Source organism: Canis lupus, chromosome 3 (genome assembly GCF_048164855.1).
Source record: "Canis lupus baileyi chromosome 3, mCanLup2.hap1, whole genome shotgun sequence".
Taxonomy (NCBI): Eukaryota; Metazoa; Chordata; class Mammalia; order Carnivora; family Canidae; genus Canis; species Canis lupus.
This window is the reverse complement of record NC_132840.1, coordinates 87,972,021-88,033,373: the sequence shown is the minus strand read 5'-3', so window position 1 is coordinate 88,033,373 and position 61,353 is coordinate 87,972,021. Positions and strand designations below refer to the sequence as shown.

Sequence of the window (61,353 nt, the reverse complement as noted above, 5' to 3'; positions counted from 1 at the left end):
GTGAAATTAGTGCTTCATATTCTTTGAGACTGATTTTACAGATTAGTGAGGGCTAGTTGTTTTATTTTATTTTTTAAAAATTTTTAACGATTTATTTTTGTTTATTTATGATAGAGAGAGAGAGAGGCAGAGACACAGGCAGAGGGAGAAGCAGGCTCCATGCAAGGAGCCCGACGTGGGACTCGATCCGGGAACTCCAGGATCATGCCCTGGGCCAAAGGCAGGTGCGAAACCGCTGAGCCACCCAGGGATCCCCGGGCTAGTTGTTTTAAACGTTTCCCACATGCTGAAAAAAAATGTATTCTCTAACGATTAGGTATAGAGTTTTAAGGATCCATCCAATTAAAATTTATTGTGCCATTCAAAAGAGTATCTTTGCCTTTTAGCATTTTTTAACTTAAATTTTTATTTATTTATGATACACACAGAGAGAGAGAGAGAGAGAGAGGCAGAGACATAGGCAGAGGGAGAAGCAGGCTCCATGCACTGGGAGCCCAATGTGGGATTCGATCCCGGGTCTCCAGGATCGCGCCCTGGGCCAAAGGCAGGCGCCAAACCGCTGTGCCACCCAGGGATCCCTATCTTTGCCTTTTAAAAAAAATTAGCTAACAATTTCTGGGAAAGAAATTGAGATAGAAAAACAAAATAAAAAAATAGAAATTGGGATAGAAATTTTTCTGGGATAGAAAATTTCTATCACACTATGATTATGGATTTCTCATCATTTCATTATAATTCTGTCAAAAAGCTTTTTATTCTTAACTACATGGTCTATAGGCTCAGGAGTATTGTATCATTCTCATGACACCATGAAGCACACGTGTGGCTTTTGCCCTCTCTGTGCCTCTTCTCCTCTCCCTCTCCTTCTAGCTCAATCAAAAAATGCTACCCTTGCCTGTCCCTCAGATCAGCTCCTCCATTCTCAAGCTCCCTAGAGCCTTAGCTACTTTCCCAAATAGGCCTAGTAAACATTCTCTTCCAAACAAACACAGCCTTTTCCATGAATAAAATCATGGCAAACACAACATTCTCCATTGCATCATGGGATAGCTATGCTTTCCGCATCATATTCTTCAATTGGAGGACCAGGAGCTCAATGCAGATTTGTTCTCAGGGCTCACTACATAGTGGTTGCTTAATAAACATGTTAGAATGTTAAGAAAAACACACTTATATAGGTGTCACAATGGCATATGTTACAGAATCTCTTATAAAGATTTTCAGAATAGAAGAATATCCTTGTGCTTGGGCACCCGGCTGGCTCAGTCAGGGAGCACATGACTCTTGATCTCAGGACCCTGAGTTCAAGTCCCAAGTTGAGTGTAGAGATGAAAGAAAAAAAAGAAAAAGAAATAAATAGAAAGAAAGAAAAGAAAAAGAAGGAATGAAAGGAAGGCAGGCAAGCAAAGAAAGGAGAGGAAAAGGAAAGAAAAGAAAATAATGTTCTTGTGCTTAAAATGATTGAAGAAATCTTCCTGGAGATGTAGAAATAACTGTACAACTTTGATAATCACCTTCCATCGTTTAATTATTCATCTAGAACACATTATATTGTGTTTGTGCCTGCTATGAGTTAGGGACCAGAGAAAATGTAGGCATAGTTTCTTTCTCCATTGAGTCCACACTTTCATGGGAGAGACAGGAGCAAAAATAATTATGCCTTAAGGGTCTAGTAACTCACAGAAATGAGCTAATGTGGATATCTACTGCTTTACTGCATCATGCAGGGAAATTCTGAATAAAGTGTAACAGAAAAATTAAAATGCATATTGAGCTTCAAGTAAAGACAGAATTCTCAAGTGATAGAAACAAGGAAGGAATTTAAAGCCAAAAAAGTAAATTTGCAAACCAGAGCCATGGTAACGTGAACAGGAGCAGGAGGGAGCCTCAGAACTGGGGTAGCAGTACAACACCCATGTGCATGAGGGGACACATCCTAGGACTCATTGGAAGTAGGGCTTCAGAACTGACATCTTGCTCCCTCAAAGGAAGATGGCTAGGGAGAAAATTATCCATTAGTTTCTGCCCTAAATTCTGGGGAAGAAAGAAAACAGGTTCGTGTGAGAAATTCAAATTTCCAAGCCAGTGTCACATTCTGGTGTGGGATGTGAACTAAATTTTATCCCATTAGGTCCCCAAGCCCAAAAATTAATACAAAATCTTTTCCTTTTTCTCTTTCTTTCTTTCTTTCTTTCTTTCTTTCTTTCTTTCTTTCTTTCTTTCTTCTTTCTTTCTTTCTTTCTTTCTTTTTTTTACCTTAGTCATGGAAGAAACCTTTGGGCCAACCAATAGAAGCTAATGTACAACTCTTCTTAGCATGTCCTGAGAACATAAAGCATGTCCCCCACAGAATAAAACAATCCCTGATGAAAACTTTAATGGTAAGTTTACAAGCCCCAGGAGGAAATAACATGCCATAGGTAGAGTTGACACATATAACAAGTTGGAGAATCAGCACCTCCAAATCTTGAGACAATGAAATAATCCAAAAGAGATAATAAAGTAAGTAGGCTTACAAAATTTAGAGAGATAAAAGGACTAGGAAACACAGAGAGAATTAAAACAGAGAAATAAAAGGAGAGAAATAAAAGGATACTGGAAAAGAATAAGCAGATGAGAAAAAAAACCACATAGAATTTCTAAAAAATGAAACATTTAAGGAAGAAAAACAACTTAAGTGGATGAATTAATAGTTGACTGAAAAAAAAAATCAGTGAAACAAAAGATTCATCTTAGGAAATTACCCAGGATGAGGCACACAGAGGTAAAAATATGAAAACATGAAAAAAAAAATGTTAAGAGATGTGCAAAGCAGAATGAAAGTTGTGTAGGAATGAAGGGATAACAAGGAAAAGGTAGTCATTGAAGAGGTAATGTCTCAGAATGTTTTCGAATTGATGAAGGTCATAAATCCCTAGTTTGAAGAACCAATCCCAAACACATCATCGCAGGATAAAGAAAGATCTCATTTTGCTTTGTCACCCTTAGCAGCATATGACAGAGTGAAATATCAGAACCCCAAACTAAAAGCAAAATCTCACTGCTAGTTATGTTGAAAAGGTAGGCTATTTACAAGGAAACAATAAGAGGGATGGTAGAGGCTGGAACAAAATGGAATCATTGCTTCAAGTGCAAAGGGAAATGAGAAGTCAGTCCAGGATTCTATACCCAGCTCAATTATAAAGCTGAGCAAATCCTCAATCACAAAGCACTCATTTAGGGCTCACAGTATACAGTGCTCTGTCCTGGCCACTGTCAGAAATTCATCTTTTTCCTATTCCTTTCTTTCCTTTTCCTCCGCAATCCCATTCCTCCTCTTCTCTTTTCCCTCTTTTTCTTTTTTTCTCTTTTCCTTATTTATTTATTTATTTTTTTGTCACCCACAGAACAAATCAGCCACCATCTTCCAAATAGGCTGGACTGGGAGGAAGGACACCCAGACTTGGCTATTGACGAGTCCTTGGTTAATTCCTTTCTGTTCATAGGGTTTATTTTCCCAATTTTTTTCCACAAGAATTATGTATCTTCTGTCCCTCACAGGTTTTCTGTGATTATTTAAATGAAACAGCAGACAAAAGCATTTTGGAAGCGGGAAAAGCAAATGGCACACACGCAGAGGATTAGTATTGTCTTCAAGAAGGTAGAGGAAGTTTTCCAGCTACTTTGTTCTCCTCTTCTTCTCTTGGCTGGCTGGATAATGCATGTCGGAGCCTCTCCTGCAGCCAGCATAGATGGCCGGCCCCACCAGTGCCTGAGATGCCAGGCTGAATGAAGCTTCATCCCTGAAATAAGAAAGCCTGCCCGGCTCCTTATGCAGGGGCTGGAAAGTATTAACTGTGGCAAGGAGGATTAGCCATATGTCACTTAATTCCTGTTAAGCAGGACTGAGAGGAGCTTGTGGTTGTAAATTACAGATGAGCCAGCCACCCTCTGCCATCCAGAGGCCCTGCTGGGCTGGTGCTGGACGGGCACAGTGGGCACAGCGCAGCAGTGCTCTCAGGCCCCAGCTGAACCATTCCCGCCATCCCTCACTTCCTTTGCCTTCAGAGTCTCTCCCTCTTGTCCTCTTTCTCCTCAATTCTTAGATTTGATTCTCTTTCCTCTCATTTATTGTTATTCCTACTCTTCCACTTAGAAGTTAATGTTCCTTGTTTATATTTCCTTTGCTCTTGTTTTCTGTTTCTCTTTTGTCTTCTTTTTAAAAAATTCAGCGGTGGGGGCGGGGGTGGGGGGCAGCCCGGGTGGCTCAGCACTTTAGCTCCGCCTTCGGCCCAGGGCCTGATCCTGGAGACCCGGGATCGAGTCCTGCATGGGGCTCCCTCCCTGGAGCCTGCTTCTCCCTCTGCCCGTGTCTCTGCCTCTCTCTCTCTCTGTGTCTCTCATGAATAAATAAATAAAATCTTTTTAAAAAAATTCAGCTGAGTAAATTTGGATATTTAAATTGTTTTATTACATGATTCACAAACCAGGAAGCATCCCATCTAGCAAGTAGAGAGATGCTCCAAGGAGTTGTACAAAATGGAAGTTTTCATAGGAAGGAGGATAGGGCAAGAGGTTTTTAGCAAAAGAAAAGAAAGGTTTGTTCCAGGCTGGGACATCTTTTTTGTGAAGAAGGGAATGGCAGGGTTTTTTATTATGCAGATTATCTCGATTATCTCACGAGTGCTGATCAGGAAATTTCAGATAGACTGTCAAAAGGTCACATTCTTGGGAGAGGTTGGAACTGTAATTAAGTTTTGGTTTGCTGTTGTGAGGGCAAATGGCTCTATTTTGGGTCTGTTACTTTCTTAATAATTGCCCTCTTTTGATCAGATTCTCAGCCTGAGAGGTGTGATAAAAAATTAAGGTACTAGCACCACTCTCAGCTACTGTTATCATGGCTTTTCACTGATCCTCTGTGATATTCACAGGTCATGATGTTTTTGCTTAATCCCTGTGATACTCTCAGATCAGAACTCCAGGCTCACAATCCTTAAGTTAGTCATGATTTTCACTTCTCCTCCAACGTTCCAGTCTTGGGAAGATCATCTGCTTGGTAGTTAGCAGCTGTGAGCATGCATTTAAAGCTTTTTGAGAAGACGCAGCACACCAGGGAGATTATAGGCAGGATAATTCCCAATGTTTGGAGTGTACTTTGAAGCCATTGTCCCAAAACCCAAAGCAATCAAAATCAAATAAGTTAAAGCAACCAAACATAAACAAACCCCCCCCAAAAATAAATAATTAATTAAAAAAAAAAAAAACAATGAACACACACAAAAAAATCAAGTAAGTCAAAGAAACATCTTGTTAAAGAGTCACCCCTTCAAGCCAAATGGTTTGCTCCATGATCAGAATTATGTAACTGAGTTTCAACCTCCTCGGAAGTGTTGATGGAGGTGCAGCAGGTGCCACAGCACAGGTTCCAACCTGCTGAGCTGAAAGATAAATCATGTAGCTTTGGAATATAGATGAGGTTGGGTGGAGTGAAGACCAGAGCCGACAACCAAAAAAGAATTCTTGAGATGTCTTTGGTGCAAAATGGTGGTTTTATTAAAGCACAGGGACAGGACCCAAGGGCAGAAAGAGCTGCTGCACCAGGGTTGTGAGAGATGGCTGAGTATATACTTGGGAGTTGGGGGAGGGGGTAAGGAAAAGAGAGGTTTCAAAAGGATTTTTATATGTTAGAGAAGACTCACAGGACACTGGAGGCCTTGTCACTGTCAAGTTAAGGTTGTTTTTCCTTCTGGCAGGGCATCAACATCAGACAGTTGGAAACTTCCTGGAGGAATGTCAAACATATCCCACCCAGGAGTGGGAAGGGTGGGGCAGGGGCAGGGACGTTGCAGGGTGTCAGCTTGTGCTTTGTCCTCAGCTGGCCTTCTGCTCTCTCATCATAATCAGAGACAATCCTATTATCCAGAACAACTTTGGCCAGAGAATCTAAGGAATTTTGTTGGGCCACTATTGTGTCAGCAGCAGATTCTCCAATTATTTTAAGAATTAAGGAGAAGTTCCTTTTTTTTTTTTTTTTTTTAATTTATTTATGATAGTCACAGAGAGAGAGAGAGAGAGAGAGGCAGAGACACAGGCAGAGGGAGAAGCAGGCTCCATGCACCGAGAGCCCGATGTGGGATTCGATCCCGGGTCTCCAGGATCACGCCCTGGGCCAAAGGCAGGCGCTAACCCGCTGCGCCACCCAGGGATCCCAAGGAGAAGTTCCTGATCAAAGCCACATTTACATTTATCCCTAGCCAGGGAAGGAGGGACCTTCCCAAAGGAGTGAATCCTGAATCATGAAAGCCTCTTGGCAGGTCTTCTCTAATTTGACAATGTAAATTAAGAGGACTTTATCAATGTGATGTCTTTTATTTTGTGATAAGTTAGGAACATGTTTAGATTTTTTTCCTAGCCTGAAACAAAAGGTTGTTCTAAATTCTGGACTTTATATCTCCTAGAAAAGGCCTGGGAGATAGAGATGAGGGTGTTATATTTCCACACCAATGTCAGAGTAAAGGAAAGGAAAAGAAGAAGAAAGGGTTTCAGGCTTAAAGTATGAAGTCTTGATTTATTATCTTGAGTGGAAGCAGTTTACTTCAATGTCAACTATTTCTCTTCCCCGTCAATGTGATTGGAGATCTCCAGTGTCTGCACAGAGTCAGCTTTTAGGTAGAGCCTTCTTTAGCTCTGAGATGTGTACCCAAGGCTTAATACTTTCTAGTTCTGCAGCAATGACAGCAGTCAGGGGCACTTGGTAAGGTTCCTTCCTATGGGGTTTGTGGGGGCTATCTTCCTTGATAACATTTCCAGAAAACATAGTCACGAGGTTCTAGATCAATAAGATCCTCTGACTTGGGATCTGGGAAGCCTTCTTTACCCTGCTGATGATAGACTTGAACATCAGACTTTAGAGTCACACAGTAGCTGGTGTGAGACAAGTGATTAGCAGAAGATTGTGTGCCAACACATGTTAGTTTGCCAGTGACTATCTCATGCGGAGAGAGTTTATGATTCACAGAGCGGGTACTGCATGTAGTTAGTAAGACCAAAGTCAATACCTTGGGCCAAGGAAGTCTAGTAGTTTCCACAGATTTAAAAACTTCAAGTGTGAGGATCCTATTATTTCTCTCTACTTTCCATGATGGTTGAGTGTGATAGGTGATGAGGGAGCAGAAGGCCAGCTGAGAACAAAGCACAAGCTGACGCCCTGCAACACCCCCGCCCCACCCTGGCCCCACCCCTCCCACTCCTGGGTGGGATATGTGTGACACTCCTCCAGGAAGTTCCCAACTGTCTGATGTTGAAGCCCTGCCAGAAGGAAGAACAACCTTAACTTGACAGTAACAAGGACTCCAGTGTCCTGTGAGTCTTCTCTAACATATAAAAATCCTTTTGAAACCTCTCTTTTCCTTACCGCACCCCCCACCCCCCCAGCTCCCAAGTATATACTCAGCCATCTCTCACAACCCTGGTGCAGCAGCTCTTTCTGCCCTTGGGTCCTGTCCCTGTGCTTTAATAAAACCACCATTTTGCACCAGACGTCTTAATAATTCTTTCTTGGTTGTCGGCTCTGGACCTCACCCAACCAAACCTCACTTATTCCAAAACTACATCAATAGAGACAGTGATAATTACAAAAAGTTCACAAGGCTTTCATTAAGGCTTGTATGATTTACCCAGTGAAGTGGGTGCATTGATCCCTGGAGACCAGGGAAGGTTTACTCCAAGTGGGAAACAACATTTTCTGACAGTTTCTTTGTCATTGTGGGAGCATCAGCCTTGTGGCAGGGGAAGGCTTCAACCCACAAGGAAAACACACACACACACACACACACACACACACACACACAATAACATGAACATATCGATAGCCTATACTAAGTGGCAGTTGAATGAAATCTCATTGAACATTGTAGGTGTTCAAAGGATCCAGAGGGAGGTCTGAGGCCTCTGGGGACAAAAAATATTTTTTCCAAGATGTGGACCTGACAGGTCAGACTGCAGGTGGACTGTTTTTGCAATTTTATGGAAGTATCTTCACCAATGTCAATTCATAATTTCAGTCATCTTAAATGCAAAGGTGAATGAACCAGTGCAAAAACTGAACAGCTGGGGACGGGACCCCTGGGTGGCTCAGTAGTTGAGCATCTGCCTTCAGCTCAGGGAGTGATCCCGGATCCGGGATCCTGCACTGGGCTCCCCGCAGGGAGCCTGCTTCTCCCTCTGCCTGTGTCTCTGCCTCTCTCTCTGTGTCTGTCATAAATAAATAAATAAAAATTTTACAACAACAACAACAAAAGAACAATTAGAGTTGACAGGGAGCCAAGAAGAACCAAGCAGTCATCTTGGGTTTACCATAGCTCCAACTATTTGTTTAACTTACACCTATTATTTTTTAAATATTTTATTTCTTTGTTTCTTTATTTATTTGGGAGAGAGTGAAAGAGTGAGTGGAGGGAGGAGCAGAGGGAGAAGGACAAGCAGACTCTACACTGAGTGGGGAGCCTGACATGGGGCTCCATCTCATGACCTTGAGATCATGACCTGAGCTGAAATCAAGAGTTGGATGCTTAACTGATTGAGCCACTCAGGTGCCCCAAACAGCTATTTTTTTTTAAGATTTTATTTTATTTTTATTTTATTGTTTAAGATTTTATTTTTAAGTAATCTCTCTCAATGCAGGGCACTAACCCAAAACCCCAAGAGTTGTAAGCTCCCTGCCCCCAGCCAGTGAGGCACCCCAATTTACAACTATTGCTTACTCACTAATTTCTCTGATTCAGGAATGCTAAAAGGCCATGCTAAAAGGCTTCAAGGTGGCAAAAGTCTGGCAATGAGGGGCCATTTTTTGGAGAAGCAGAATGGACTCCATCCACATATGCCACGATCTTTTTTCCCCCCACTCCCTTTGTGCAACATTAAAAAAAAAAAAAAAGACTTTATTTATTTATTTTTTTGAGAGACAGTGAGGTAGATAGGGAGAGAAACAGCAAGGGGAAGGAGAGGGAGAAACAGACTCCCCACTGGGCAGAGAACCCCAATGTAGGGCTGAAACCATGACCTCAGCTGAAGACAGATGCTTAACTGACTGAGCCATCCAGGTCCCCCTACTTTGTGCAACATTTTATTTGGAGAGATCTGTATGTTCTGAACCTGTCTTGGATCAAAGGATGACAGGATAATGAAAGGAGCCCTGGGACACTGAGATGGGTCAGATGGAAACCGTAAGAACCATAGAACTGTTCACTGTGCCTTGGTTTCCCCTTTATAGATTCTGTTACACTGTCTTCATATGAAAGGTAGCTGAAGAATATCCCTAACACTCAAGCTTTGTCCTTTTAGTGTGAGCCTCAGTTTTGACGACAGCAATTTCAGTAGGTAAGAGAATAGCAGTGAGACAATTTACTAGTTGCTCATTTTTGATTGGGGTCCCAGAGGACATAAAACAACATTTTAAGATAGTACCTAGAATTATAAGTGATAACATTGTAGCAGAACATATCAGATTTCTAGGAGTTTAATATAATTTGTAGAACACTTATATACCTATACAAAAATAACATAAAGAAGGCTTAGTATGGGGCACCTGGGTGGCTCAGCCAGTTAAGTGTCTGTGTTTAGGGCAGCCTGGGTGGCTCAGTGGTTTAGCACCAGCTTCAGTCCAGAGTGTGATCCTGGAATCCCAGGATCGAGTCCCATATCAGGCTCCCAGCATGGAGCCTGCTTCTCCCTCTACCTGTGTCTCTGCCTCTGTGTGTGTGTGTGTGTGTGTGTGTGTGTGTGTGTCTCATGAAGAAATAAATAAAATCTTAAAAAAAAAAAAAGTGTCTGTGTTTAGGCTCAGGTCATGATCCCAGGGTTCTGGGATGGAGCCCACATTGGGCTCCCTGCTTTGTGGGGAGCCTTCTTCTCCCTTTACCTCTCTCTCTCTCTGCTGTTCCTCCAGCTTGTGTTCTGTCTATAAAATAAAATAAAATAAAATAAAATAAAATAAAATAAAATAAAATAAAATAAAATAAAATAAAATAAAATAATAAAATAGAAGGCTTAGTATTACTTCTTCTGCAACAAAGCTTCCCATGTAATTTAACGTGTCAAGTGAATATAACTACTTTAACAAATCCTTTGGAATACTCCAGGGACCCTCTAAAAACTCCCAAAGTTTCTTCTGTTTTAAAAAACTTCATTTAGAATTTGACTTTGAAAAGTTGGTAGAAAAAAAAGAGAGAGAGAGAGAGAGAACCATATACATGGTTTTAAAGCACTTGGTTACACAGAATCACAGATTTTTATGAAATTTAACATATCATTATCTATAAACAAAACTTCTTTTAATAGTAAAATGATTGTTTTCCTAAGTAATGCTCTAAGACTTGATAAAGACACCAAACACAGGAAGTTATTTTGATAAAACAAAGAATCTTTGTTTTCCAGGCAGATCACTTAAATAAGGTAAAGAAACTTTCACAATCTTTTATCAAAAGCAGACCAATGGGGAGGCTGGGTGGCTCAGTCTGTTACACTTGTCTGCCTTCTGCTCAGATCATGATCCCAGCGTCCTGGGATCAAGCTCCACCTAGAGCTCCCTGCTCAGCCAGGAGCCTGCTTCTCCCTCTGCCCCCTGCTCATGTGCTCCCTCTCTCTCTCTCTCTCAAATAAATAGATAAAATATTAAAAAAAAAAAAAAAAGCAGGCCAAAACCCCAAAGAGAAAATCAAATTCTAATTTTGCATGAGCTTACCTTTTTTTTCAATTAAATTACATTTGAGGGCAACCCGGGTGGCTCAGTGGTTTAGCGCCACCTTCAGCCCGAGGCATGATCCTGGAGACCTGGGATCGAGTCCCACGTGGGACTCCCTGCATGGAGCCTGCTTCTCCCTCTGCCTGTGTCTCTGCTTTTCTTTCTCTCTGTGTCTCTCATGAATAAATAAATAAAATCTTTTTAAAAAATTACATTTGAAAAAAAATTTTTTTTTAAATGACATTTGATGTGGAGAACAAAGGCAAAAGAAAAAATTAAACTCCTTTATACTTACAGCCCATTGCCACATACCCAAGACAGGCACAGTGACCTTCCTCCAGGAACTCAACGACTTCAATGTTAATACTTTGCTAAAGGCAAATGACAACCTCAGTTTGGCATAATCCCAAATTATCTCCAGGATCCAGTAAAAACCCCTTTGGAAACTTCCTTTATCTCTACCTCCCAAGATACATGTTGGCAATCATCGTCTAAGCATATGGCCGACCCATATACATCTGAAGGGTCTCACAATTAAGGTTTTACTAGACAGTAGTAAATGACCTTTTCCTAAAAACAGGAGCCCCTCAAGGTCCAAGAAACCTTGCTTCCAAATTCCTTAGAGACTTAATGCTATCCCTAACCCCCTCCCCACTTGAAAGTGTATAATCAGCCACTCCTCATAACTCCAGTGCAGCTCTTTCTGCCTACAGGTCCTATCCTTATGCCTACAGGTCCTATCCTTATGCACACACAAAGATACCATTTTTTAGACTATAGACAGCTCAAGAATTCTTTCTTGATCATTTGCTCCTGGACCCCAATATTTCACATCACATTAAAATTTTTTTTTTCTAATTCTAGTATAAGTAACATATAGTGCTCTATTAGTTTTAGGTGTACAATATAGATTCAACCATCTATACATGACTCTGTGTTCATCATCGTGTCCTTAATCCCCTTCACCTGCCTCCACTATGACACCAGCTTACTTTTGATACTAAAACTCATTCATTCCCATCTTAGTTCAGAGTACCCATAAGATTCCTTTCACAAATTTTCTACAACTTTCTCTTTCCTTAAAAAATGTACCTCCATTCCTCAAACCTTCTCTCTCTCTCTCTCTTTTTTTTTTTTTTAGATTTTATTTATTTTTTGAGAGAGAGAGTGAGAGGACGAGCAGTGGGCAGGCTCCATCCCAGGACCCTGGGATCATGACCTGAGCTGAAGGCAGATGCTTAACCCTCTGAGCCACCCAGGGGCCCCTCCTACTTTCTTATACCAAAACACATTTTACCTCTTTTGCATGCAGAGATGTTTCCCTTATCATTTCTAGGAGGATTAATTATATATGTTAATTAGAACTCTCCACCCTTAGAAACCTTAATTTCTAGTAAAACCTCAGAAGTAAACAATTGTAAACTGTGTTAGCATTGGCTGAATAGACTTATAAATACTTTTCATAATTTCTAGGAGTATATGTTTTCTCATAGTAAATTCTCATAGTAAAAAATATGTTTATTAATAGGCCCAAATTTTCTTCAGTTCCTCTGTAATAGGAAGGCAAAGTAAATTATGTTCAGTAATTAATGTTTCAATATTTTATCTTATTTGGAGATTATCTAAATGTTCAACAAATTTCCATCATGTAATAAAACTTAGCAAAACTCTAGTTTTCTCAAGTTACTAGAGATTTAGGAAGCTAATTTTAAGCACACAAACCAGAAAATATAATTGTTAGTGAAAATTTATCTATAAATTCCTATTCTACTTACATCTAAGTCATTTGCTTCCAACAGTTACATTCAGATTACCCATGAAAATTTCACGAGACATTAGATAAAATGAACCATCATTCTCAGTTATTTTTTGCTGACAACTTTGCAACAGAGATAACATGAATTCAAGTAGTAAACTTAGGTAGAATAAAGGCTGTTTATCTACATTACATCCAATGTTGAGAACTCTAAAGACACGTCTGTTTTAATTAAATCAAAAGCTTAAACTAGCTTTTAGTTGCCAAAGATTATCTCAGGTCATCTGAATTAGAAAAATATTTGTGTTATTTTTAAAAATATTTTATTTATTTATTTGGGAGAGAGAGAGAGAGAGAGAGAGAGAGAGAGAGCCGGAGAAGGAGCAGAAGGAGGGGGACAAGCAGATTCTATGTAGAGCCTGATCCAGGGCTGATCTCACATCCCTGAAATCCTGACCGCAGCTGAAACCAAGGGTTGGATGCTTAACCAACGGAGCCACTCAGACATTCCAACACTTGGCTTATTTTATATCTTTCACAGAGTTTTAGAATGGTCCATCCTTAGAAGTAGTTGCCTTCAAATCAGCTAAATAGAGCTCTTTTACAAATTAATTTTAGCAATACCATCTGGAGATCGAAAAATATCTCATATTTACTATGTGCACGTGCGCACGTGTACACACACACAAAGATACAAAGATCTTATAGTTTTGTTTTGTTTAGTTTTTTTTAAATTTTTATTTATTTATGATAGAGAAAGAGAGAGAGAGAGAGAGAGAGAGAGAGAGGCAGAGACACAGGCAGAGGGAGAAGCAGGCTCCATGCACCGGGAGCCCGACGTGGGATTCGATCCCGGGTCTCCAGGATCGCGCCCTGGGCCAAAGGCAGGCGCCAAACAGCCGCGCCACCCAGGGATCCCTTGTTTAGTTTTTTTACTAATTTTTGTGGAGAGGATATTTTAGGCCCAATTTCCAAATACTTCCTTTTCGCTCCTTTTATCCTTTTGATAAGAAACTCCTCCCTAAAGTTTGCAGTTCAAAAAATGGCTCTTTGGTCCTAGAGAAGATGGGGATAAACATTCATATCACAAAAACACAGATTAAATGCAGAACAATTCTGTCTCCAATGTCTTGATCTTTTCAAGTATTTTGAGAGGAATAGGTGAGGTTTAGGGGATTGGCAAAATGGGCAGGGCAGGTGAACTTTGAACTACTAGAGGAACACCTTTGGCCTGGCAGAGATTTATAAGACAAAAGCAGCTATTTCCCATTCCTCAAAGAATTGGGTTGTAGCTTTTGTTTTGGGTGCCTTTTATCCCTCTAATTTTTCATTAGCCTTTTGCAATGAATTATTCAATGAAGCTATGTTGGAATTTTGAAAGCTTTTGAAGGTGTCTGCATACTAATTAAAATAGGTATCCCATTCTATTTGTTTGATTTGAAAGCCCTTGCTTTTAAGTGCACTTTTCAAATGATCTTAACTATTTGGAATGTCCCCCATAATGGCCATTGGAATTCCAGGTTCTTTTTAGTAAAATTTTGCCATCTTGCTAGATAATCTTCAACTTACGGAAATACGGTTCTTAATACATAAAGTAAGTACGTGTGCCAGAAGAGGGCATACTCAACTCTCTGGAAATAAAAGATCCCTCTCTTTTAGCTAGGCCTTTCATTTCCCGCGGAGTCACACGAATCATCTGAGGAATGGGGAGGGGACTGACCCTGCAGGCCCCAAAGAATGGGGACTGCGGGATGGTTCTAAACAAATGCAGAGCTGCAGCTGTTGCCAGCGATCCCTAAAGTGGAATCTGGGGAAGATGCCAAACACATGGGAATTGCAAACCAAAGCATCAGAATTCCCATTGTGGAATCCAGGACAGAGCTAAGGTCCGGGGTTTCCCTCCCCAGTTTGCAAGGCTCGGGGCTTGGCTCCAGGCGGAACTGTCTGCCCCCGCAAGCTGACCTTCCCTGTAAGGGAAAGACCATCAGATTGGGAGTTCCCTGCAAAGAAAACAGAGCTTAGAACGAACAGAGATTTACCCGTGGCCCTTGGAAAGGACGAGAAAAACCATGAACTCAAAAGGGTTTCTGGGCTGCTTGCCTATTTATCTTGTTTCCGAATAGCATCAGAAGTTTACTGCACATCCCACCACCACCATCAAATCTGTCTTAAAAATTCAACTAAGTTTGGGGATCTCATTGGCTTTATTAAGCAATTGATAGATTGAGTGGGGCGGCCGCCCTGTACAAACAGCTCTTTTTGAATATTTGTGGAAAGGACGGTGGGGCCCGGGGGTCCCCAGCGAAGGGGGGGGGGACGGATTGTTTCGGGCCTGGACGTCTTTCTTGAGAAGGAAGGTCTTTATGGAGCAGACGTCCTCGGCCGTGCGGATGGGGGCTTTGCGGAGGGATGTTAGGGTCACATTCCTGGGAGAGGTGGCCACGGGGTCTCGGGGTGCCGTTGGGGCGCACAGGACATTTTGGGTTTGAGCTTTCGTTTGTAGCAGCCTGTACCTTTCCCAGTCCTTACTTCGGCCTCCCCCTCCCCTTTACACACCCACCCTCGCGCACACAGGTGCGCACACACCTAGTTTCTGTCTCCTGCACCCGCAAACCCCCCACCCCCTAGGGCGCCGGGGGCCTGCGCGGGGCCCTCCGAGGGCCGAGGCAACCCTCCTCCTGAGCCCGGGGCGCCCGCCCGACGCTCGGCTGACCTCAAAGACCCCAAATCACAGGCTCCTGGTCCGCATGTAATTTTTGTTCCCAAGGCCGAGGAGACGTGCAGCCGTGCAGCCGGCCTCTGAGAAGCGCTGCGGGCCTCCTGCCCCGCTCCCCCGCCGCTGAGGGACGCTGGGCCCCGCCGCCAATCCGCGCCCGCTGCCCGCGCCTCCACCCCGGGGCGCACCCCCCAGAGCCCGCACCGCCCTGCGCGGGGAGGCGGGGCGCAGGGTGCGAGCGGGGAGGCGGGGCGCGGGGTGCGAGCCGGGCGGCGGGAGGGGCGCCTGGGGAGCGCGGGGGGGCCTGCAGGGGAGCGCGGGGGAGGCTGCAGGGGAGCGCGGGGGGGCTGCAGGGGAGCGCGGGGGGCCTGCAGGGGAGCGCGGGAGGGGCTGCAGGGGAGCGCGTGGGGTCTGCAAGGGAGCGCGTGGGGGCTGCAGGGGAGCGCGGGAGGGGCTGCAGGGGAGCGCCGGGGGCCTGCAGGGGAGCGCGGGAGGGGCTGCAGGAGAGCGCGGGGGGGCTGCAGGGGAGCGCGGGGGGGGGGCTGCAGGGGAGCGCGGGGGGCCTGCAGGGGAGCGCGGGAGGGGCTGCAGGGGAGCGCGGGGGGCCTGCAGGGGAGCGCGGGAGGGGCTGCAGGGGAGCGCGTGGGGGCTGCAGGGGAGCGCGGGAGGGGCTGCAGGGGAGCGCGTGGGGGCTGCAGGGGAGCGCGGGGGGCCTGCAGGGGAGCGCGGGGGGCCTGCAGGGGAGCGCGTGGGGGCTGCAGGGGAGCGCGGGGGGCCTGCAGGGGAGCGCGGGGGGCCTGCAGGGGAGCGCGGGAGGGGCTGCAGGGGAGCGCGTGGGGGCTGCAGGGGAGCGCGTGGGGTCTGCAAGGGAGCGCGTGGGGGCTGCAGGGGAGCGCGGGAGGGGCTGCAGGGGAGCGCCGGGGGCCTGCAGGGGAGCGCGGGAGGGGCTGCAGGAGAGCGCGGGGGGGCTGCAGGGGAGCGCGGGGGGGGGGGGCTGCAGGGGAGCGCGGGGGGCCTGCAGGGGAGCGCGGGGGGCCTGCAGGGGAGCGCGGGAGGGGCTGCAGGGGAGCGCGTGGGGGCTGCCCCGCGGCTCACTCGAAGGCCTGCCCAACCGCGGCTTTGAGCTCCGCGGGGAGGGCGTCGGATCCGTGCGGTTCACGCGCGCGCTGCGTCCCGGCCGAGGGCTGAGAGCGCGCGGCGCCCCTTCGGCGGGCCCCTGTGCGGACGCGCCCCAGACCTCGGCCTCCGCAGCAGGTGCCCGGGCTGCCCGCGGCCCCGCCCCCCCAAGACGCCCGACGCTGCGAGGAAAGCCCCTTCGACTCGGCCAGACACCCGGGGCGCGGACACCCCCACTCCCACCCCCTCCACCCCCCAGCTGCCTCCCGCCGCGCTGCCCCCGCCAGCTTCGCGCGGGACTCGGCGGCTGCAGGTGCCCCGGGCTGCTCGCGGGCACAGACGCGTGGGGAGGACGGACGCCGCGGAGGGGGAGGGAGGCAGACGGCCAATGGGGTGTAGAGGACGGCCGGCCGCGGGGGGACAGCGCCGAGCACAGCCCGCGTTCCCGCCCTGGCCCGGGCTCCGGGTGCCCCGCCGCCGCCCGCCCGCGCGACCCTCCGGCACCCCCTGGTGGCCGCCTGGTGCTACGGCGACTCGCCGCCCGCGAGGCCGGGCCCGCTGCGGTCGCTCCGCCTCCCGGCTCGGGCTTCGCCGTCGGAAGCACCTGCGGACTCGCAGAGCCGGGCGAACCCAACACACCGGAGCGTTCACCCTGAAAGCCCCAGGGGAGGGGCGCCTGGGGGCTCAGGGCGGGACCCCGGGGTCCCGGGATCGAGTCCCGCCTCGGGCCCCTCCCTGCAGGAGCCTGCTTCCCCCTCTGCCTGTGTCCCCGCCTCTCTCTCTGTGTCCCTCATGGATAAATACATAAAATCTTGAAAAATAATAACAAAAAAGACCACAGGTCAGTGTATTGGCGGCAGGGGAGCAAGAAGAAAGGACCCGAGTTACAGGAATTCCAGGTCCTTCAGATGGGGCTGGGCGGGGGCCAGAATGAGAACCGAGCCAGCCGCTTAGGGGATCCTCCTCCCTTCCTTCAAACAATCTACATGTTCCTCTAATAAATGCCAGAGAGGGACTGGAGGAGCGGGGATCCCCAGCCGGGGCTTGCTTGCCTGCAGCCAGAGCCCCTCGGAGGCGGGGACAGAGGAGTCAGGGAGAGGATGGAATCATGGCCAGGGGACAGACCTGCAGAAGGAGCCTGGAAGCTCAATCCAGAAGTCTCTCTCTCTCTACCACCCCTGACCTTGATGGAGCTGCTTAGCCTCGGAGTCCTCCTTCTGCTGCCGCCCGGTCCCAGGTCCCAGGTCCCAGGCTCAGCTGGGCCTGCTCCTCCCTCTCCGAGGCCTGCGCTCCCCCGGCTTGTGCGCGCACTCTCTGTCAAATAAATAAATAAAATCTTAAAAAAAGAATTGCCTAGTTTCTCTGGGCTTTGCTTTAAACTTAAGAATTATCCCTCATTAGAAGCCCTTGACCTATGTTTAAGCCGCATCTACCATAGCTTCATCTTACAAGCTTTAGTCAAATTGATAAATTCTCCTTCACCCAGACAGATACCGCCGGCTCTTAAGCTTTGCTAATACCAATAGTTTTGCTTGGAATGCCTTCCCCACCCCATCTGTGCTCCTAAATCCTATCCATTCCCAAGATACACCCAAATTCCACTCCTTCCGTGGAGCTTTCCGGATGTTCTCAACAGGAAATTTCCCCTCACCCTTTAAATTCTCCCTGGGGCTCCGTGGGTCCTTCTCTTGGGGGCTTGATAGTATATACTGGAAATTTGTAGCTTTATTCATATCCCTTATCTGTTGGGGATGCTACAATGAATTCATCGTCACATAGCATGCTCAACTCTGTGCGTTGGCCATATTGGGTGTTGAACAGACTCCTCGCTGAATGAAATGGAATTTCCTTCTTTTTTTGTATCTCGACCTAGGTATGATTTCTCCCACTGTCCATGAACACCCGCCCCCACCCCGTTGGAATGCCCGGCCCCCATAGTGCTTCTAGACACCTCCTGGTGTCCTTCCTGTCATGGTACCTAACACACTGGAGCAACTTCCCTTTCACCTGCCTCTCTTACCCTCTAGACCCTAAGCTCCCTGAGGAGAGGCTGCATCTATTGGGTCCCCCTTGCCTGTACCTTACGTGCAAATAGTAGGAAGTCAATAACTGTTTGACGAGTGGGTAGATAGACGAATGTATGTATGAGTAGATGCATGGAAGAAGGGAGGAGAGAAGGAGTTAAGCATGACCTTTAGGTTTCCTTTAAGCTCTAATATTTTATAATTTCAGAGCTTTGGGCTCTTTTTTGAGGGCAGGTAGTCCAAGCTATTTGAGAAACAATGCAGCGGCCATAGTAGGGTCAGTGGTGAGTTTCCTTTGAATGGATTCTGTTTTTGTGGGAGAGCTGGCCTCCCCATTCTATGGAGAATTTTATGTTCCCTGGGCTCAGCCTGGCCCAGAACTTGGCAAGATCTCTGGGGCGTTCATTTTTGTCACCCAGCCCGGGTAGGAGGGTGGACGGGTAGGAGGGGAACCATTTTGGGAAAAAGTGTTGGGGAGTGTTTGTGTGTGTGATGAGTCAGGGCCATGGAGCTAGGAGCCCTAATCTCTGCTCTGCTCTCTGTGGGGGTAGTTCTCACCAGTTGCAGGGGGGTGGAGGACCACCAACTGTCTTTGGAAAGTTTTCTTAGTCATAGTTTATACCAAGTCAGCTGGAGCTTTATGTAACTGGGCCTTCATTCCACAGACAACAGGGTATGATGGGGTCAGAATGGCTGCTACCCCTCCCACGGTGGCACTCAGCCCCTACAGCCCCTCCTAACGGCCAGCCAGGTGACGTGCCTACCCCGAGGAAGCAGCACTTGGAGGGATGAAGGCCACAGCATACATTCCCACTGGAAAAAAGTTTGGGTTATCTTCATTAATTCCATGGGAATGCCTCGATGCCTTCTGGGGGTGCCTTCCATTCTCTCCTGTTGGCCCCATGGCAGATCCGGGCAGTGAGAATGAAGTACCGCAGGACTCCAGTGTGTGCGTGAGCTGAGCAATGGGCACCGGCATCCGTTCCAGGCTGTGCCCCCTCTCTGGTGCTGCCGGCAGAGCGGCTCTACCTCCGCTCTCCTGGGGCATCATTCTCCAGACAGACAGACCCAGACTTGCACCCGCTGCCCCGGACGCTAGAGCCAACATGAGTTCTGCAGGGGACAGCTCCAGAGAAGGCCTGAAATGACTGGGTGGGTGCACCCCTGTAATGGAGAGAGATCCACGAGGAGAGCAGGAACCAGGACAGGGGAGAGGTTGGCTGCTGGGGATTTGCCTCACCCATGACGCCTGGCCATTGTGTCTCCTGGGAAGAAAGAGCAAAGCCCGGGGGCCGGGGAGAGCTGTGGGGCCTTCGGCTCAGCTTCTTCGAGGTAGACCGAGGAAATGCCCAGGCTTGCTCTTCTTTGCCATTTACTGGCTGGAAGGAAAGGGGTCTTTCTGTGCCTTGGGTCCAAGGAGCTGGGACTGTAAGCTTCGACGGGGTAAGACGGGAATTGTTTTTGTTGGGGGTCGGGTGCTAAGGAACAGTGTCACTCGGGGGTCAGACCCTGCTAATCCCCAGAACAAGAAAGGATGAGGCATTTGAGAAGTCAAGCTGGAGAATGAGGATGGGTTTCCTGACAGAAGGGAGGGCCGCCGTGGCCCAGGGGTCTGGAAAGGAAGAAAGTTCTAGAAAGACTTATAAAATCAGGTTCTTAGTCAATGAGCCTATTCTGGACAACAAGCGTGAGACTTTAGCAGGTGGTTTGTGGGAGCCTCCAGTCCATCCTTACGGCTCTGGCTCTTTCTCAGTACAGCGGGGGCCAGGGGCCTGCCTGAGGCCAGATGGAGAAGCCAGAAGGAAAGGCCTCCAGCGGGGACGCAGAGGGAGAGAGCTGGGGTTGGGGTGCAAGAGGGAGACGGTGAGAAAGCTGGGGGTCCCCAGGCTGGTTTCATACTGATCCCCGGATTTCAGAGCCATGCCTGCACCGTGCAGGGCTGTGGGGCGGCTGGGCACGAGCGGTGTTAGTGGCGAAGAAGGAACGAGAAGGCCTGAGTGTCCCCCTGTGCTCAGGTGCTTAGAGGCAGGGAGGGGCCCAAAAGCCGCTCCCTGGGCCCCACTGAACTAAGAGTCCAGGCGGGAGGGAGGCTGGGCTTGGGCCTGCGCCGGGAAAGGAGGGCAGGGGCAGGAGAGGGCGAGGAGAAGGGGGCAAGGGCAGGAGCCCCCACACGCCACTGGGCCCCGGCCTGCCCCGCACGCCACAGGGTCCTGGGTGGGCCCCAGGGGCCCTGCACACCACCCGGCCCCAAGGGCCCTGCAGGCATTTCACGCAAAGTGCAAGGGCTTTTTGCCTGCTGGCATAGCTGCAGAGATGGCTTCATGAATTCCCTTTTATTTTTTTACAATGGTCCTTAGGCGGGATTCATTATCTTGAAATGGTCGGCAACCACAGGACATATCAATCGATTCACCTTTTTCTTGTGATGTCATTACCGGGTGCCAGGCGGGCCCCCGCATACCACCGGGCCCCAAGAGCCCCGCACACCACCAGGCGCCAGGTGGGCCCCACACACCACCGGGCACCAAGGGCCCTGCACACCACCGGGTGCCAGGCAGCCCCCACACATCACCGGGCCCTCAGGGCCCTGCACACCACCGGGCACCAGGCAGCCCCCGCACACCACCGGGCGCCAAGGGCCCCGCACACCACCGGGCACCGGGCAGGCTGGGGCTGAGGCGACTCTGACCGAGATCCTCACTCTGGCCGCCGCCTCCTGTTTCCAAGCCTGCGGTCTGAGCAGGGTGGAATCTACTCCTCGCTTCAGGTGCCGAGCCCCAAATGCCCCGAGGTCGCGGCCCAGTGGGCAGTGCTGGGACGTCACCCAGTAGTAGATCACTTAGGGCCTGGGCAAGCGTCCGGGAGCCCGGAGCAGGGGCCTCGCACGTCCTGTGGCCGTGTCCTTGGCTTGAGCTTGGCCATGCGATTGACGTCGGAGGCCGTCCCCCCTCCAGCTGCAGCGGTCCCCGCCCTCCCCCAGGCCTCAGGGAGTCAGTGCGAGGCTCCAACGGTGTCGCTGGGTCCCTCTCTGTGCCCCTTGAAGAGGAGGGGAGAAGCCAGAGCGGAGAGGATGCACCGCGCCCGTCAGAACCACGTTACCAGCCTTTGGACTCTACCAAAGGTACCTGGACTCTACCTCCGAGGAGCTGCGTGACCCTGAGCGAGTCGCTTTCTGTCCCCGTGTTTCCTTTTCTATAAGCAGAGGCTGGTGGTGGGACCTACCTTGTGGGTGTGTTATGAGGATTGAATGAAATATTTTGTGGAAAGTCGCCTTTGTTCTGTGGCTGACCCCACAGTAAGCTCTCAGCAAGTGTCCGCTCCCGCGTTTCCGGACGAGCAAGCCTCGCCTGTCCAGTCCTACCCGCCCCGGACAGGGCACTCGGGCGAAGCCGGGCCTCCTCCTTCCGGTACCAGGCACAGCCCGTGCTCAGCCCCGTTTTCATGCATATAAATGTCCTCCCACCTCCCGTACAGCTACTCACACTCCCCCACGTCAAGGCCCAGCTAAGGTGCCGCCTCCTTCCCAAAGCCTTCCTTGCGGATTCTAACCCACACAGAGCTCTTCCTCCCCTGACTTCTTGTGCTTCCAGCCAGTGTCTTGAAATGCACCATTTAAGTCTCGGAATTCTAGAACTGGAAGGCTGCGGGAGACCTTGCAAGTGACCCGGGCCAGGGCTCCTCCTCGGGAGCAGTTACGACGCGTGGCCTTCCCTTGGCCGCTCCGTCGGGTGGTCCCTGCCGCGGGCAGCACCGGTTACCCACCTCCGCCAGGCCCGAGCGCGGCCTCGGGGTCCTGCTCTACCCAGCGCTTTGGGCGAACCCCGCAGAAGTGCCACAGCCATCGGGGCCAGAATAATCTATGTGGCTCAGGTCGCCCGAGCTTCTCGAGGCGCAGGGATCCGCTTCGGGCCCAAGGCACTGGGACTCGCCTCTGCTCTAGCCTTCCAAGCTTTCGAATCGTCCGTGCTGGTCTCTGCCTCTTTGTGGGGCTCCCAATTAGATTTGTGACGTTTGTGAGGGTAGGGATGACGTCCTCGGCGGCACCACTACCTTTCTCAGCACTGAGCACGGGGCAGGACTCAGCATACGCTTCGGAGCCTTGGTGGCACCTTGTGGCAGGCTGATGGCACGGGGGTCCGTCTTCCTTGCCAGACTGCAACTGATCTGGGGGCTCAGGGCTGTCCTCCTTTGTAACGATGACCTGCATGAGCCCACGCTCCCCAAACGCTGTGGACTGGGACGAAGAGGCTGGGCGGGCAGGGACAGCTGGCTCCTCCAGCAGCTGGACCTGGGCCCGACACCGGGAGCTACAGTGCCTTTGGGGGGACAAGCTAGACGAAGCGCCCCTGCTCTGGGCTGCCGTGGTCCCTTGGAAGAGCACGCGGCTCCCCATGGAACCTACAAGTGGCCGGGGGGCCTTTCAGCTGCACAGTCTCAGGAGGAAGGGGTAGGCCTCAGGCCGCCCATCAGGATGGGGTCCTAGTAGGGGTGACAGCACCTGCGTGCCCGCCGCGAGCGAGGGTCAGTATGCACGGCCGTGTGGGCAGGTAGGCAGTGGGGCCTGTGCCTGTGCGGAGCGACACTCGGAGCACATGTGCAATCCTGCACTGCGATGCTAGCCCGCTGCTGCGTGGACGCGATCACATCAACATAGACGCGACGTCAAGGGACCTGGGCCTCGAGAACCCCGGAGACTGCAGTCGGCTGGTTGCCCCGCTCCCTTCACGGAGCCGAGGGGGAGACGGCCGCTGTGGGACGCCTTCCCCTGGAGCCGATGGCCCCTCCGGGCAGGCACGGTCAGGCGCTCGGAGGGCTCCCTCGCCTCTCCCTCTTCGGGGCTGGAGGAGCGAGCTCCCACGAGGAGTGCACCTCGCAGCCCTGTCCCGCCATCGCAGGCACAAGCCGGCCCCAGTGGCCGGAGGACTGTGCGCTGGGGCCACGGTGTCTCGGGCCAGAGGTGGCGGTGGGCGCCCTGGGCTGCAATGAGTCCTCCCGGAAGCCCAGTGAGGAGCTCGCCCCTTACTCCCCGTTGACGGCTGCCGAAGGCCTTCCTGATACCGTGTCAACGCTTTGGAGGGGAGGGTGGCTGGGCAAAGAGAGGAACGCAGGGGTCAGGGCCACTCCCAGGACAGGGGCCCAGGACCGTGCCGTGGCCACACGTTCATGTGAGCGTGACCCCCTGGGTCAGTGTGAGGCCGGTGCGGGGCCAGGTGTCCTCACGGGTTTGCGTATGGCCGGGGCGGGGGTAGCGACGCGTCCACCCCATCAGAGTTCAGGCCGGAAGTGTGGAGCGTCCAGGGACCTGTGTGGCCTTACTCGCACCTGCTCGTGTGCGGCACACGAGCCAGAACGGGATCCTCTGTGCACCTGTGCACCTGTGCACCTGTGCGCTCCCGTGCGCGTCAATCCCTGTGCTTCCAGGGGGTCCCCGCCCCTTGGCTCAAGCCGAACCTCACGTAGGCACTCATGGCATCACGGCCCCCAAAGTCCTCTATATTTGAAAAAGACAAGGGGAGAAAAAGGGCCAAGAGACAAGAGGTGATAAAAATAGCTGAAAATAAGCTCTTCAGATCAGAAAGCTCCCGTTTTTAGTGACTCACCAGTCCTCCAGACTGAGTGCACACCCCCCCCCCCACAAAACACAAACACCCCATCATGCTGCCAAGTCATGCACAGGCCCTCACGCAGATGCCCTCGGTCTCCTACTCGCCCGCTCTGTCCCCCCCCACCCCCGAGATTCTGTGGGCCTCTGAGGCACGATCCACTCCCCAGGCCTCTGCAAACTCGCATTCACATCCTGCCTCCGACTTCTTGGGATTTCCTGGGCCCCAGCCTCGCAGTGGGGCTCCTGGGGGGCGCGGGGTGGGGCAGGGGTCTTGCTGCTTTCTTCAGCAGGCTGTGACCCTGGGGGACGACGGCTCCGCATGGGAATCTGGGGAAGAGAGGACATGGCTCCAGACGCCACGCAAGATTTATGACCGTGTTTTGCTAATTGCGTTAGTGGCTCTGCGGGAGGATGGAGTGTGCTTGGGCCCCAAACAGGCCAGGTCAGCCCGGCGTCTGGAGAGGAGAGACCCCAGGGGGCCCTGGTGGTCCCTGTTCCCCGCTCTGGCCGCCCAGGGCTGTCTGTCCCCGCCACAGTCCGCGTGCCCTGTGGGACCAGCCCTTCCCCTCTAGGCTCCTCTAGGCGGGAGACCGAGGCCAGGTGGGCAGCTGGTCTTGAGAACCCACATTTTGCTCACTTTCTTCCTCTTCCTCCCTCCTTTCCTCTTCCTTTGACTCTCTTCTTCCCTTTCCATCTTTCCCTCCATCCTCTGTCCGCCTTCAGCCCTGTGTGTGAAGCCCAAATCTGCTTGATTCTAAGGATCTACATCACTCAGGCTGCCCCCCCCCGTGCCCCAGGGGCATGGCCCACTGGCGAGTCTTTGGGGTGCCCCCTTCCCAGGGCGACCATGTCCCTGAGCCTTCTCAGAAACTGGCAGCCTGCGAGGTGAACGGGGCAGCCAGAGAAGATCTACCTGCAAATTCAAAGCCAGCCGGACGGGGGTGCTGCTGGGCGGCCTTCCTGCTCGGCCGTGTGTCTGTGATCATCATGAACCCTTCGGAAGGTGGGTGTTAGGCCGCCAAGCCAGTTTTGCTTGGGGTGCCCTCCTCTGGGGCAACTCCAGGAGCCCTTTCCCTCCTCCTCAGCCTTCTGGGCACTGGGTCCTGGACCTCGGCCGCGGCTGGGGGCGTGGGGGGCCGCCTGACGGGGAATCCTGTCCCCACTGCCTGACTCTGAGTTTGGGGGGTTCATGTCTCTGGGCCTTCATTTCTTTGATTGTCAAAGGGAATAATACGAACAATACCCACGTCACAGGGTCCTTTGTGTCAATGGTGCTTAGAGCGGTGGAAGAAGGCACGTGGCCAGGTCTCCCTAAATGAGTATTAGTACGTGCCCCAGGTCAGCTGGCTTAGCCTTTGCATGCTCACGGTCCCCCCAGAAGCACTGAGATGAGAAAGCCTGTCCCTTCCCTAGGGGACTTTCTGGGGCAACAGAGAAGACGGGAGTGGAGGCAGGTCCCGAGGTGGTACCCTCCCTCCTCCTGTCTCCCCACGTTGGGGAGGCGTGTCCACCCCACGTCCAGTTCCCTCCCGCCTGTGAGGCCTCCCTGCAGCTCTGGCCAAGCCCTGAGCTGGGCATGGGCAGAGAGGAGGCTATTTTTAGGACCAGACAGAGGCAGCAGCTGTATAACCCCCTCTCAGAGCTCGGCTCTCCAAAGGAGGGTCCAGCCGGGTGGGGGTTGGGGGGGGGAGCCCGAGGAAGAGGAGGAGAACTGGCCTGGGGGGCTGAGAAGCCCGTCCCCTCCTCCCTCCTCCCCCCTCAGAAAGCCACGCTCTCCTCTGGGGTGGGGAGCTCTCTCCCCGCCCCTCCCGTCCCCTCTTAATCCCCAGTGGGCTTAGCAGCTGAGCTGTAGAAGGTGCAAAGTGGGACAAGAAAGACATTCAGACCAAAGATCAAGCCGCTGAGGAACTGGAGCCTGTGCCCTGAGGCCAGGTCTACACCGATCCTTGCAGACTTAGAATTATTCTCCTTTTACAATGGAGAGCTCACACTCCTGAGGGCCAGGGTCTGAGACAAGGCCCTGCTTGCCGGAGCTCTCCCTTTCTGACTGGAGAACTAAGCTTTCCGGAAGGTTCTGGGGCCGTCGCGGAACACAGCGCAGTCTGCGTCAGGACATCTAAGTTTGGAGAGACTGCCTTGACTTCCCCAAGGTGATCAGCCCTTAACAGGAGCCGACAAAGGTCCTGAACCTCAGCCTCGAATCGTAGAACAATTGTTGCTCCTTCTCCATCAGGGCTTCTCGTCGTCGCTGGAGACGGAGCAGCGGAGCAGCGCTGGATATGGGGAGAGAAGCACTGGGCAGACTAATAAACGAATCAGATTTGTGTCTGCGGCAGGCCCCGGCCCAGGCTGGCATCTCAGACGGGGACAGCTAGACCAGAGCCTTACCCTCGAGGACGCATCCTTGTCCACCAGGGGAGCGTGGCCCAGCCCTCAGTCCCGATGCTGCTGAGGCGCCCGGCCCCCCGGGGAGCTGGGTTCCTGATGCTTCCAGGCACTGAGCTCAGCCTCTCCTGGGTCGTGCGTCTCTTTATAAATCGATTGAAGCTGTGAACTTCTCTCCAGAAAAATATCCAGCGCACAGACACTCAAAATGTTGCCTATAGTTTGAGGGACTTACGAGCCCAGGAAGCCGATGCCCTGAGCTTGGGCGGCCGTGCAGCCCCGTTCCAGCAGGGTGGGTGGCGGCAGGCTGCTGCTTGGCCCGGCCGGCTAACTTCCCCAAGAATTTCTAAATTCTACCAAACTGCAGAAAATCCTAAATGATCACCTTGGCATGGCTGCCAGTGAGCTCTGTGGCCCTGGCCAGGTCCCTTCCTTTCTTTGGGGTGTCTTTGTCTTGTTTGTGAAGCGACAAAGGGCTGGGGGACACTGAGGTAGGGCTGAGGTTCCTTCAGGCCCTGACATGCCCCGAGTCACACAGGTGCGTCCTTCAGGGAGGGGAAAAGGCAGCAAGTGTTCAGGACCTGGGCCCTGGCAGGGACCGTGGGGTGCTGTGCTCCACCCCTTCTGGGGCTCAGGCCCTCCTCCGCCTGCATGCCTCGCCTCTCCCTGCAGCTCACGTAGGATGGAGGTGATGGGTGATGGGTGACGGAAGCCCAGGCTCCTCCTCCGCAAGGTCACAGCCTTGTGAAGCACAGCTCGGCGCGGAGGGGAAGTGGGGGCCCCCTGGGCGGCTGGGCCCCCTGCCCCGTGCGACCCTGCCAGGGCTCTCTGCTCCTTGGACCTCGCTGCTCAGAGGCGGCCCCCCCATTCTCCGGCTGGAGCACCTACCCGGAGGAGGAGGGCAGAGCCGAGCAGAGGAGAGCACGTCCGCTTGGTTGCCACGGGCTGAGGGTCTGCGCCCTTCCCGGGGTGGGGGTGGGGGGCGTCCTAACGCTGCCCTGGCCTCTAAGCTTCAGCCCAGCCGTGGCTTCCCGCAGACCCGGGCTCCAGGCGCCAAGTGACCGGGTCTGCTGGCTCCAAGTCCTTGCCTGGGATCCGTGCCACCTTTTCCTTCTTCTCTGGGGCCTGCTGCGCACCTGCGGGCTGAAATTTAAATGCTATTAGTATTAGCTAAGACTGATCGCTGGTCCGGGCCGGAGGGAGATGGAGGCTGGAGCAGCTGCAAGGTCGCCCAGCCTCAGGTGCCAGCACCAGGAACGCTCCACGTCCTGTGTCCTGGCCTCCTGTGTCCTGTGTCCTGTTGCGGGGAGCGAGACCCTCTAGGATCCCCCGGAAGGGAGCGCAGGGAGGCGCTTGACGCAGCTCCGCAGCTCCGGGGACCGTTCCTCTCCAGGTGGCGCTGGTTTCTGCTCGCTCACTCACCCATGCTTCGCACCGGCACGCGTGCACGCCCAGTACACCAGGCCTGTGCTCACAGACACTGTGAACCTGTTTGTCCGGCGTTCCTCTAATCACAAAAGTATATGCAGACCCTGCTCACATCTCCACGCAAACGCATCCTTCTCTTCCCGCACAAGCGTTTGCCGTCAGTACACGTGCTGACGTGTAAAGCCGTGCGTTATCTTGAGCTGGTGCATATCCCCTTTCTTAACTCAGCCTCTTAAACAGGCAGTGTGTGCACACCGCCAGCGACGGGACTGTGCATGCGCCCGGCTCCTCGGGCCCCAGGCCCACCTGGCAGGTGGCAGTTTGCTCCAACATGCAGTTGCTGCACTCTCCTTCCTTCACCCTGGGTCATAGGCCGAAACTCCTTCCCCTAACCGCGTGTCTTCCTTTGGAGCTGAGCGTGTGAAGGAGAGTCACGGAGGGGAAGGATTATGACGGTCGGACTCAGGAGCCTGAGCTCTTAATCAGCTATTTTGCTCACTCATCTTTCTATAACCTCCCATGCCTTGGGAGGCTTTCGACAGGTACATACTCAAATCCAGCCTCAGTTTCCTCATCCATAAAACGGATTAAAATCCCATCTGCTTTATCTCCACGATGGCCACGTGATGGGCTTCCAACCTGATGCGGAAGAAAGCAGCCTGAAAGCCCAACGTGCATGATCCGTGGGCTATTAGGGCAACAGCTTGGCGAGGGGAGCCCGAGAGCTGGCAAGGGTCGGGGCAGCGCATTCCTGGCGTGAGCTGGTCCCGATGGCCCCTAGCCCAGGGCTCAAGGAATCTGAGCAGAAATTCCACTGCTGCTCCTGCCCTTCTTCCTTCTTCAGCCCCGCTCTCACTCCCGTCTGTCCCGGGACACACGGGCCGAGGCTCCCTGGCACTGGGCCGGGCATTGCCCTGGGTGTGGGGGCACAGGGGGGCCTGGCTGCCCGCTTCCCCCTGGGGCTTCCCTCTGCTTCTGGCCCGGAGCCCCCAGGTGTGGGGACCAGGCCAGGGCTGAGGGTGGGATGGGTGCCCTAGGTGCGCCGCAGCCCCCCACCGCACCTTGACGTCTGACACGGGCGCAGAGGCTAGTGCCTGGCCCAGGGGGAGCCCCGGCGCTCCAGGGCCGTGCCTGGCTGGGGCTGGGGCAGCCCCGGAAGAGGGGGGCCGGGACAGCCCGGGGAGGAGGCCAGGGCCCGGAGCGGCCGCCCTGGGGGAAGCGCGGAGGTGAAGGGCCCTCCTGCAGGCCGGGTCCCTTAGCTCGGAGGCCTGACCCCGGGGACACCTGGCTCTCAGGGTGGGGGAGAAGGGGCAGGGCCGGGCGCCAAGAACCTGGGCTCCTCCCCGCTGGCCCAACGGCTGGGAAGTGAACGTGGATGGGGGGGAGCCGGGGGCGGCGCCTGGGGGAGGTGCATCCCGCGCAGGGGTGACGCTGAGGGACCCTCTCCCCCTCCCCCCAGCTCTGCAGCAGCCCCGGCTTCCAGCGGCCCGGGGCCCTCCCGGAGGGGCGGGGCGGGGCGGGCGGGCGGCACGCTGGAGCTCGGAGCCGCCCCCCTGCACCCGCCACACCCCTTCCCTCCTGGAGCGCCAAGGGGTGACGTCACCCGGCCTGCGGGCTCCCGGCCAACTGCACCTGCCGGCGGGGGGCGGGGGCGCTTCCTGGCTTCCGGGGCCCTGCAGGTGGTCCCTGGCTCCGCAGACTTCCACGTGTGCCATTCGTTGTCACAGGTCCCCGCAGCCCTCCTCCATCCCTCCCCGCACCCTGCCCCGCACCTGCCCTGCACCTGCCCTGCACCCCCGCCCCACCTCCTGCCCTGCCTCCTGCCCGGCACCTGCCCTGCACCCGCCCCGTCCCCCGCCAGGCACCCTGCCCCTGCCCCATGCCCTGCCCCCCCACCCCCGCCCCCTGCTCCGCACCCTGCCCCACGTCCTGCCCTGTACCCTACCCCGCACCTGCCCGGGACCCCAGGCCCCCGCCCCGCCTGGCACCTGCCCCCATTTAGCTCCTGCCCCGCCCCCCCGCCCCCGCGTCCCGCCCCGCACCCCGCCCTGCACCCTGCACCCCCCGCCCCTGCCCGCCCCTGCCCTCCCGGCCCCCTCCCCTCGCCAGCGCGGCTGCGCCCCATTCTTCTGGGCCCCGCGGAGGGAGGTCGGCCGTGGTCCCCCAGCCCGTGGGGAGCCCCCCGCCCCCGCCCCCGCCCCCGTCCCCGTCCCGCGGGCCGTGTCCCCTCCCCCACCCAAACCCTACTGGGTGCTTGTGTCGCCTGCTTGCGAAGCATATGCTTGGCTGGTGGCTGCGTGTCTGCTGTTTACCGTCTCTTCCTACTTAACTTCTGTCTCTGCTCGGCCCATCTGGCTCCCGGTACCTGTCTTTCACTCGACCGAGTGGTGCCTCCCGCCCCCCCTCCCCCTGGGGCTGCACCCCGCTCCCCTCCCCCTCCCTCCTGTCCTCTCTGGGCCGCGGGGTGGGGGGTGGGGGGAAGCCCCTGACTCGGCCTGCGGAGAAGTGCGGGCCTCCAGGCTGCTGCGTCACCCGGGGTCCCGGGGTGTCCTGGGGGTGCCTGCCGCGGGTGGCAGCGAGGAGCACAGCGTGGGGGGCCCTTTGCCTGGGAAGGTGGCGCTAGTGGAAACCCCCCTCTCCCTGGGCCCTTCTGAGCTTCCTTCCCACCAGCCCGGACTCTTGGGGTGGAGACACCGACTCCCAAGTCAGAGTCTTGGAGATACTGCCCTCTGCGCACAGCAGCCGTGGAAAGTGACCCCTGAGCAGTAGCGGGGAGACTGAGGCCAGGGGAGCCCCAAGGTTCCTCCGACCCAGAACCCCAGAGCTCTTGGGGCTGCTTCCTGCAGAGAAGGGCTGAGGCAGGCTGGTGCTTGGGCAAAAGTGGAACATGGCGGGAGCAGGAAGCTGCAGGATGCTCACAGAGGGGACCCCCCCTCGGCTGGGAGTACCCTGCTGGGGATCATCCCGCCCCAGCAGAGGCAGACTCCTGGCACTGGGCTCCAGGCTGCTCCGCCTCCCCCCTCCCACAGCTTGCACACCCATGCTCAGCCTTGCACACTGTGCTGTGGCTCACACTTACCCCTCCAATGCAGCCCGCTTCCTTCTGGGCGTGATAGGGCAGCCCGTGGCTTCCTGGGACACACAGGGGTGGAGGAGCCCGAGGAGGACAGAGGGAAGGCCACAGGGCCCCCACCGGGGCAGGGCGGCCGTGCATCTGCCTCCCTGGACCTGCACTGCTGCTCCAGGCTCAGGCTGGCTGCCGAGGAGGCTGCCCTGGGCCTGGAGTCAACAAGGACCCACGTGCTTAGGGACCATCGGTTGCTGCTCCCTGGAAGCATCTGCTTCCCACGGAAACCCACAGGGCTTGGCTGTCAGGCCTCGCTGCGTGCCCACTCCTCTGGCTCTGCTCTCGGTCTCCGTTGTTCCATCTGCCTGCGCCACCGGCTCCTGGCTCCGCTCTCTTGGCCTCCTTATTCCTTTCCCAAAGCCTTCTCCTGCGCCTCGTTTCTCCCTAACCTTTTCCTCCCTAACCTGTCCGACCACATGGGTGCCACGGTCCCCGAGGTCTTCTCCCCCTTTGTCCTTATCCACAATTCCTCTGGTTTCTCTGCCATTTCCCTCATATTCATATTCTCTCTCTCTCTCTCATGCATATTCAGTGACTCCTTGCGAATCCACCTAGATGATTCTACGGGCTGGAAGCCTAGATCTGCTACAGGAACAAGACTTCTGAGGCTGTAACTCTAGGTCCCCGAGTCTGACCCGAGTGGGGATTAATTGACTAGAAAATGTGGGTAAACCAGCTTCTCTCCCCACAAGCAGGGCTCCCCCTCGGCTCCTCTGATTAGGGACGGGGCAGTGGCAAGACGTGGAGACGCCAGGCAGACAGACCAGAGCAACCCAGTCGGGACATGTGGAAGGGGCACCGAGTGTCGGGGGCAGGAGTCTCCCCTTCAAAGGACTGGCGGGGTTCAGTCCTGGAAATAAACTTAGGATCTAAGGCGTCTGATCCTTTGGTGAGTTGACAATCCTTTTACATCTGCCCTGTGATCCCCTTACAACTCTCTTGGGAGGCTGGTAAGCGCAGAAGCTGCGGTGCCTAGACTCGCCCTGGCACGGGGGCGCAGAGCTAGAAGCAGAATCAGCACGTGGAGAGCAGTGGGGGGCAGGACCCCAGCCCCCCGGGAGAGGACAGGGAGGACGGCCGAGCCCGGCGGGTGGCAGGTGAGCCAGTGCGCGTGGCCTGGCCTCTGCGGGTGCCCGTTAGATCTCCGAGGACCCACGGCTGCCAGTGGTAGGCGGGGGTCGCAGCGCTGTGCCCTCCTGCCCTCCCCTGGGGCCCATTGTTTTCCCTTCTTCCTTCTCTGCGACTCATCATCTGGCCTCAGGGGTCCTCCCCCGCCTGTTCGTCAAGCTCCGTCCCCCCCTCAGTCACCGGTCGTTCCCCTGTACCTCTGGGGTCCAGCCCATCACTCTGCCCCACGTCCCCTCCGTATTTCCCATTTTACTTCTCTTGGCTTCCCGAGGGCCTCCTCTTAGCCCGCCTTCCTGGTCTCTGTCTCTCGCTGGCACAACAGCCAAGTGCATCCTCAAGGTGGCTGGAAAGTGGCTGGGAGGCGGGTCCATGCAGGACGGGCCTGGAGCTGGCCTGTCGCGTCCCTCGCAGCCCCGAACTCTGGTCTGTGCTCCCAGAGTGCGGGCCGGGCAGCCGTCCCTGCCGGGCACCCTCAGCCACACCCACCCCCGCTCAGGCCGACCTGTGGCAGCTTGTCCCACACTGTGGGAGCCTCAGCGGCTCTGGAGTCCGCAGACCTCCTGTCCTGCAGGAAACGCTCCGGGCACCCTCTCTGCTGCCTACGCACACCATCGCCCGTTGGCCCGAGAGAACCGTCCAGCCCCAGACGCCTGCCTTTGTCTCCCCAGCTTGGCTGCCTCTCCTTCCTTACCCAGGTGCTTTCCTGTCTTCAGAGAAGACTCCTGCGCCAATGGCTTACTTTTTTCTTAGTGTTTCTTTTTTAATTCTGTGCAGGAAAAAAAACCCCCAAACCAGAAACATCACCAAACCCAAACTAACAAGCCCTCCAAAGCCCGCCGTGTGTTTCCAGCCGTCCCCCGAGGACATAGCATGGGTCGGGCCGTGAGACCAGCGGGGCCGGGTGGGCACCAGCGGAGCCCTCGCCTCTCGTCCATCTGTTCCCACGCTGCCGCTGCGTCCTGTGTCTTGTGTCTGATCCCTGGGCTCTCAGGCAGCGCGGGAGACCCAGTGAGAACTGGATGCTGGGACTCACAGGAGGATGGGGATCCAGGCGGGAAGCGGGGTCTCCTGACGTCATGGAGAAGACCATGAGGAAGCATCTCGGGCCGAAAGCGCTCAGTCCTGTCCGAGTGGGATCGCCTGGGTCCAGCTGTGGGGTCCTGGGCCCCTCGCGACGTCTCTCTGAGCCTCAGGTCCTTATCTGGAAGGAAGGAGCAACGATAATCCCATCTCACGGCGTTGCTGAGAAGATTAAATGAGAAAATACGGGTGAAGCACCTTGTAAATTATGAAGGGCCCTAGAGAAGCTATTATTCATGGAGCAGATGTTGAGGCGTCCGGGACAAAAGGAGAGTGAGGCAGCAAGTAGCACTTGCCCTCTAAGAGGCTTAGCGAGGGCATTCAGGGAAAGCTCCGCGAGCAGGGACACCTGCAGCCAAGGGACCCCACAGGGAGGAGCCGCCTCCGTCAGGCATCCCCCCGAGTCCGAGTGGGGCCTCCTCGTTGGCTCCAACACACAAGGGCCGCATCCCAGCCTCTGGACCTCGCCTTCGCGGCGCCGACTCGTGGAAACCAGGTGAGCGCACGCAGGTAGGAAGGTGGGGCCCGGCAGGAGAGGGGACGGACGCCTGGAGCACCCCGATTTCCCCCCTGGGTCAGAAGCACGAGGCAGATCGCGGCTCCCGGGGGTGGGTAACAGTGACCGTGGGCAGAGGAGGCGGTAAGGGGCGTTGAGAAATCCTCTGTCGTCCGGCTGCGCGGGCAGCAGGCTCCCTTCGTGCTTCTGCCTGGGTTGCAGCCTCGGAGTCGCAGGTTCCTCCTGGACGAGGGCCTCGCCGCTCCGCTCGGGAGGCATTTCGACGCTGCGCGCTGCGGACACGGCCACCTCATACGTGTTACTTGACCGAGTGGTTGTTAAAGAGCAGGAGCAAAGAGAGCGGGGAAGAGAGGTGGGCTGTTCTTACGTGAGCCACGCGTGGGGGCCCGGGCATCCCAGCGTTTGTCCCCATCGGTCCGACTTGCTGCCTGAAAAGGCCTCCTAACAGCAGCACACCGACTGCCTCGTGCTCCTCGCCGGCTGGCGGCGGGCGGGTGAGGACCTGCGAGGGCGCGGGTGGACGGGCTTGGGGTTGGGGAGGGCCATGCGGAAGACTTCCCACAGCTGCACAAGCCATGCAGAATATTCCAGGGGGCCAATTGGGCCCGTGCTTGCCAGCGGGAAGTCAGCCCAGAAAGGCTGGTGCGGTGCTCAGGATCGTCCAGCCCGTTGGGACAGAGCTGAGAGCAGAGCGGAGGCCTCTGGCCACTCCCTTGCTCCTCCCAGGGCTGCAAGCTACCCCCTACGGATTGATTCCAAGCTCCCAGGCAGAGCGAGCTTAGGTGTCCTGCTGGCAGCGAGGAGGAGGCCCCATGCAGGCAAGAGCTCATCCTGAGGGCGCTTACTCCCCCCCTTCCTCTGGGGTCCCAGCAGGGCCTGCAGACAGGAGAGCTTCCCCGGGAAGCCGAGCTGAGGGAGGAAGGTCTGGAGGGGGCGCCGCCTGTGCCGAGGTGGGCTTGAGGACAGGACTCGGGTCCCCTGGCTTCCCTGGTGATTCCCCCTTTGCACTCAGACCCCTTCTGCTCCTCTGCCTGCGGCTGGAGGACGCTGGGGTGAGAGCTGCGCTCTGGCTTCTGGCCTTTGCCTCTGGCTCCTGGTCTTCTCCGTGGTTGGGTTCGGGAGGGTCGGGAGAATGGGAAAAGAGGGATAAAAAAGAGGGTAAAAGGTGCTCATCTCCCGTGGGGGTGAGGGAGCCCCGAGGAGGAAGCGGCCTTGTGGACTCCCTGCTTTGAGGCTGACCTGGGCGCCAGGAGCATGAGCTAGAGCAGCAGCTAGCGCCCTCGAGGTCACAGGATGCAACATGAAGCAGACAGATTTTGGGGCCAGTTACATGGGGGTTGAAGTCCTGCTTGCCCTGGGGTCAAATGACCTGATCTTCATAGGTCAGCTTCTCCCTCTATATATGGGGTGATACCAATGTCCCCCCATAAAGAGTTGTCGTGGAGATTAAATGCACCAGAGTTCCTGTGACACAGCAGGCACTTTTAAATGCCAATTCCCTTCCTTTCCATAATCCCAGTGGGGCCCAGCCAACTCCCAGTGCACTCTGGGAACACAGAGGGCCACCCAGCCTCCTCGGGACTCCCCATCTCCCTGCAGTGGGGGGCCCAGCGAGCTCCATCGAGGGTCCTCTTCCAAGGGGAGCCCTTGGGAGTCACACCCAGCAGTTGAGGCCGGGTCACAGATGTGATCCCTCTGCTTTTGTGTACACGCTTCAAAAACAATGGTGCAAGATGATCACCAGAGTGGATCCCGGGACCCAGGAGAAATCCAGCTGCTCTAGAAGCAGGTGCTGCAGAACGTAGAGTGGCGGGGACACGTTGGGCCTTGAGCGTGCTGAACCCCAAAGCCCCGCTCTGAGCACGGCAGAGCTGCCCCCAGAGGCCGTGGGAGCTGTAGGCGGACAGACGCAAGCTAGGGTCTCAGCTTTCCTGCTTTCTGGCTGCATGACGTGGTCAAGTGGTTTGATCAAGCCTCAGTTTTCCCATCTGTAAAAGAGAGAACGTCTCACTCAGAAAGTTGTTTCACAGGGAACCCTGGGTGGTGCAGCGGTTTAGCGCCTGCCTTTGGGCCAGGGTGCGATCCTGGAGACCCGGGATCGAATCCCACGTCGGGCTCCCGGTGCATGGAACCTGCTTCTCCCTCTGCCTCTCTCTCTCTCTCTCTCTCTGTGACTATCATAAATAAGTAAAAATTAAAAAAAAAAAAAGTTGTTTCACAGATCACGTCCAGGTGGGCATACCATGTAATCCTCTCCCCAAAGATGGTAACGGGGACAGACTTTTAGATGATGATAAGTCACAACCACCCACCCCCAGACCAGTGGATTGGCGAAGCCTCACACTGCTCCACGAACTCTCACCTCGTCAGTCCCTTGGCCTCATTTAAAGGAGACCCACACCCACAGGGGATCCCTGGGTGGCGCAGAGGTTTGGCGCCTGCCTTTGGCCCAGGGCGCGATCCTGGAGACCCAGGATCAAATCCCATGTCGGGCTCCCGGGGCATGGAGCCTGCTTCTCCCTCTGCCTGTGTCTCTGCACCCCCCCGTTGTGTGACTATCATAAAAAATAAAAAAAATAAATAAATAAAGGAGACCCCCCACAGAGAAAAAAATAAAATAAAATAAAAATAAAGGAGACCCCATCTGTCCGCCTCTGCCCGTTGGTCTGACCCTCCACAGTCATGGCATCTCCTCAACGGCTCTGGCGGAGGTGACCAGGCCCCCTGGCCGCGGGCCTACCTGACCGCTGCGGGCCTGCTTCCCAGGATGAGTGCTTGGGCAAGCAGCCAGAGCTTCCACGAAGGAGGCGCACAGCTCCCTGCGAGGGGAACCAGCACTTTTGTGTTCTGGGGCCCGATCCCCCCGCAGTGGGGGTGTCTGCTGGGTGCCGGCCGGACCCTCCCCGGCCTCAGCCTCCCGCGTAGCCCGCTCCATTCGGGACATGTGTCCAGCCCTTTGCCCTTTGTGCCCCTTGCCCACTCACAGAGGACCCTTTCAAACCTCAATTAGCCACTTAGGGAGAAGAAAGAGCAAGTGCAAGCTGGAGAAATCTGTCCAGACCATGATGAATACTTTCCCAAGCCTGCTGTTGCCATGACAGCCAGCTGGGAACACCGTTTCCAGGGCCTGAGGCGCTCAGACTTGTAGGGGGGTTGCTGCCCTGCTGGGCTGCTGCCCACTCACCCCCGGGGGCCCCCCCCCCCTCCCCTGGCCCGGCTCCCTTAGCAACAGCCATCGTCATTGCTGGAGCAACCACCACTGCAGCTTCCGCACCACCGGCCAGGACCAGGGTCCAAGGGAGTGTGTGGGGGGATGGGGGGCGTGGGGTGGGGGGGTTGTGAGGTGTGGGGAGGGAAGGTGGGGAGGGTGTGTGTGTGAGAGAGAGAGAGAGAGAGAGAGGGAGAGGGAGGGAGGGGGAGGGAGAGAGGAGAGAGGGAGAGAGGGAGAGATGGAGGGGGGAGAGGGAGGGAGAGGGAGGGAGGGAGGGAGGGGGAGGGAGGAAGGGGAGAGGGGGTAGGGGGAGAGGGAGAGGGAAGGAGAGGAAGGGGAAGAGGGAGAGGGAGGGAGGGGGAGGGGGAGAGGGAGGGAGGGAGGGGAGGGAGGGGTGAGGGGGAGGGAAGGAGGGAGGGGGAGGGAAGGAGTTGGGAAAGGCCAGCTTGGCCGCCCCAGCTCCAAGGACGCTGAACTTGGGGTCAAAGGGAACTTTACAAGCTGCTGACCCCCCTGAACTCCTGAGAACAGGTTCATGTGTTGGGCGCATGTGGATTCTTTTGAGAAGGGCTTTATAGTTTTTATCAGATTCTCAAAGACCAGTAGGGTTCCCAGTAGGTAAGGACCTTAATTTCAGAGCCTTAGCTTCTGAGCCTCGGGGTTATTGCCGATGGAGGCTGTCAGGCGGGGGAGACCTGCCTGAAAGGGGACCGGCAATGGTGGGGTGGGGGCTGGCTGGGGACTTGCTTGCTGCTGGGACTTGCCCTTCGCCCCACCCGACCTCTGGGATTGGGGACCCCAGCATGTCCCCGTAAGGCGTGCTGAGTGTCCTGTGCTGCTCACTGGGCTCTGTCCCTGTCCCGCGGCGCTGCTCTGGGGACCAGCGTGCAGAGCCGAGTGTCGCCGTGTGTCACACCCAGAGCTCAGCCTCCCACCTAAGCCCACTCGTGCCGGGACGACGACTGTCTCACCGCCACCGCCTACGAGACGAGGATAGTGACGCGATGAGAAAACTGCAGGGACACCCCGGGGTTCACAGCCACAGGTCGCAGGAGCGCGGGGCGGCGTCACGGAGGGGGAGCCGGGCCCGACCCATGCGCCTCCTTGGCTCTGCCCCCCACGGCCGCCGGGTGACCGAGCTGATGGCCCCGTGTGCGGGGGAAGCGTGGGGACTGAGAGCTGGGTGCTGTGTTTGGAGGGCGCTCGGCACAGTGTCCGTCCCCAAGTACAACGGGGCGAGGGTGGGACCCGGCAGTGTCCCCCGCCGCGAACCGGGGCCCCCGGCGCTTCCCCCAAGGCCAAGGCTGCGCAGGTCCCAGACAAGCACAAGCTTTCCACGGGGTTGCCAGTCCCCGGGGGAGGGTGGCTCGTATCCACCGGTGGGCCTCAGTTTCCCCACCTCTGAAGAACAGGGATAATAATGCAGCAAATTTTCTCAGAGGGTGGCGGGTGACAACCACGGTCGGGGACACGAAGATCAGGGGACACAAGATCTGGGAAGGTTCTCGTCCTTGTAGCTGGTCTCTACGGACATGCCCTCAGGCCTCGCTCGGGCCAGGCGCGCCCTGGGGGGGCGATGGCGCCGTGTCCCCGGGTGCCACGTGCCTGGCTCCGCAGCCCCAGTGGGGATGCTCAGGGATCGCAGGGGGCTGGAGAGGGAGCCGCGGCCAGGGCGTGAGGTGAGCCCCAGGACACCCTCCAGGGCCGCGTGACACTGTGGGGTGAGGAGGGGTCATTAGTGGGAAGGGGACAAAGCCGTGAGTCGCCATCTAGGAGAGCGGCCAGGTGTCCTCCGACCCCTAGTGGGGCTTCAAGTCCTCTGGGGCCCACGGGAGCGGTTCGTGGTCCCTCTCTCTGCCCCAAGGCTCCTGGTGCTGACAGCGGATGTGGGGGGACAGTACGGGGTCCTCGTCCTCCAGTCACTCGGCTGCTGGGGTCCCTTGGTGGGGGGGGGGCGAGGGTCACCCCCGCGGCCCAGTCAGCAGCCGGAGATGGAGGTGACTCACGTGTGGAGGAGAGGCGGGGCGTCATCGCTGACTCAGGGCCGGCTCCTGCCCCCGTCGTCTCACCTGCCACCGCAGCTGGAGGCGGACACCCCGACAGGTGAGTGACTCACAGGCCGCTGGCAAGTGCAGGCTCCGTGGGCCGGGCTCCTGCCCTGAGCCCAAGACGGTTTGATTTTCCAGGGGGCCTGTGACCAGGTAGGGGGCTTCGCGGATGAGTGGGGGCAGAAGGCGGACAGGGGGCTCCCATGGGCTCGGCAGGGGTGTGCCCCAGGGGGGTGAGCAGGGACCCGGGGGCTCTGGTGGGGGCTGCGGGGTCATGGCCGGGATCTGGGGACGCTGAGCAGGGCCACGGAGTCACGGCTGGGATCCAGGGGCACCAAGTAGGGCTGTGGGGTCACGGCTGGGATCCGGGGGCATGGGGTCAGGCTGTGAGGTCACGGCTGGGATCTGGGGGTGCTGAGCGGGGCCGTGGGGTCATAGCTGGGATCCGGGGGCACTGGTGGGGGCTGCGGGGTCAGGGCTGCGGGGTCAGGGCCAGGATCCAGGGGCACCAAGTGGGGCTGCAGGGTCAGGGCTGGGATCCAGGAGCGCTGGTGGGGGCTGTGGGGTCACAGCTGGGATCTGGGGGCACCAAGGGGGGCCGCGGGGTCACAGCCGGGATCCGGGGGCGCTGGTGGGGGCTGCGGGGTCATGGCTGGACCCGCGGCCACGTGGAGCAGGAGCTCAGGGCAACTACTTCAGCCTCACGGGTGCCAGGCCCCCCAACTCTACGAAGAGGGGAGAAGCGCCAATCCCCGGGTCTGAGGGCCTGGGGCCTTCCCGGGAAGCAGGCGGGAGCCAGGCCCCCCCACCCCCCCGGAGCCGGTGCAGAGCCCGCACCTTGGACCCAGAAGCGCTGCCTTCTTGGTCTCCCTCCCCATCCCAAAGGAAGGGCGGCCCGACCGACACGTGGCTGTCACGGTGCAACAGTAAGAGCGGTGACACGAAGAGGCAAGTCGCCAAAAAATACAGTGAATATCTAATAAACGAGACCGTCTGGCTGCTGGCGACCGCCGTCGGGTAGGCACCGGGGCGGCCACCTGCAGGTGCCCGTGGGCTTCGGAAGCCACCTGGCTGCCGCGGCTTCTGCTGGCGTCCGAGTGTCAGGAAGGAGCAGCCAGGGAGCGCCGCCCCAGGAGAGCTGCTTCGGGGCCAAGAAGAGGCTTCCGTGGTCTCCGCCGTCTCCACGCGTCCTTGTGCCCGGCGTGGGCGACCGTGCGGCCCGGCGGCTTCATCCCACGCCCGTCTCTGGCTGCGGCAACGTCAGCCTTGGCAGAAGGCCTAACTCTTTTTTGACATCTCTTTATCCCAAAGGACAAGACTAGTAAGAAGGAGGATTAGGGGCGCCTGGCGGCTCCGGGGCGGAGCACCTGCCTTTGGCCCAGGGCATGACCCCGGGGTCCTGGGATCGAGGCCCACGTCGGGCTCCCTGCATGGAGCCTGCTGCTCCCTCTGCCTGTGTCTCTGCCTCTCTCTCTCTCTCTGTGTCTCATGAATAAATAAATAAAATCTTTAAAAAAAAAAAAAAGGGTTAGGTTTTGCGTAACCGCCGGAATGCAGAGAGGGGAGGTTGACAGGAGATGCAACTGGACGAGATGAGGGATGTCATTTCTCAAACCCCAGGACACCCTAGCCGGGGACTCCGGTGTGCTCCAGGCAGGTCCCCGGTGCCCCAGAGCCTCGCGAGGGTCCGTGGCTGACGGTGGCCGACCGCGGGCGTCAGGATTCCGGCAGGGCTCACTCTGAGCCGTTCTCTGTCCCTTCTGTGTGTTTTCGTTTCTTGGGTTCCCTCCTGCCCGGATGCCGCCCCTGACTGCCTGGCCGTTCTGGGGACTCTTGCCATGAGCCCGTCTGTTCGGCAGGTGCAGATGATTTACACAGAGCTTTCCTTTCATCGCTCAGTGTTTATTGTGAAATGGGAAGCGCGAAGGTTATTTTTCAGCGGGGCCCCTTGGCAGCCAGGGCTTCGGGCCTGTCTGAACTCGGGATGTGGACTGCAGAGCCCTGTTGGCCAGGAGAAGTCCACGGTGGAGAAGACTTAACCATCCTAAGTAACCAATAGCATCACCAATGGAGACCATTAGAAATAAAATCCCAGGGGCACCTTGGTGGCTCGTTGGTTCAGTATCCGACTCTTGATATCGGCTCCGAGTCGTGAGTTCGAGTCCCGTGTTGGGCTCCACGCTGGGTGTGGAGCCTGCTGCGAAGAAGGAAAGACAAGAAAGATGGAAAGAGGGAGGCATGCCGTCCGTTCTACGGCGGGAGGGGCCTTGTGGCCCGTGACGCAGCCTTCCCCACAACATGGAGTCCGGCTCCTCTCCCCTAAGTCCGCTCCTCACACGTGCTTCAGCCTCCAGCAGCTGCGGAGCAGGAAACCACTGTCTCCTGTGAAGCTCCCTCCCCACTTCACAGTCGTGGGCCGCGGGCTCTTGCCACCTCATGCACGGACAAGGGCATCAGCAGATGGACTGAGCCGCTAATGTGACAGGAGCGGCCGAGGAGGGAGAGAATGTTAGAGCCAGGTTGGCCTCTTCTGGGGAGGAGGCGAGTTCCTAGAGGAGGGGAAACCAGCTGCTCCTGCCGCGTTGCAAGGAGGTGGGGTGTGTGTTAGGCTTTAAGGACAGTGCCCACCCCCCCACCCCCCGCCAACACACAGGAACAGAAGGACGGGGAGGGAGGACCCGAGCTGGGCCCAGGCTGCTGGCTCGTGTTGAGTTCCTCCCTCCTCTGCCGAGGCTCACGCACACTCGGAGGCCTGGCCTGGCCTGAAAACACAGGGAACAACTTGCGGGGAGGCCGGGACGCTTTGGGCATCAACCTCGAGTCGGGAATGCCAGGTCAGGGCTCCAAACAAAGTCACTGCAGCCCCTTGAGTCTCCTGGTTTCGTTCCTTGGGCTCTTCTGCTTTGTCGCCTTCATTTCTCCGACACCGGAGGTGGCTCGTGATTTTCCCAGTGACTGCTGTCATTTCTACACGCGTGGACTTGTCATCGTCACTACTCCCACATCGGATCTCGGGGGTGCTCCCTCTCCGTCCTCCACCCCCATGGTGCCTCCTCCTCTCCTCCTCTGCAGGTGTCGCTCCTCCCAGTGCTCGGTGTAGCTGCTCTGTCCCCATCGGGCACACGTTCTTCTCCCCAAGCTGGAGCCAAGCGCAGGGACGCCCACTGGTGCCCAGAGCAGGGCACGCATCTTGCAGCGACCAGACACCTGCTGGACGTGTGAGCAGTTCTATACTCATCCAACAAACTCCTACCGCGTACCTGCTACGTGTCAGGCACTGTGCCAGACGCCAGGGGTGCATAGTCACCCAAAGGAGGATCTCTGACCTCAGAGCAGCGTCTGGATGAACGAGGAAGGAGTCAGATAGACCGATGGCTTTCCTACGGCACAGTGGACCTACATTGGCCCATGACGGGAGTCTGCAGAAGGAGTTTTAAAGACAGAGTGGAGGGACAGCCAAGCAAACTTGGGGGGCAGGAAGCTCTCAGACAGGGTGGTGCCTGGCTGGAGCCTTGGAGGATGAATAGGGGTGAACTGGGCAAATAGAGCCGAGGGCAAGGGCAGGAGGGACAGCTACTCCTGCTCCCGCCCGGGAAGATGCAAAATAGATCACTGAGCAAGTGTCCAGTTGCCTTGAATTCGCTGAAAACCTCTTCAGCCAGTAGATGGCTGGGCTGTAGTCAGCAGTCTTCTCACCAGGGCCAGGGTGTTACGGTGGAGCGAGCCTTCCAACAAGCAACGTAAAAGGATACGGGCGTGACCTCGGGGTCGCTGTGAGCTAGCTACTGCTTGGCAAATCACGGAGCCTTACTTGTGAAAGGTGAGAGAATTGGACAAGATAACCTCTAGCCTCTTCCAGCTCTGGAACTATCCTCTCCCTCTAAAACACGCGAGAAAACAGCCAAACAAACCAAAGGCTCCTAACACTAAGACCCCATCCTAGGGAGTCAGACTGGAGTCACTGAAGATGGTGGTGAGAGAAACGGTGCCTTCCCGGTGGGTAGATTGGACCCGAGAGGAGAAGAGGGGCTCAGCCCCCTTTGTTGGGTCAGGATCCTTGTTGCTTATGAGCAAGAGGACGTCGGGGCCAAAACCCGTAATTGATTGAGATGCCAGTGGGAGCTCTTCCTGTCACGATGTTTCACTCCAGTGCCTTCATTGCTATTATTATACCAAGTGATTTATTCCAAAAACATAAACCAAGCAGCAAAAGAGTAACTGGCTCCCTAGGGAGAGCTCCGTCCTCTTCCTCTCCTCCTGCAAGCCATCCCGACGCTCGAAGGGGCTGCTTCATTCACCGTAAGCCGGCTCCGGGTGGGAAGGGCTGCAGGGGAGGCCAGGGCCGGGACTTGGCGTCCCCTTGGAGTCTACCCAGAATGCTCGGCCTTCGCAGCCCTGGCCTAGCCGCGCTCTCCACAAATTCCTACTTCTATGTATTTGACACCTGGGCAATGGTTCTCTCTCACTTTGTGCTGTAGTTTCTGCCTCTGAAATGAGGAGAGAAGTCTTTGGCTGCTTTCCTTTCCGAGCCCTGGGCAGTGCGAAGGCCTGGGTACTGGCCTCGTGGTTGGGTAGATCAAACCACGCCTCTCTCCTCTGTCCTCATTCCTATCTGAAAACAGTAAACACAGCAGAAGTCACTGCCTTCCTCTCCCACGGGGCCATCATGGGGAACTCCTGCTAACACGACTCCCCAGGCCCTGGGCTAGCAAGGGAAGCGCTTTCATGAAAGGCCTAAGGACCACGTGCTGTGTCTTTGCAAACTAAAATCCTGGAATTTTTTAAAGTCCTCCCAATAACTCATTTCGCTTGACTTCTCATGACTGAAATGCAAATTAGCTAAGGTCAAGTGGAGCCCCCAGTCATGTGCGGGGTGGGGTGGGAAGAGCATGTTACCATGGCTTCTCTGCGTGATCGCATCCTCCTCGGAAACCAGGAGGACATTTTGCTTGTACAATTGCATCATTTGTCACTCAGCATATGATGTCTTATATTTTAGTGGTCAAAAATATATATATATACTGCCCATCTGTACTTTAAGCCTTTCGAGGGGAAGAGTAGAGTAGTACACAGTAGGTTTTCAATAAATAATTGATTTTGTAATTGTTGATGATTATAACCCTAGCTTCGGGATGGATTTATAAGTCTATTCAAGAATCAGAATCTCGAACTACTGGAACATCAGAGGTCTTAAAGTCCCAGGCCAGCTTCCTTACAGACTTGCATGGCATAAATTATATTATTTTGTCTTTAAAATCCTTAAAGGGGGCAGCTCTGGATGGCTCAGTGATTTGGCGCCGCCTTTAGCCCATGGCCTGCTCCTGGAGACCCGGGATCGAGTCCCACATCAGGCTCCCTGCAGGGAGCCTGCTTCTCCCTCTGCCTGTGTGTGTGTGTGTGTGTGTGTGTGTGTGTCTCTCTCTGGGTCTCTCATGAATAAATAGATAAAATCTTAAAAAAAAATAAAATAAAATCCTTAAAGATGTGGCTAGGAATGGAAGATTTACATCTTTCATCATTTGATTCTCATTTTACATCCTGCCCATGGTCACGTGGTTAGTAGGGGCAGAGCCTGGATTAGAGCACCACCTGATTCAAGGCTCATTTTCTTTCTACTACGTCGTGGTTCTTCTTGGTGAAAGGACGAAGGCGGCCATGGCCTGACAGTTCTGTGAGCTCTGTTCTGGAAGCAGAGACTGAGGCTATGGAGGAAACGGGAGCTAAGTGTTCATGGTGACCCAGCAAGTGAGAGGCTGAGTCTGGCACGGAACTGTTGTCCGCTGATGGCCAGCAGGCGTGGTCACACGTGCCAAGCAGCCTACCAGCCTTACCCCCAGCGTTACCAAGCTCAAATGTGCTGAGAGGAAAATGTACAAACAAGGAAACACTCTGCAGATGTTCTAACAGCAAGGGGCAGACAGGCTCTTGGGGTTCTAGGACAGGGACTGGCATACCCAGGCTCCTATTGCTGCTGTGTCTCCTTCCACCAGGGGAAGAACAACAGCCACGGCTGTGGCCTTGTTAGCCATTAAGGCCTACTGGATGTCCTCTTTGGGGAACATGTGATGGATGTATGCATAGGGGTGGGAAGAAGTGGGATTAGAGGGTGTTTTCTCTTCTTCTCCAAAGGGAACAACTCCCTGCAAAGCAATGAAACGGTAATGAGCTTTTTTAAAAAAAGATTTTATTTATTTATTTATGAGAGACACAGAGAGAGAGGCAGAGACACAGGCAGAGGAGAAGCAGGCTCCATGCAGGGAGCCCGGCGTGGGACTCGATCCCGGGACTCCAGGATCACGACCTGAGCCAAAGGCAGACGCTCAACCGCTGAGCCACCCAGGCGTCCCCGCAGTGAGCTTTGGAGAGGGCTTCCTTACCACCAAGAAGCCAGTCCTGGATTTTGATGCTATGTCATTTAGCACAGTTCCTTTCCCACCAACTGTCTGATATGACACCATGGAGCTAAATAGCAGAGCTGCTGAAATAACAGTCAAGGGAGAGGGAAATTAAGACACATCAGCAAAGGAGAGATTTTTTACCCAAGGAAGCGAATAAGACACTAACCAATGAAACAGAGACGAGGTGTCTGAGCCAGGTGGCAGGGGGCAGAGAAATCCTTTGTGCGGCAACTAAGACTAAGATGACAGGGATGGCAGAGAAGCCGGGGACAACAGCCGGCCTTGACATGCGGCTTCTCACAAACATTCACTTACTTGATCACCTTCCCAGCCTAGGTGAAGAGGCCAATGGTAACCTTTATTTGACTTTAGTGGGCTAAGCATATGGCTTGTGAGCTTGGAAATTCTGATTCTTAACTTCGACAAGAGAAGACTAGACCAGAGGAGGAGAGAAAAGGCCAGAGGGAGGGAAGATTTGCCAATCTGATGCCTATCATTTCGCGGGGGGAAGAGTGGTGAGTTCTCAAAGTAAGGGCAGACAGAGATGCTTCTCGTACCCAGACACAGCACTTTCAGGCCAGATTGTACTGCTTACGCCAATGCTAATGTATTTGATCCAAGGACGTAGCAGTGGGTTTTCTAGATGGTGGAGGACAATACAGAGCAGAGACCCGGCATGCGGGTTTGAATGGAGAGCAGTTGGTTTAGGATCCTGCCACGCTTTCAGCCCTACTGAATGCTGTCCCTTTGCAACAGGAGCATCTATCGCTGGCGGGGAGCAGTGAGTCTGCACTCCCTGTCACCTGCCTCATGTCTAAAAGGGACATGGAGGATCTGGGCACAACTATTACGATAAGGCCAGTGTCTCCCAGCTCAGCTTGTGATTTTTCCAGGAGCATGAATAAATATGCACAAGTTTTCCTCTGACACGATTTTCTCTCTTCCTTGGACAGATACCTGTGCAGGTCCCCTCCCACCCCCTCCAAGTCCCCAACCGGTGGAGCCTTTTCAAAAGAAAGTCTTTGTTCTCTGCCATATTTTCTTCTGTCTCCCCCAGCCCCCATTCTTTCCACCCACCTCTGCCAAGTGGAAAAGTCTTCATTAATTCCAAGACGGTTGATCCCATTGCCACCATTAATAGGGGTTTTCTGGGAGCCTGCATTCTGCTGGACATGATCTATTCTTTTTTTTTTTTTTAAAGAGAAAAGTATCTTTTTTCTTTTTTTAAGATTTTATTCATTTATTCATGAGACACAGAGAGAATGAGAGACAGAGAGAGAGAGAGAGGCAGAGAGAGGGGCAGAGAGAGAAGCAGGCTCCACACAGGGAGCCCGACGTGGGACTCGATCCCGGGTCTCCAGGAGCAGGCCATGGGCTGAAGGCAGCGCTAAACTGTTGAGCCACCCGGGCTGCCCGGGCCATGATCTATTCTTTATTTTTGGGGGGGCATCAGAGAAGTCCAGAACTCTACTACAGGTAATTGAGAAAGTTGACTTGCCAGTTACCAGTGATGTAACCTTACGAACTCCAAGACTCACCATTTTAGAATCAAATTCTTCTCAAGCTGGATGAGACCTCCAGAATTATAAAATGTTAGAGAACAATGAGATCTTAAAGATTTCTACCAAACTCCTTCTTTGATAGAAGAGGAACCTGCAGTCCACAGATGTTAAAGGACTTGTTCTTTAAGTCACCCCGTCCTCAATGTTCTTCCCTCTACTCCAACTCACCTTTAATTCATCCTGCCCTCACATTGAGGTACAGTTGCTTTTAAGCCATCCTCTTCCTAAACATCCTATAAGGGAAAATGTCTTTAAGCTTGATATCTAGAAGATGATCCAAACGTCTCTCAATCTTTTAAGACAGGACGTGCTACCTAACTAATATCAGCGAACTCCTACCTAATTTTCACTTGTCTTGCTGCCATATTTCCTAAACTCTTTCAGTGAATAGAGGAAAGGGATCCTACTCTTACATACCTTCTTGTAGGTGTAAAATAGGCGAGTTTGCCCTTCCTATGGCCTCGTCTTCCCTTCTCTGGTCTAGCCTTCTCTTGTTGAAGTTAATGTAACAGAACTTCTGTGATCGTAAGCCACACGCTTAGCCCCCTAAAGTCAAATAAAGGTTAGTCCATTGGAGAACTGACTCTTTGCCTAATGACACAAAAGTAATATCTTTAAAAGCTTTCTCTTTTATTTCATGTCAAAGTTAAAGTTGATTTATAGGTTGGATCCAGCCTGGGCTTCTGGCACCCAAGCATGTCAGAGAGGAAAACTGGGACAGAGAGAGCAAGATAAGGGACCCTCATAGGTGGGGGCTGTGGAATAAAAATGCAGTGGGCAGGTTTCCCCAGTTTTGTACAGTGTAGTTCTCAATATGTGCCCATAAGTATCTTGCAAAGCTTTTGAGAAACTGCCAAGAAGCCAAGCTAAAAATACCCGTGGAACAGCGCGATCAAGGAGAAGTACAGGGAAGGGTGTGAGCTCTCCATGGAAGGCGTGAGACTTAGAGCACTGGGCGACTGTAGCACACGTCTCAGGCTCTTGCTCTGGGACTGAACCATGAGTCAGTTTGATAAGGTTGGGGAGGATGATACATCTGGTTTTAGATTGTGCTATATTTTTGAATCAGTCCAGTATGATAGTGAAGACTGTGTGTTCAATGAGCTCTAGAATTAAATGTGTAAGAGCACAACCACTTTGGGAGAAGTTTGCAAGAATTTCTGAAACCTTCTGATGGCTCTCCACTGCCCTCTGTTACAATTATAACTTGACTTTAATGGCTTCCCCATTCTTTGTCCACCCCAGTTTCAGGATCCTGCTTCCTCTAACAGTTAATCATGTGTCCCTGACAAATATTTTCTCTAGTCTGCTTTTTCCAGTTATGAACCTTCTGTTCTTAAGGATTGGGAATATTTTACCGTTGGCACATTCCCTCCCTCTCCTCAGGACTTCCATCGCAATTTAGGAATACTCAGGCTCTCTCTCTCTCTCTCTCTCTCTCTCTCTCTCGGCACAATGGCCCCACTTCTGTTAATCTCTCTGCCCAAGATGTTTCCAAATTTCATAAGCCTCCCTTCAAGTGCCTCTTAACTTAAGGGACAAAGGATGAGATAGAAGAGGAATGGTGGGTAGGGGGACAGATTTACTTTTTTTCTGAGGTTACACCTGGAATCCTATTCTCTATGTTGTTGAAAACCATGCAGAATCACGTGCTTGTTCACATTGTAAAATAACAGTTATTATTTGAGACAAAGAATAGTCTTGGGGAAATCAGTAGTCTAAAGACAGATGACCTAACATGGGCAACCATCCACAGGGCACAAAGAACAAGGTTTTAAAAAGTAACACAAAACATTAAGCATTTATATCATGTGCAGATCAAGGTAAGTGTGTTTGTCACCTGAGACAATTTGGTTAATCTGTCCCTGGCTGTTCCCCCATGAGAGAAACTTTCCCTCCCTTGTACCCTAAATGAGTTTCTAAGTTTATTCTTTTTATTTATTTTTTATTTTTTTATTTTTTTAAAGTCTATTCTTTTTAGAGGACAGAGAATAGATCCGTGTGACCTTCTGATTATAGAATCTTCCTGCTGATTTGTGAGAGACGTTGATTTGATGCTGATTCGTAATTTGTGAGAGATGGATTGAGCTAGAGGTCATGAAGTGACTCAAGAGAACTGAGTAAGTACTATTGATGAACTTTTGGGCAGTTTTTCAAAAATGTAAAACACCTGTTTTCATTTGTTCCGCTTTGACCCATTTCTACAACTTTTACTTTTTGTGTATATAGTTTATATAATCGTCACTTAATAAGTTAACACTCAAGTTTACTTTGGGGGTAGGTAGGCTTTGCTTTATCTAGGAGCTCTGAAGCGCTTCACATCTTATGGACAAACGGTAAGTTCGCTGTTGGCTGGACTCCAGGGAAGTTGAAGCGACCCTACTTTTCTTGGAGCCAAGGACCCCTTGTGCCCCAGTATCCCATTCCCATCAGAGGTGAGAACAGGAGAGCCCCTGAATCAGGGGCCCTGGGTTTAATGGCATCTGTTGCCTTCAATAGCAGAACTGCCCCTAGTTTGCAGTCCATAATACCCCAGTGGGAGAGTGGCCTTCAGCCGCCACCTTCAGAGTCATTGACATTAGTCATGGGTCCTAATCTCTGAGAGAAAAAAGAATTGCCTCTGGATCCTGTATTCTCTTGGCCCTCTTCTCTGTGTTGATCAGATCTGGTGAAGCTCCCCTCTGACCACTGCGCCTCATTCAATTCTGGCTTTGATATTTTCTACAAGTTCAGGAGACGTCTGTGCCTGTAGCTATCTGAATTCCTTCCACTGATCCCTTAACCCCATTTCCCCCTCAGCCAAGTTACCCCTGTGCTTTGCCCATGGCAGGAACTACAAACTCCGGCGTCCTTTGTTCTCTGCAGCACCCATCTGGGTCAATTGGGTGGGTTGTCTCTTCCTCTGGAATTCTTGTCTGAAGCAGCAGAAGACCCTTTTGGAGGTAGTGAAGACCCACTTACTAAGAAAATGAAGGCCAGGAGAGAGAGGTTTTTATTTGTTTTATGCATAGTAGGTGTTTAATAATTATCTGTTGCATGAATGAGCATGACTGAAGATGAATATGGTGGAGAGGACAAAAGGCGGAGAATAAGAGCTCTTCGACACAAAGCAGATACAGAGAAGGCAGTGAGCAGATGAAGGAGGACATGGCCTGCTCCCACCAAGGAAACCAAGCCTTTTCCTGATTTTTTTTTTTAAGATTTTATTTGTTTATTCATGAGAGACACGCACAGAGAGAGAGAGAGGCAGAGACACAGGCAGAGGGAGAAGCAGGCTCCACGCAGGGAGCCCGATGTGGGACTCGATCCGGGTCTCCAGGGTCAGGCCCTGGGCTGAAGGCGGCGCTAAACTGCTGAGCCACCTGGGCTACCCCTTTCCTGATGTTTTGTTCTTTGGAAAATTCCTATAAGTACCAGAGTGACTTGTCCATGAGCTGGATTGAGGGCAGAGCCCAACAAAGTCCCAGCTTGAAGTCACTGTGCAAAAGCAACCACAGTGGGAAAACGAGATACTAAGAAGAGCACCAGAATCGGAGGCACTGAAAGCCACGTGAACCTGCCTGTCTAACCTGTGCGTTTGCAGAGCACGGCTGGCAAGCTGCGGGGTCCGGGGCTCAGGGAAGGTAGTGAACTAGGCAGGGAGGTGCCGAGGACGGGGAGAGGGAAGAGGGAATGTGATGCGTGGGAGTGTAATCACCACACCATCCTTGACCAGGAGGTTATACTTCATGGCTTCTTCTTGGCTGAAGAGGATAGTTTAATTAGGGTGTTCATTTCGGCCACCGAGAAACGCTTCTTTGACTACCTTCTCTGAGACTCAGGTTTTGTTTCTCCTGAAAACTAAAAAAATGACAACATCAAAAGACCCCCAAGCCCCAAGATACCAAATACCCAGAGCTGGACTGTAGGCTGAGTGCTTCTATAAACTTTCTCATTTAATCTTTTCAGCCCTTTTGTCAAAGAGGTCTTATTTTTTTCCTTTTTTTGGGGGGAGGGGGGAACATCTCAGAGAGTGTACAACTTATGCAACTTATCCTATATTCATTTTTTAAAAGATTTTATTTATTTATTCATGAGAGACACACAGAGAGGTAGAGGCACAGGCAGAGGGAGAAGCAGGCTCCATGGAGGGAGCCCGATGCAGGACTTGATCCGGAGCCCAGGGGTCACGCCTTGAGCTGAAGGCAGACAGTCAACCGCTGAGCCACCCAGGTGTCCCCTATATGTATTTTTTTTTTTTTTTTTTTTTTTTAGAAAAAAGCAGAAATAGGATTTGGATTAGGACCAGTTGACTCCAACCCAAGTGCTTATCCTACTATAACATAGGTGCCTGGTTCCACCCTCTCCAGAAGCAGACAAATAGCGCACATCCCAGGAAGAGGTGATATCCATAGGAAACACGTAGAGGTCCACGTATGTTGGGACTGACATGATTAGAGTCCAAGGTCATGGAATTGGTTACGATTGCAGGTAGAAACAATATTAAAAGTTAATATTCATTGAGCATGTTTACCATGGACCACACATTCCTTCCAATAGGACCAACGAAGATGGTACTATTCTTTGTCTCCAGTTTACAGATAAAGAATCTAAGAGACAGGGACGTTAAGTAACTCCTTTTTTTATAATAAATTTATTTTTTATTGGTATTCAATTTGCCAACATACAGAATAACACCCAGTGGATGTTAAGTAACTCTTAAAGCATATGCAGCGATAAGTGATGGAACCGGAGTTTGAACCCAGACAGCGCTCTTAACCTTTACGCAAGGTCGCGTATAACGTTAGAGGGAAGATTTCCCGAATTCACCTGCAGTCTTAGTGTACCTCTGACAGTTTTAAAAGATGGCTGCAAATTCTGTGTCCCTATCCCTTGAATAAGAGCAGGTGTGTGACTGCTTTGATCAACAGATTCTGGGGGAGGTGACGTTGGATGACTTCCAAGGCCAGGTCATCTAGAGCAACGTGGCTCCTGCCTTGTCCACCAGCCCGTTCCCCTGTGGAGCCTCGGGGCTACCATGTTTTGAGAAAATCCGAACCAAATGGGGAGGTCATGTGGAGGTGCTCAGTCAGAGTCTGCAGCTCCAGCTAAGCTGTCTGCCAAGAGCAAGTATTGCCTGCCAGAAAGCAAGTAACCTCTTGGATGTCTAGCCAAGTTGAGCCATCAAATGACTGCAGCTTCTGTTGACATCTGAATGCAACAGCATGAGAGACCTCAAGTGAAAACCACCCAGCTGACCCCTGCCTTCCCTCCTTCCCCGACCCACGGAGCTATAAAAGAAATTTATAAAAGAAAATTGTTTTCAGCTGCTGAGCTGTGAGTACTATGAACGTCATGGAGCAATACAAACCAGAGCAGCAGCTCCATCTTCCTGGCGGGTCTTTCTTCACGCGGTCCGTCCTACAGTGTGTCACTCATGGATGGTCCCAAGTTAAAAACACCCCCCCCCCAAAAAAATGCTAGGGGTTTCGCTGTGTGCCAGACACGTTCACATGCTAGTTCCCTTCATCTCTATGGGCTCTCTGAGGAAGGTATTACTCATCCTGTTTTAAGGAAATGGTAACCGAATCCTAAAGAAGACAAATCGCTCTCCACTTAATATCAAACTCAGAGCACCTTCCACTCTGTCAGTTTCGGCTGAACTGTGAACTCATGGCACAGCCAGAAGCAATAGCAGCGGCCACGTTCCCCTACACCATTGGTTGAACACCTGCCGTGTCCTAGCCCCATACTGGGTTCTTTTTTTTTTTTTTTTTTTTTAAATATTTTATTTATTTATGAGAGAGAGAGAGAGAGGCAGAGACACAGGCAGAGGGAGAAGCAGGCTCCATGCACCGGGAGCCCGACGTGGGATTTGATCCCGGGTCTCCAGGATCGCGCCCTGGGCCAAAGGCAGGCGCCAAACCGCTGCGCCACCCAGGGATCCCCCATACTGGGTTCTTAATACGTTCTTGGACATTTAATCCTTTCATCAGCCCTATTTACTAATCATTATCATCCCATTATACGGGAAAGGGAACTGAGGCTTATAGAAGTTAAGTAACTTGCCCCAGTCATGTAGGTGGTAAGATGTGGGCCATGACTTAATCTTAGGTGGACCTGGGCCCACCTGTGTCCTCAACCCACATCCTATGGGGGGGCGGGGCACATAGGGCTGGAAGGGTTTGACCTTTTTATTTTGGCCTATTGTTTTTATTGCTGAATATAAACACAAACAGAGCAACGTACAGAAAAAAACGTACAGCCCAACAAATTATCAAAAACTGAAAAGCTCAAACCAAATATTGACCACCCAAAGTCAAGAGAACAGAACGCTGCCAGTACTCCAGCAGCAAATCCCAATCACCGCCCCTCCCACTGCCCTAAAGTTAATCATGAGCGTTTCTCTTACAAAAACAACCTAAGTCAGGCAGTTTAGCCCATTTGTAAATTTTATGGAAGTGGAATCATACAGCATGTTTTTTGTGTGTGTTTAGTTTCTTTTATTAATCACCATCTCTGGGATTCATCTATGTTGTTTTGTGTAACTGCAGTTTGTTAATTTTCATCAGTAAATAATATTCCATTATATGAATATAACACAATTTATTCATTCCATTGGTGATGGACCTTCAGCTTGTTTTTAGTCTCTATTAAAAATTAGGCTGCTGCTGTGACATTCCAATACGTGTGTTTTGGAGGACACGGGCGCACATTTCTGTTGGGTGTATGTCTAGCAGGAAGGCTGCTAAGTCATAGGGGATGCATATGTTCAGTTTTAGCAGGTACCGCCAAGCAAATTTCCATAGTGGCTGCACCAGTTTGAACAACTGCCAGCAGCATACGAGAGTTCCTCTTGCTCTATATCCTGGTGAAAAATTCATATTATCACTCCTTTTAATGTTAGCTAGTCTTGGGACGCCTGGGGGGCTCAGCGGTTGAGTGTCTGCCTTCGGCCCAGGATGTGACTGACCCCGGGGTCCTGGGATTGAGTCCCGCATTGGGCTCCCTTCACGGAGCCTGCTTCTCCCTCTGCCTGTGTCTCTGCCTCTCTCTCTCTGTCTCTCATGAATAAATAAATAAATCTTAAAAAAATTTTTTTTAGCTAGTCTGATGGGTGTGTTAGTGGTATCTCTTTGTGGTTTTAATCTGCCTTTCTTTGATCACTACTTAAGCTGAGATATGTTCATCGTACAATGACCATTTGGATATTCTCTTCTGTGAATTGCCTGTTCATGTTTCTTGTCCACTTTACTTTCGGGGTGTCTGCATTTTAAAATATTCTTTAAATGTTCTCTAAAATAAGATTTTCTTAGAATATATATATGTGTGTATATATGAATATAAATATGGATACATAAGGGATTAGGGACTCAGATTAGTGATTCAGATTAGGGATTTCTCTCCTTGGAGGGGAAAACATGCAGATTCTCCTCTTTTGGGCACTGTGCTAGGAGAAGCAAATAATGCATGTTGGAGACAAGATGGCTCTAATCCAAGTTAAGATTTGAACCCATGTATGATATAGTCCATGCAAAGCAACCAGAGTGAAGCATAGCCCTGTGCTACAGATCTCTGGAAGGGCGAGATGAGTGAGTCTCTCAGGTGCCAGGGTTACGTAAAGGGAAGGACCTGGAGGCCAGGACGCCAGGAGGGAGCCTGCTGTAGCTGTGGGGCAGTGGGGTTGAGGCAGCGGAGTTGGCTTTGGTGGCTTCTCCCGGCAACGAAGGAGCTGCCAGACAGAGGGGTGGAAGGTGAACATCTTCCTGCTGGAGCTCTGAGTTTAGGGAAATGCTGTGATCTCTGCTCTCGGGATTTGCATCTCAATTCACCCTTTGGCAAGTCTTCTGTTTGCATAATGTGATCAGCCAGCCAGAGATCCTGGCACCTACTTGGGGCCCTGAAGGCTGTGGAGGCCGGTAGAGAAGCTCTCCCCCAGGAGATCTGAGGCCAGAGATCTCTGCATGATTCTCTTGTCAGATAATGCCATTTTCATGGGTGACAAGGCCCCAGCTGTCCTTCCGTCACACGGTCAGCGTTCCCTACACCACGCTGTCCCTTGAGGGATGAAGCCAGGTGGTTCTGAGCAGCTCAACCTTGATTTTATTATTCACCAGAGTAAAGAGCATCAGCACAACCCACCAATCTCAGAAATCAGATTCACGCCCCCTCCCCCCCCTCCCCCGAGGCCCCAGGAGGATAACACCAGTCCTCTTCTGTCATTCCCCTGAGAGAGTAATGCCATGGTGGGCAGTTTTTCCTCTCCTCCCTCATCTTCCTTACATGTGGGATCACCAGGACCAGACCTGGAAGGGAGAGAAGAGGCCCGCTTCGTTATTCATCAGTGTCTCCCAAGGTGGCAGGGATGCAATCATCTCTGCTCTTGGCACTTCACTCTGGGCCAGAGGCTTGGGTAGGGTGGTGAAGAGTTGTCCAGACCTGGGCCCAGAGGCCAGGAAGCAGTCGCTCAAGGGTATGCCTGGGCAAGGAGAGAGAGCCTGGTGGGGAGCAGGGAGCCTTGGGATGGTGCCTTTTATGGTAACGCTGTGAAACACGACCGACCCTCACTTCTCAATGACAGCACTGACCCCGTAGCATTACCAAAGGGGAACCAGCAAGTCCAAGCCAGACCCTGCTTCAGGGTCTCAGTTGATGGGCCACGTGGTGGTTGATGTCCAGGTAAAACTTCCTGATGAAGAATCTTTATAAATGCCCCTCTCGGGACTGCCCTGGGCTCGCAGGAGGAAAGGGAGCGTGGTTTGGAATGTGGAACAAGGGAAGGGAAACCAGAATTCCAGCCCGTGGGTGGGCTGAATGCAAGCACTGATCTGTTTCCTTTGATGAAAAGAAAACCCCAGGCTGAGTCCAGGGTGATGGCACATGGCCACCCGCGGACCTCCCGCCTCCCCTTCATGTCCCAGACATCGCCCCCACCCTGCCCTGAGGCCTCCTCTCTCTGCTCACTGGACCCCGGATGGGCAGCACCAGCCCTCCCAGGACCCACCGCCTCTGCCTCCTGCTACACTCCTTGTGGTGGGTGCTTGGCCTTCCGTGGTCAGGCCCACCCCCTACCTTCCCAGCAGGGGTGAAGTGTATGGAGCCCTTTCTTCTTCTCTGATCTTTATCCCAGTGGATGGCTTTGTTCCTTCCTCTCTAACTCTTTGGTTAGAATTGCTGCCCCGGTGTCCTCTCCACGGCCTAAAGTCAGAACCCTCTTTCCGTCCCATCTGAGCGGTGGCCAGCCCCTAATGAGGACTTCCCTTGAAGACTCCTCCCACGCTGAAGAGTGGCTTGACCTGTGACTGACAGGAAACCTCAGAAGTGACAGGAAGATGAGGTCACAAGATGAGGTCACAAAAGATACTGGCGTGCACCTTGCTCTCTCTTGGACTGCTCTCACCTGGGGAAGTCAGCTACCAGGTCATGAGGACACCTGAGCAGCCCCATGGAGTCGTGCACTAGGGATGAACACCTGCCAGAAACCAGACTAACCTTCTAGCCATGCAAGTGGGCCACCCTGGAGGCAGATGACCTGGCCCCAGGCGAGCCTTCAGATGACTGCAGCCTGGGCTGACACCTGACTCCCTGAGCCCGAGCCACCTACACAAGCGGCCATTCTACAAACTTTTACTGTTTGAAATTTTTACTGTTTTAAGCCACTAAGTTTCAGAGTCACTTGCTACACAGTAGTAGACAGCTAATACAATGTGTTTCTCTAGGAATGGGTTTCTTTTATTGTGTCCCTGCCAGCCATGTCTTTTTTTTTTTTTTTTTTAATAGAGCAAGGGAGTATATGTGTGCAAGTTGGGGGGTGGGGGGAGCAGGGGCAGAGGGGGCGGGAGAGAGAGAGATGTTTAAGCAGGCTCTGCACCCAGTGTGGAGCTCAAATGTGGGGCTTGATCTCATGACCCTGAGATCATGACCTAAGCCAAAATCAAGAGTCACTTACTTAACCAACTGAGCCACCCAAGTGTCCCCCGATGATGTCTTTCAACATATCCATGCCTACTGATGTATCAGAGTCACTTTATCTTACCAAACTAAAGAAATGCTCCTCTCACTTATTTTGAATACTTAGCATAGGGCCTAGTACATAGTATGTCTCAGTATTAAAACATATGGAGCAAATGTCCGTGGAATCAGCGGAATTAGTTAAATCAATGGATTTCAAGTTTCTATGTCAAATAAGGGAGAGCAGTGTTAAAGTTAAAGTGGGGCGGCTGGGTGGCTCAGCTTAAGCGTCTGACTCTTGATCCCAGCTCGGGTCATGGTCTCAGGCTTGTGGGATGGCGCCCCGTGTCAGGGCATCTGCTTCTCTCCTTCTCCCTCTGCCCCATAGTCCACTCATACTCTCTCTCTGTCTCGCTCTAGAATAAATAAGTAAATTTTAATCTAAAAAAAGTTGAAGCAAAATACAACTCATTTCGGTACATCTTTTTGTGATTTATAAGGGAGGGGAAGTCAGGTAGGAAAGCTCTCACTTTATTGCTAGATCGGTATTAAAGATAACCGCCGTCACGGAAGTCTCAGTACTTGATGGTGGTAGGGGGTCAGGCGTGTAAGTGATGTCGGAGGATGGCCAAATAGTGACATGGGGGGGGGGGGGCTTTCGTTTAAGTGACTCATCCTGTGTGACTGCACCTGAATCAGACCGTCGAGGGTTATCGTAGTATTTACGGAGTTGATGCTGCGAGCATCCCAGCCACACGCCCTCTCCTCTCATCTAGCCATACTCTCTGGCTCCCGCCACGGCAAAGAGGAAATTATAAGAAAGAGGAAGCAAAGCTAGGCTCTAGCTCACGGCAAAGCCTCGACCTACGTAACTGCATTTACAATTTGCAGCCACCTTGTGAGATAAAAGCCACTTTCATCCCTGTCTTACGGACGTGAACCAGGGCCCCATCTATTCGGCAACTTGCCCGAGTCCACCAACCAGGTAAGTAACGAGGCCATTCTTCAAACTCAGGTCTGTCTAATTCAAGCCTTCACAGGGCAGTTTTTCACAGAATCTAAGATCTGGAGGGTGATTTCGAAATCGTGTAAATGAACTTCACCAACATGTGTGAGGACATAGAGACTCCAAGAGGTTGGGGGACGGACCAAAATAGCTCGGCTATTAATGCCACGACCCAGACTGATGTTGGATCTCTGGTTTGTTTTTCTTTTATTTGTTTTCACGTCACCACCGAGGACACTAAACGGACTTCGCTCCTGCAAGACCAACTCAAAGCTTAGGAGGAATCCGACGATTGTTTGACGGAGTTTCAATCCACTTACTTAAAGGAGTGCCATTTCTTAGACCTAACTACAGCGCGGTGGCGAATGGGGTGCAGACGGCGCTCTGACCGCCCGCCGCCCCTCGTGCCACCGGGCGCTTGGACTCAAGCCGAGAAAGGTGCACACCCGAGGCTTCACGTGGAGCCCCGCCCTCGCCCGTGGGTGCTGGTGCCGGGTGGCCGGGCCAGTGGCCTCGGCCGTAACAGGAGACCCTTGCGGTGGATCAAGGCAAATCTGTGCTCTTCTTTGATAATGGCACCAGTTTAATTATAATCGAGAAGTGTAAACTCCAGTTTGCTTACATCTCCAGTATGTTTCATTTCAAATGTGACTTTCCAGCTCCTTCTCTCTCTTTTTTTCCCTCTTCATGCCATAAAATATTTGCATATTTGAATGTCAAATTTTCCAAGTGCTGGAAGCAACAGGCTCTGGTATGTTCTTGAGTTATTTTGTATAGCAGCATCTGTCTTGTTTCAGCAGCCACCAGAGCTGAGAAGTGACCCAGGAGCAGCCTGGCAGGAAGAGAGGATGTGGGATCCGAGGGGGGTTCCTTGTGATGCGGAGCTCAAGGGAGCCTGGGGGGGGGGGTCCTTTGGTCTCAAACAGCTTCATAACAGATGTTTTTCTCCCAGTTTATTTTTATTTTATTTTATTTCTTTTTTAGAAAGGCAGATTACCAAATGAAGCAAATACTGAATGATGACTACAGAATGTATCTTTGGAACTTGCTAGACTAATTACTGAAGCTCCAAAATCACTTCAAAAGCAACACATTTTGTTTTGCAATATACATTCTTGTTGCCAATTTTTTCTTTTCTTTTTTTTTTTTTTTTATAATTTCAATCAGAATCCACCTCGAACTGGATAGCTGATTATGTGGCACAAGTGGAGTTTGGAGAGAACACTGTCTTTGGGCGAGTGCAGTTCAAGGAATGTCCTCCCTTCCTCTGCGTGTCTAATGATGTCAGGGAAGTTTCCAGACAGCATATTCTCAGAGCTTGAAACAGCTCCGTCCTGAGATGATGCCTTCTGTTAAGCGATCATGATGATAGCTGCCTGCTGTGCTCCATGCTTACTCCCCTACACCTGCAGATGCGGAAACTGAGGCTCAGAGGGCACGTGCCAGACAACGGCAGGGACCAGACCTGGAGGGAGATTGTTGTGTTCATTGTGTGTCTTGCACTAGTCACCGATGAAGGGACTACGGCTGCGACATCTACCCATCCGATACTCCGGTGCTCGAGCGCTCCCTAAGTGTCCAGGGAGTTTGCAGGTAATTTCCAGACAACGTGGGCTTCCAGTTTACGTTTCATCAATGAAACGGGATTGTGGCTTACGCACAGGAGTGTGGCTGCCTTGAAACCTTGAGACCGCATCTGCCAGAAGCATTTATTCATTTAACAGAAGGGTATTAAGACTTAACCACGTGGCCATCACTGGGGAAATGATTGTGAGCAAGTAGAGCAAGGCCTTACCTTTATGTGGGGGTGGCAGCGACTACTTTGGAAATTCAGAACAATGCACTGAGCGCTGTGAGTAGGTCCCGATTTTCTGGTTGGGAGGTCCTCTTGTGGTCTCACCAGAGATATTCTTTCACCCTAGTCAAGGATGCTCCCAGAATCCGGATGGGGGATCTAGTTCATGGAGGCATACGTTGCTGTTTTATCCATCCATCCATCCATCCATCCATCCATCCATCCATCCATCCTTCCAACCACCCATCCAACCATCCAACGATCCATCCATCCATCCATCCAACCATCCAACGATCCAACCATCCATCCAATCATCCATCCATCCATCTGTCTGTCCGTCCGTCCGTCCGTCCGTCCATCCATCCAACCATCCAACGATCCAACGATCCAACCATTCATCCATCCATCCATCCATCCATCCATCCATCCATCCATCCAATTATTCATGTAATTCTTGTTTACTTAGTACCTAGCATGTGCCAGGGACAGTGATAGAGCAGGTAACGTTCCTCCTCTCATGGAGACTAGAAGGGGCGGCATGAAATACGCACAAATATACACATATAAATACACACTCAGGACTTGCAAATGCGAGGTGTCAGGGGGCCTCTGTAAGGGATGCTTGGACCGGGGAGCCACTCTGGGCCGCAGGGCCATTGTAAGCAGGAGTGGCAGCCAGGTCGCACCTACATGTGTCTTCCGCAGTGAATGCCTACAGGCCCAGACCGTCCAAAGTGGTTGTCCCTTCCTCAGTCATGTAGTTGCTCTGTGGCTGATGGTCCCTGGGGAGGTGCTTCCAGGTGTGGCGGGGGTGACAGGTGCTCAGAAAGGAGGGAACAGGGTGCATGAAGACACCAAGAAAGGCAGCTTCAGAACAAATGAGGAGGCCCTGAAAGGCAGGGAGGGCAGGTATGCCTTGGGCTTGGAGTGGGCCTTGTGGGCCACCTTCAGGCTCAGTGTAGTGGGAAGCCCGTGAAGTCTTCAAGCAGGATCTTTATTTTTATGTTTCTATTTGAGACAGAGAGAGAGAGAGAGAGAGAGAGAACGAGTGAACATGGGAGATGGAGGGGAAGAAGGAGAGAGCGAGCATGTTAAGCAGACTCCACATCCAGCAAGGAGCCCAATGTGGGGCTCAGGCTCACAGCCCTGAGATCATGAGTCAGGTGCATAGCTCACTGAGCCACTAGGTGCCCCACGGTATTTAAAAAATTTTTTTTGAAAAGATTTTATTTATTTAAGAGAGAGACAAAGAGTGCATGGGGGGGTTGAGGAGCAGAGGGAGAAGCAGACTCCCCACTGAACCGGGACCCCCACTCGGGGCTCCACCCCAGGACCCGAGATCACCACCTGGGCTGAAGTCAGATGCCTAACCGGCTGAGCCACCCAGGCGCCCCATGTGGATTTGTATTTTTAAAAGTGACCTCCACCCTTTGCTCCCCAGCACCACCTTCACCCCCAGTCTCCCCAAGACCCAAGCCTCTATTTCCTTGTCTGTAAAACAGGAGTGAACACCTCGTGTTTCAAGACTTTCTAAAAAAGGATTAGACAAAAAGGCTCCTACGAATACCTCTTGTTGTGCCCTCCCTGCATAGTGACGAGGCTAGCCAAGCTTTGTAGGCCATTTGCTATCGATTTGTTTCCACTGCAGTGCTGTCTACGCGGACCCCGCACTGCCTGCGGCCCGGGCGCCTGAGGGTCTGCGCGTCACAGATGCAGGAAGCTGAGGCGCAGAGGGGCCCGGGTCCCCGGCTTCCCTGTGAATGATGCCGCTCAGCGGCTGCGCACGGAAGCCCGTCTGCAG

The 61,353-nt window shown here is 53.3% G+C and overlaps 1 long non-coding RNA gene across 2 annotated transcripts; it reads right to left on the bottom strand.

The window, feature by feature from the left end:
* Positions 1-17,128: 17,128 nt before the first annotated feature.
* On the bottom strand, positions 17,129-31,434 carry LOC140631263 (uncharacterized). 2 transcript variants are annotated; one of them, XR_012028903.1, is made up of 4 exons: positions 30,830-31,434; positions 27,211-27,465; positions 19,097-23,823; positions 17,129-17,622 (listed from the first exon to the last, which is right to left on the bottom strand). It is a non-coding gene; the product is annotated as an uncharacterized lncRNA (long non-coding RNA). The 2 variants fall into 2 exon arrangements; XR_012028904.1 differs by lacking the exon at positions 27,211-27,465 and having other exon boundaries at positions 30,830-31,433.
* Between the last annotated feature and the right edge of the window lie 29,919 nt (positions 31,435-61,353).